A 52,144-nucleotide genomic window follows, 5' to 3' on the forward strand; every position below is an offset into this window, starting at 1 on the left:
AAAAAAAATTATAACTTCACTTACAAACTTTTTTTTTTGTTGTTTAGTACTAATTCATTTGCATACATATATATGTTGATTCATTTGTATCACTTTCATATATCTTTCCCTAAATAACTACCCTTATTCATGTAAAAAAAAAAAAAAAAAAAAAAAAAAAAAAAAAAAAGAAAACCTACCCTTAAAACTAACTACTCATGCCACATTAAAAAAACTAACCACCAATAAAAACTTTTTTTTTTTTACAAAATCAACGTAGAAAAACTGTTTTTTATTTTAGTTAAAGTAAAACTGTTTTTTTTAGTTAAAATAAAACAGCTTTTTTAAATTAAAAAAACTCTTTAAAAAAAACATACAAACTATTTTCTTTAATCATACATATATCTTAGGAACAAAGTGGTTCAAAACAAAAAAAAAAAATATTAATGATCTTTTAGCCATGGTTAATTTTTATCATCAAAAAAATTATTAATTTCTTTATACATAGGCAATATTATTTAACGAAATAAAATTATACATTATGAATAAATTAAAGTAATAAATTTTTTATATTGTACACGCATAGCGTGTACTTCTTAACTTGTATATATAATATGAATTAATTTTATTACAAAGTATTAAATTATTGGCAAATTCTAATATTACTCTGTTTATCAAATATATATATATAAAAAAAAGTTAGAATAATATTTAGGTAAATATGTATGAAAAAATTATGAGCACCAAATAAAAATAAATACTTTTGTTATAAAGATAATATAAAAGTTCTAGAATGATATTATTTTTTTTTTTTTTGAATGGAATAGGGAGGGGTAATTTCATTAAATAATAATAGTCATTCGGCACTTACAATCATCCCTTAAGAGATCTAAATTCTCAATACAAGAATTAAATACCCCTAAACTAATGGCATCGCTTCTGAACAGCTCTTGGATAATTTTAGATGTCTTTGCATCGTTCTTGACGGAGCTCCATTGATGTATAGTCGCAAAAGAGATATAACTTGATTGATCATCAAAATCTGCAAATTTGTGAGATGGATCTTCTAAATCTGCACCTCTATACCAACAGACGCACAATTCCACAAATTTAGAACGAATCTTCTAAATTTGTATCCCTGCACACTTAAACCAAACAACCAAACAATACTAAACCCTACATGGAGGGACTAACAAAACTCTACATTGAGAGACTGACAAAACCCTACATGGAGGGACTGACTATAGTCACCATACTGATGGTGATCTTTATTGGCCAAAAACATTAAATTAAAGAAGAATTTGGGGCTTACCATCGATAAAAATCGATGGCAGCCCGTAAGTTTTAATATGGTGGCTAGGTTTGAAGAGAGAGAACAGAGAAAATTTTAGGGTTTTTTTCTAGAATGATATTATTATACTACGTAGTTTTAAATCTTTACCAAAAATAAATAAATAAATAAATTTTTTTGAAAAAAAATAGTTTAAAAAGGGAAAGGAAATTTTGGAGGGAAAAAACAGTGACACGTGTTACTCCTGGTGTATATTTTAGTATTAAGTTATTGATTGATTATTGATTGATTGATTATGATGTCTTCTTGCAAAACTACGTCCTAATCTATCAAAAAGTAAAAAAAAAAAATAAGAAAATTTGGGGCGTCAAAGTGGAATATGTGAGAAAGGTAACATATCATTTTCCTGCATGGTAGATATGCTAGGATTTGAAGGCCGAGAAAGAATCCAAAGTTCTCTTGACATCATCCATCAGCATGTGGATCTTCCACGAGTAGTTATAGTGACCATGCAAAATATTAATAACATAAGATTCGCCTTCAATAAAAATATGGGTGGTATTATGCTCCCTAGCTAGGAGGAGACCATTACGAAGGGCGATGGTATCAACAAGAAAAGGCAGGGTAAGAACCTAAAGTATAAGTACGGCTAGCAATATGATTCCCTAAATGAAACCTAATAACAACACCAGCGGATACTAAATTATGAAGGACGGAACCATCAAGATTGAGTATACAATAGCCCACAGGAGGAGGGGACCAAGATATAATAACACTGGGAGGATTGGACGTTAGTAGGAATAGACTTATTGCTAGAAAGGTGGATATCATCCAAGATAGAACGAACCTGTCATTCCTAAAAAAGAGAAAAGACACGAATATAGATACTATTAGTATTGGTTGTAGCTAGGGGTGTTCATGAATCAGTTCGGATCATTAAAATGGGCCGACCGACCCCGGACCGGACCGAATCGAATATTGGTCCGGTCCAAAACACTATAAAACCGGTTTTGGACCAAACCGATTTTTTTATTAAAAATATACATGAAACCTTAAATAATGGTTATAATATTATCCTTAATAAGTTTAGAAAACTTTAATTTTATGAGCTTTTTTATACTAAACATATAAAAAAAAATCGTTAAAATATAGTTTTTTCTCTACTTTTTTCGAGTTTTCCTTAAAATTATTAAAAATTTAGAATTCTTTTTTATAAAAAATCTTAAATCGATCCAAAGCGATCTGGTCCAGTCTTCGGTTCTTAAAGTTCTAATTTTTGGTCTTCGATCCTGTCCGGTCTTGGACCGGTGAACATCCCTAGTTGTAGCATTTCAACATTTTCAGGTACTTCAAAAAATGATGGCAATCTTAGGGAGTGAACGAGGAGAAGAAGTCTTGAGAGACCGGAAAAAAACTGGGATTGTAGTACAGGAGGGGACTACACCTACCCAAGTACGAATAGAAGCATAAGACCAAAGAGTTAAAGAGAAATGGCATACACTCATATGACTTTACCTTTTGTTTATTTATTTTGTTATTACAAAAAATTATCAATGAATTTAAAATATGTTCTCTTTATCTTATTTTTGTTTAAATAAATGATTTTTTTATTTTGAATTTATGCTGTTTTGCTAAACTTAAACTTTTTTAATTTGTTAAAGATTAAGACTTACTTTTATTGATTCTTTGTTATATTTTATTAGTTTTTTAAAGTCACTATCTTTCCCTCAAAACAAATGTCTCATTTTGGCTTTTGCATTGTTCAAATATATACTACATCCGGTCCAATTTACTCGCAACAAAGGGGTGTTATTTGTGAGACATAAAATATTCCTTTGTTGGGAGTAAATTAGACCGGAGGTAATATATATATATATATTTATATATATATATTTTTAAGCATAAGATTAAAGATTAAGTAGTCATTTAGGTATTTTTTAGAATATTCTTAGTGCAAATTGTATAATTTCCAAATTTAAGCTTTTTATAATACACGTTTATTGATGATTATAGATGATATTGGTCAAACTTCAACGTTGACAAGTGTGCGAGTCAAAATGAAGCATTTATTTTGAACAAAGAGGGTGTGTTATAGTATAAACAAATCAAATGTAATGATGGATCCCCATACGATCGATGATTCCTCTACTTCTAATGACCCGAGTCATGAATGACTAATAACATGTGTATAGACACCCATTTGTGTCTCCCCAAAACCAAACCCAGTGATGAATTCCTTTCACGTTGAACTATAATCGAATGAGGTGAAAGTGTGGAAAAGTCAAGTGCTGCGGTTTAGTTTTTTTTAAAAGTCTCTCCTTTCTATTTTTGAAAACAACTCTATTTATTAAAAATAGCCAATCCAGTTTAGTTTTGGTCCATAATAAGGGTCTAATAATAGTGTAGTTGGATGGGGCTCAAAAAGACCTTTCCAACGATATATTATAAGCCCAATTCCGATGAATATTGAGGAAGTTATGGCCAAAATACTAAACTGGGCCCGATTAATTATTTACATACGGCCCAATGATCTAGAGGAGGGCCCAATGTTAATTATTATTCCTAAAATTATTAGGATTAATTATAACTTTCTAGAAGTTTCTAGAGGGTTCTTTTTAATTCTAATATTATTAGATTTAATAATTATTTTTAAGATGGATTTTTATTTGGAACAAAATATTATTATTTTTATTATTTTATTATTATTTTTAAAAGATACGTTTTATCTTCTGTACGGATTCCATAGATCAATTTGGTTAAAGATCGGATTCCGCGTGGAAAAGCGCGTGCAAGACAGACTGTCGCCTCGCGACAGCGTGTATTTCTGGCGACAACGTGTAGTTTTAAACCTAATCAAATTCTATACTTAGGGTCACTTAGCAAACAATAATTCTATAAACCAACCATGTAGTGGGTATTACCATGTAGTGGGTATTAACACGTTTTTTGAATGAAATATATAAATATACATACATACATATATATATTATGTATGTATGTGTGTGTATATACATATATGATATATACATGTACACACACACACACACACATATACATACACACACACATATATATACATATATATACACACACACACACACACACACATATATACATATATACATACACACACATATATATACACACACACATATATATATACATATATACATATATACACTTTCATGTATGACATCATGTGTGCGGATGTCATATAAATTTCATTATACCGTTAAAATACTATATGATACCGTAAAATATAATAGAATTCTTGTTTATTTAGATGTATCACTTTCTTGTGTTTAGTTTTTTAGGGGTTTGAACTTTGTTGTGGTTATATAATTTAATTATATGTATTGACAAAAATCTACATAGAATTCTTGTTTTTTTAGATGTATCACTTTCTAAATGGAAAAGTTTCTAAGTGTATCACTTTCGTTTATAAATTCTATAATGATTTCTTCTACATATTATCGAATTTGACTAAATGATAATATTTGTCTGTTTCCATATCTTATAAAAAAATTGAGTCTAAGGGTCTCTCTCTTTAGCTTAATTTCAGTTCAGTTCAACTCAGTTCAGTTCAGCTCAGCTCAGTTCTGTAAATCAGAACATGCCCTAAGTCTCTTAGAACTTAGCTTTTATTAAACCTATACCAATATATAACACTTACTATTTCATATTAACACTTACTATTTCATATTGTAATATGAAATAGTAAGTGTTATATATTAGTATATGGGTCAAATTGTAATTATTTTACATTATATGTGTTTGCAGTAAATTTTGAAATAGAACTTAGCTTTTATTTAAAAAACAAAAATCATTACTACAGTTAGTGCCTGTTCTCTTGAGCTTAATTTAAGTTCAGTGCAGCTGATCAGTTCAGCTCCAATCAGTACAATTCAGTTCAACTCCTAATTTCCTTCTCTCACAAAATATTCATTTCAGCTCATTCCAGTTCCGTTCGGTTCATTTCAGCTCTAATCAGTTCGGTTCAGTGCAGCTCCAATCAGTTCAGTTGAGTTCATTTTAGTTCAGCTCGGTTTAGTAAATGTGAATAGGCACTATGTTAGTTTTGAATTTGACAACATGTTAACATTTGTCTATCTCTTTTGTCTAAAAAAAATGAGTCTTAGACCTTGTTTAGTTCAACTTATTTTCCCTATTCTAGAAAAAATAAGTTTGGTCTTATCAGACAATAAGATTATCGTACACTTAAGGTCAAAGTTTGGCAATATCAAACAATAAGATCAAATTAGATTAGACTAGATCAGATAAGATCATATCAGATCAGACTAGATCAGATAAGTTCAGATAAGCAAAATATATAAGGTGAACTAATCATCAGGGCCTTAGTTCGTAATTTTAACCCTACTTTAAGTCTGTAATACGATATTGTAAGTGTTATACATTTGCAGTGAGATCAAATTTGTAAGATTTTCTTATTGACATTATTGTTATGTAGTAAATTTAAAAGTAGGAAAATGAGTAAAATGGGTTGTTTTATGAAGATGGTTTATTTGAAGTTGGGCCACATGTTCACAATATTCATTATTATTATACTTTTTATTAATTTTTTTAAAAAAATAAGGTTTTAAAATACAATAAAATTAAAATAATAATATTTTTTACGAAATATATAAGATAAAAAAAGTTCAAATAAAATAAGTAGATATTACAAATTATAAAAAAAAAGATAAAAGAATTAGCCACTCCTCTAAATTTTTTTTTATTTTTTATTTTTTGCTATAATTGATTTTATAAAACCAAGAATGATTCTATAAATCAAGTGATCATTTTCAATTTCTTAAATACACAATTTCAATAATTGCTAGACCATTGGACTAAGGGAGTTCAGCACAATTATTAGATTTAACATTATTATTTAATATTAAATCTGGTGGTATTAAATAATGTGGTTCTCTTTTTTAATTTCTTAAATTTAAAAAAAAAATTACTTAAGAAAATACTTTTTTTTTTTTATAAAATTAAAATACTTATTTAATAGCATTGTATAGAACTAAACTAATAAAAAATAGTTATTAAAGATTATTTATAGTTACTTTATTTATTAACTATAAAAGAGTTACACATCTAAAAGTATAACTTTGTTCCCTTAATAAAAAAAGTATGACTTTGTTATTTTGATATTTTAAAAAACAATATGATTTCGTAAAATTGAAAAGTTATCAAACCAAGTTAAAAATAAATAAATTTACGTCCTATCGCAAGGTTCGAGCTTAGGTAAACTATACACATTACACACATAACTTGTATACTAGACCATTGGACTAAGGGGTATCAGCACATTGATTAGGTAAAAAGAAATTTATTTATTAAAATGGTTTAGTGTCTATTAGAATTCTAGCAAAATTTTGGTGTCCAATTATAATTCCGGCGAAACTTTGATGTCCGTTACAATTCCGGCAAATTTTTTTGTGTCTAATTACAATTCTGGCACCAACATTAAACCAATCTCCAACTACAAATTATACAAAAATTTTACATGTTCTATCATTCGTTATTGCTTGATTCGTTATTGAACCAGATTTCTTAAATGTTCTTACATGTTCTGCCGATTGAGAATTTGTTGTCTACATATGTAAAAAGGTTTATCAATCATGCAATCTAGTCATCTCCAATGTTCAACAACAGTAGTACATCTCTACGAGCTCTACAGTAACATATGCATTGTATGTAAAAATTGACTTTACTTTCTACTGAACCTATTCCTCAAGAGCATGAATATTGGAGAGGATGGTTTTATCCTCTCTTTTATTCTCTCTCCTAACCCTATTTTGACACCTCATACTCTCTTTCATCCACCTCATTTTCCATTATCTCTTTCCTCTCTTCCATCCTCTTCCATTTATTTTCCCCACATCAAAGGGTAGCCTCTTGATATATTTTATACTATAAATATGGCCCCACCATATTATTATTGATGGGTGTTGTTAAACGTCGCTCCCCTTTTACTAGGCATCGCTCGCATTTTTTTTAGGATTTTCCATTTTTACCCCTATCAAATAAATACCCACGACTCACTCCACGGCATTCACAACTCTCATACTAATATACAAAGATTACAATAATAATATGCAAAGATTACTAATATACAAAGATTACAATAATAATATACAAAGATTCTAATAATATACAAAGATTACAATAATAATATACAAAGATTAATAATATACAAAGATTACTAATAAACATAGATTACAATAATAATAATATTTTTTTAATAAAAAAAAAACAAAAAAAAAAAAAAACAAAACATCCGCCCAAAATTTTAGGATCCACCTTGGTGGATCCTAATTTTTTAGGCGGATGTTTTATTTCAAATTTTTTTGAAAAAAAGTACGACTTATAGAATCCTCCGACAAAGCTTCCAGTATCTGAACGTTGTCGTCATCCATCGTCCTATACCCGTCGCTAATGCTTAATAATTTTTTTTTGTAAAAAAAAAACTCTGATTTTTAGTGGTAAATCGAATGTGGTGGGGTCGGATGTGGTGCGCCGGGGTCGGATGTGGTAGTGTTGGGATTTTTTTTACCACTTAGTAGTAAGTAGAGGGGTCGGGAATGATATTATACCATTATACACTACAACTTACACAAAGGGCAATATCGTCCTTCCATTCAAAAAGGGAGCATTAGTATGTAAAATGGGATCGACGTTTAGCAGTTCACTTGATTATATGTTATTGATTTCTTTAATGATAAGATCTAATAATAATAATAATAACATTAATAATAATAATAATAATAATAATAATAATAATAATAATAATTAGTATTCCATAATTAGCGTACATATAATAATCCCATAGGCCGCTTTTTTCCAGCACCCACACTTGGTGATTCTGGTTCGGATCGTTTCCCACTTCCCTTGCTCTCCAAAGGAAGCTGTTGGACCATATGTGGGTCCCATTTAGGAAAATTTTGCATAGTTTCAAAACAATGCATCAAAGTAAAGTGTTTTCCATGATTGAGTTTTGCATAATACTCATGGGCACGTTGGACAGCGTCTCTGGCTGAGTTTCCACTTTTCGGGTGTCGTAGGATATAACTGTACGCCATAACCCATTTTGAAACCCATTTGTTAATAAAATCCCAACGTTGTTGCATGGACTTAATGGTCCGTTCTTTTATCTCTTCAAGGTTCTCTACCCGTGCCTCTTCGTATAACTTCCCAATTGCAGCCCATAAACCGGCTTTAGTTCGTTTCGTATTTATGGTAACATTCCCACCGGCATTGATGTAGCCTGAAACAAGCGCCTTATCCTCAGCTATACTCCATGCACTAGCTTTTTTATCATTGGGGTCTTCTCCGGTAATGTCAACAACATCATCATCGAGATCTTCTAGATGTTGCGCCTCCCGTACATCTTCTATTGGAGAAGCAGTGCTACTAACATTTACTCCTGGAGATTGATCCATGGATTTGGTAAAATGTTGGGACATAGGAAATAATGGGAAATTTTGTGAAGATGAACCCCCATGAAATTGGTGAGGAATTTGGGATGTATAATTCGAGTTTATAGGTCTTTGGTGGCTACCAAACCATTGCAAAGCACTTGAAATTGTGGATTATTGAATATACTTGGATCAAAAGGGGGAGTATTTGCATTGTATTCAGTTGGGAAATTCATATTTCTTCCATAATTAGGATTATTTGGATCCATTATAGAAGAAAATTTTAAAATTAGAGGAAAGAGAGGAAAAATATGAAAAATTGAAGTGCATAAAAATGGCCAAAATTAGGTTCATTTTGTAGAGAAAAAAAAAGCTGTTGGTGAAATTAGTTTTTTAAAATAAGTTACCGTTTGTTATTAATTACCGTTATAAGATTTTTGTACTAGTAAAATCATGTAACAAATATAACAAATCAGTGGCTGCCCCTTGTCAAGTAATGGAAGGTTGGTTTGAATATTTTGCCGTTGCATGTCTTTGCTACTTTGTAATTCTGTCAGAAGATTAATTTTTTCTTTTTTTTTTTAAATTTAACAAAACGTCGCCGTTTGCATTGTTTTTTGGCTTGAAACGCTGTATCTAGTCATCCTCTTGGCGCGATAGACGAGGTGCACTTTCCTTCAACAGAAGAGGATTCATGAGCATCCTCCTCCCCTCAAGGATCCTCAATAATTCTTAGCATCAGAGAGGATATGTCCATGTAAGCAAAAACCACCTTCAAGAGGATAGATATCCTCTCTAATATTCATGCCCTAATGAATTCTTGGGTAGATCTAAATGAGATATATGTTGTATCAAAATAAAAGATACTCCCTCCGTCCCTAAATTACATTCCTCCTTTCTATTTTTGGTATTCCAAAATTACATTCCTCTCTACTTTTGGTAAGTTTTTTTTTAGTAAATCAACTCTCTTTTTCTGTTTTATATTTAATGCTTTCTCACTCATCTTTACCTAATTTCACTCATAATCCTTGTGCCAAATGACAATGAATATATATGATTGGTTAAAAAATTTCAATTAGAAGCATGTGATTGGTCCTTTTTTTTTGAAAAGGATTGATGACATGTCATGAGTAATAACTAATCTATCTTTGTACTTCCCATTGCATTATCTAATTATTGTTATTTGTCTTATTCTTCCCTCCTTAATTCCCGTGTAAATTTCCAAATAGGAATGTAATTTAGGGACGGAGGCAGTACAAGATAATGCAAAGATATAATACAAGTTTATCAATTATGAGGATTGGAGAGAGAGGAAAAAAATGAGGGGAAAAAATCAAAGTCAATTTTTTTTGGGATTATATACCAAATTAAATCAGGTAGTTGAAAAGTTAAGTTAAGGTTAATTTGAAATTCAAACTTTAAAATTTAAAAAATATGTTTTGAAATTCAAATGAAAATAAGTATGGCCCGCACAAATAAAAGATCCCTTTCCACCAATAAAAGATTTGTGTACAATATGCTTTTGTACACATAGTGTATGTAACGCCCTAGAAATTCCTTTCCTTTAAAATACACTTTACTCTTTTTAAAATACGATTTAGGAATATCTAAGACATTACCGCCACCGTGAAAACGGCTAAGGCAATTATCAAAGACACACAGCGGAAGACTTAACTCAAAACCATTCAAAAACGAGTCAACTTAAAAGTCAACCAAACGAAAGTAAAGATTAAAACCAAAGTCAAACGAAGTCAAATAAAATCAACCTACAACTTGGAACCATTGAAGGCCCTTATCAAAACCAATTAAATTATGAAAACCTTTGCGTTAGTCTCATAAGCATAACATAATATAATATTTGAAAGAAATAAACCACATCTCAACTAATAGAAACTAGCATGATTCGCTCTTCACTCATGCCCCGTAATGAATATGCTTCAGCGCCTGAAAAGATTATCTCCACTTGTCCCCACTACTCTCCATTAAAATGGATCATCGTAGGGCCAAGATAAAGACATAGCCAGACACAAACAACACACAAAATCAGCAAAGCTGAGTACATAAGCATATTTAAACACACTAACATGCAACTCCTAGCACCACACATACTTACCTCATTGCACCTGTTTACAAGCACATACAACAAACAACAAGACTCTTTAACTGGACACTAAATAATTCATTTAGCGTTGATTACGCATCGAACGGGTTTCCAACTAAACCTACCTCAATAAATTGAGGTCCACTGACACGGGAGCTAACCGTGCCAGCATCACCTATGCCACACATTGGTGGCGGAATTCCAGCGCATAATAATAAAAGGGAATATACAGCGTCCTGTACTCCATTAGAAGTTATGATCAAATATAAAGTCACATAACTCCCCCCATATGTTCATACTCAAGGTATATACGTTCCAAGAGTTTTGGTGCGTAATCTCTTTCACTTTACGTTATTTACATATTATTAGACTTGGTGATGACTCTCAAAGCATAACAATTCAATCATCAATAATTATGCAATCAACAATCATACCAATTTAATTCTTGAATATTTAGCGACCACATATAATTTAATGTTGAACCCTTTTTAAATCTACCTCAGTGTCAAAGACACCTTAAATGCATAAAGCGCCAACAATCCTATCCCTCGGTGTTAAAAACACCTTAAGTGCACAAAGGCACCAACATACTATTTATTCCTTGTGTACATAGACACTTATATAGCTCCTTCCTCATGCTTAATGCATCAATAAAAATTATATGGACTATAATAAAATTCCTTTTCAATATTCTAAACATAATTAAACAATTAGTTTAATTAAACATGCTCTCTATCATGCCATAAATAAATATGTAGTCCATATACTCATGCCAAAAATATAATTTTCAATCCATAGATTATCACAAATAAATTCATGCTTCATAATTCAATCACCAATACCAATAATTCACAACTCAATACATAAACCTTAGCATGATACTACTTGTAATTGATTGAAACCAAACCTAGCATGATTCTACATCATCAAAATATGCTAAGTACGCGAACGTACCTCAATTAAGCCCATAAAGTGGCCGAAAATACTACAACAATTCCCGAATCAAGTCTCCTACAATAAGGGACAATAATACTAAATTAATTACTCTTGTATACACAATTTCCAGCAACTTAAACTCACTTCAAACTATTTAGAATAATCTGAAAATTATTTAAAAACCCCTAATTAAACTCCTTTTTAATAGGTTATCACACCCTTTTATTAAAATCACAATTATACTACTTTAAATAAAATTCCAGCATTTTAAACTAATCAAAAACCACTTCAAAACCTCATCAAAATACATCTTCATACTTAAATTATCTATAGAAAAATTAAATTATCTCTTACCCTTTAAACTCAAGGATAAAATTAAAAAAAAACTTCGTTAAAAATCAAAAACTGCCCGAAAATCATACTTATAGGCTGAATTTGGCCACGAAAGGGTGGTGCTCACTACCAAAGGTAGTGAGTCTTTCTTAATACGTTGTTTTCACATGGAAAACACTACTTTTTTTGTCAAAATCGGATGAGTTTAGAACCTGATCGGGATTAAAACGGGATTAACATTAACGAACGGGAATCTATAAATTAAAACACGAATTTATGTGTTCAAAATAATCTGGAATTAAGTTAAACTAATTAGTAGTTATAATCACCAAAATTTCCAAAATATCATTACTATAAAAGCCCTAAATCAATTGTTCATAAAAACCCTAAAAATCAAGTCTTTAATAATTTTAAAACCCTAACTTATAATTTTATGAAATCTGAAAATAAAACACTTTATTATTTAAAATTTACAATCTTTAATCATCAAAACATAATTATGATACTAATCAAACATATTTTGAATAATTAAAACCAAAACCCATAAATAAAATCATCAAAATAGCTAGAATGAAAAGAGGAGAGAAAAAGGAAGAAAATAAGACTAACCTTTTTGTGTGGGAAATTTTGGGGATCTAGTAGATATATATAGTGTAGGGTAATTAGTGTAGGTTTGGGCTTCATATAGTCATGGACTTTAAATGTTGAAATAGGTGGCCCAAAAGTAAAAATAGGGTGATTGGGTTCATAAGAAAGATGGGCTACATTTGGATTAAATACTTGTTGACCCAAATATAAATACTTGATTAATCTATAATCCAATAATTAAAATAGTTTGACCCAAAATATACTTCATAAATAAATAAATAAAATATAAAATACGTTAAAAATACGGGGTATTACAGTGTACCCCTACTTCCTCCCTGAAAGATATTCACGATTGAATCTTTGCACCGTTAAATGTGTCAAATAATTTGAAATGGTACAAATTCTTAAATGGACTTGGTTCACACTAATCTATTGTGGACCACCAACATTAGAGACAATAGGACTATTTTATTAATAAAAAAGGCCACTATATTAAAATAAAGGTTATTATTTTGAAATAAAAGTTAGTGTGATCACTATGTTAAAATTAAATCACTATTCAACTTAGTGTCGTACTTTAATTTCATAATAACAATAAAGGTCACACACGTTTTAAGAGAGATTACTATGTTAAAAATAAGGTTACTATATTAAAATTAGGGTCAATATGTTGAATATAATGTCGTTTACGTGTGTAGAAACCATGCAAGATTCTATTGAAATGGAGGAATTGAGGAAGTACGTCTTTGGTGAATTTGTAAAAAGGAAAATTTGTGTAATGAAGATATGGATAAGAAAGTAAAATTATTGATATGGATAAGAAAGTAAAATTATTACTCTGTATAAAGAGTTAGCAAATTTTACTAATTACGAGTATAAAACTTAAGAAAGACCTTACCCGACCTCAACCTTCCCGGTTATATCCCATATGACCTCATGTACTACAAAATCCAACCGGCAACCATCAGGGCTCCGCAACAATGTACGTACGATTCTCCACAATCCCCATTTCAACTTTTCAAGTCTACCCACCTTCAACAAAGTAGAACCCTAAAACTTCCCCTTGACGTGTAAAAGCACCAATCCCCTACACCACCACTACACAAACCCACCCTACACCCCCCTCTCTGATCACTCCACGTCACAACCCCACCCTTAAATCCAACCCCATCAAATCAAACCGCATCACACATCATCACTCCCCTACACCCGCGTCACACCGAATCACTCCCTCAACGCGCGAGAGACTAAAAGCAAAAAAGGGCGCAGCAACATTAGCAGTACATACACTATAATAATAATACTAGTATCACAAATTCACAATTAACAAAGACTACCAAAAAAAGAGTGTTTTTGGGTATTTGATTTTGATTTTTGAGTCATTTTCTCTCTCCTAAATTCGTCGGAGTTTCAATGGAGTCGCCGTCATCGCCGTCGTCTTCGTCGTGTAGTTCGTCGTATCCTTCGCCGTTTTCTGCTGAGAAATTCGCTTCTCTTCCGATTACTGCTATGAAGGAGAAGATTGTTGATAAGATTATGGAGAATCGAGTTACTCTCATTGTTGGAGAAACTGGTTGTGGTATGATTTTTTTACTTTTTTTGTTCTCGATTTCTACATTGTTCATAATGTGTTTGATAAAATTAAGCATGAGTTTCCTATTTTTTTGAATTTTTTTTTTGATCAAGTAGCAAATGTTGTTTTGTTTGTTAATAATGTGATAGTTGAAGTTGTCGGTGTTGCCGGTGTAATTTGAACTAGTAACGTGACAATTTCAGGAAGGAAATAGTGTAATTTGAACTAGTAACATGACAATTCCGGGAAGGAATTAGTTGTCGTGTTGGTAGTGTAATTTGAACTAGTAAAGTGACAATTCCGGGAAGGAATTAGTTGTCATGTTGCCAGTCTAATTTGAACTATTAATTGTCGTGTTGGCAGTGTAATTTGAAGTTTTGAACTAGTACCGTGACAATTTCGGGAAGGAATTAGTTGTCGTGTTGGCATAGTAATTTGAACTACTACTCCGTACCATACAATTCTGAGAAGGAATTAGTTGTCGTGTTATGGTGTGACCTAAAGTAGTAATGTGAATTAACTATGGAAGAAAGGAAACTGGTTGTTGATTGTGTAATTTGAACTAGTAACATGACTTTTCCTTCATTTGGTTTTTATTTGTCACATTTAGAACTTTGAATTTCTTAAGATTTCATGGAAAATGGAATTTTTGAATTTATTGATTTTTTATATTTCCAAACACAGTCTTGTGTGGAGCTTGTTAGGTTCATCTTGATTTAGTTTTCAAATTTATTGTTTTTTTTTTGTAGTATGTATTAGTGAGATGTTTTAATTACCATATTACAACGGAAAATGTATAAAAAGCACAAAAAAAAAAAAAGAAAAAAAAAAGAAAAGAGGGAGGGTTAATTCTGAAGGGAGGGACCTTGTGAATGTTCCGTGCAATTTCGGGTTATAATGTCTAGTGTTTTACTTTATTTTGATTTTTCAATTTTAGGCTTGTGACCTGTGTCATGTGGTTAGATGATACGAGGATTATTGAAGGTGAGGGAAGAAGATGATAGTAAAATAATTTTTTTTTTTTTTTTTCAATTGTACTTGACCTTATTGGTCTCTTTAGATTCATTTCAGGTTTGTTTGATTTAAGTTGGTGTGTATTTGTTAATAAGTAATATATCTCCTTACTAAGGTACCTAGAACATTATCTTAAAGGGTACGATGTTATGGCATAATGAATATATTTTTTTTTATTTTATTTTTATGGTGCAATAATAGGTTCATCTCATAAGGAAACAAATTTTGCATGTCTCTACAACCACTGTCTCCTAAGGTGTTATCACAAGCATTTGAAGTATCATTCCAATGCGTGTAACACAACAACCATAGTTGTCCGTAGCTATATAAGATTCCACCTTATGACTATTTGAATTTGGATTATTTTTTATATCTTTCAGGGCTAAAACAAGATTTTCTTGTTATCTTATTTAATAATGCGTTATAGTTTTAGTTTTGATTATTTTAAGATTGATGTTAGTTTAAACGTAAGCTGACAACGTGTTGAATTGGGTGTTGAAGGAAAAAGCTCCCAAGTTCCGCTGTTTCTCCGTGAAGCAAACATGACCCCAGTTATCTGTACGCAGCCTCGGAGGTTTGCTGTTGTAGCTGTTGCTAAAATGGTTGCAAGTGTTGTTCAATGTGAAGTGGGAGGCGAGGTTGGATATCACATTGGGCACTCTAAGGTCTTGTCATCCAGGTATTGGCACACACTTTCCTGAACTTCTGTTCCCAACTATTATTTTTTGAAAAAGACAGCATCTCTTTTCTACTATGTTTGAATGTTTCTATAGCTTATAGTCCAGTGTCATGACTCATGATAATGGGTTGTCATAAAAGACACCCATACTGTCATGTATTTAACTAGTTAACATGAACTTCAGTTTTTAAATTGTCTCTTTGCATACATTTTTCTAGTTGGGGTTCCTTATATGGTATGTATATGCAATTTTGCATGTAGCTCTGTGTATAATACTCTGCATCTGTATTTTTGACTAATTTATATTGCATCCTGTGAAGAAAACCACGGGGCAGTTTTCTATTTTTGAAGTGGCATCTATGCTAAAATTGACTTGTATCAATGCAGCTCAAAAATCATCTTTAAAACTGCTGGTGTATTGCTGGAGGAAATAAGAGAAAAGGGGATACATGCGCTCAAGTACAAGGCTATCATTCTAGATGAAGTGCACGAGAGATCAGTCGAATCTGATCTTGTTCTTGTCTGTGTGAAACAGTTTCTTCTCAGAAACAAAGATATAAGGTTTTCCTTATTCACATATCTGTTTGCTTCATTTATTGTTCCTTCCATCTATCCATCTTCACCACTGACTGCAAGTGTTTATAGTTTTCATGTCTTAGTCATCTGTGCGACTTGCCTTGATCCATGTTAGAAGTAATGGAAACTAAAGTGCCTTTTCATTTACAATTATAATGAATAATGATGATTACAATTGTAATTTGAACTTGCTTAGAAAGTTGATATAGCACCAGAGGGAAACTAGCAAACGTGAAGTTAAGTTCATGTTGGTTTTTTTTTGTCTAAACTTACAGCATAGCTATTGGAGGAAGTATATGCTAAAAGATTTCTGTATCAAAGAAACCATATTTGATTTTTGTGCTATGGTTTCTAGCACATAGTCGAGAGTTGAGACATTTCATGCTGCTTTTGCTTTTAGCTGCCTGATAGAAATCAAACTTTGTATAGGCTGGTGTTGATGTCTGCAACTGCTGATATTTCGAGATACCGGGATTACTTTAAGGATCTTGGCAGGGATGAGCGAGTGGAAGTCCTTGCTATTCCCAGTTCTAGTCAGCACATCAATTTTCAGCGGAAGGTCCTTTATCTTGAACAGGTAAACATCCATATCTTTTCTTGGATCTTGTTTTGGTATTCATTGAAGCTTACTTGTCACTGTTGTCAGTGCAGTTTTTTCATATTTTAGTTATATTAATTATTATTGTTATTGTTATTTTAATTATGGGCATTTTGATTTCTCACTTAGTTGATATGGGAGTTTCAATAGTGCACTAAAGGGCACGTAGGGCTTAACTACCTAACTATTTGGAGGCATCTTCAGGTTTTTCCAAGTTCTTACTTCTGAGTACCTGATTTACTGAAAGCTGACACACCTACCGAAAACACTTTTGGGGCTCATGTTTTTGGGAGTATCTGATAGAAACTTCATTTTACCTAAATGTTTTAATATATATTAGGAGGAATTACATAAAATTGATTGCGTTTCCTAATTTTGGTGTTTGTTATTAGCTTTTAACGTCTCGCTTAGTTTATATACGAGTTTTTCACATTGTTTTTTTGTGGGGTTTCTGGAAGGGTTCTGTTTATAAGGAAACTTCACTGTTACTTTTTAAAATCTGTTGATACTGATTGAGTCTATATTTACTGAGCTACCTGATGAAAATAAGTTTTTATTTTTTAAATTTATTTTTTCATGATTTGTTTTCAGATTCTCTTCTTACAATAAGAAGTATTATATTACTGACTTTTGTTTGATGGCAGGTTGCTGAACTTCTTGATGAGAGTTTAGAGTCTTCAGACTCGTTGTGTGTGAAATACTGTTGCGGTACAACCCCATCCATGGCTAAGGCTGATATCAAACGGGATGTGCAAAACCTTATTCATAAACTTGTCTTGTACATACATACAAGTGAGCCGGACATTGAAAAGAGTATTTTGGTTTTCCTTCCAACATACTATTCCTTGGAGCAGCAATGGTACCTCTTAAAACCCTTCAGTTCAGATTTCAAGGTCCATATTTTACACAGCAGTGTGGATACAAACCAAGCTCTGAAGGCTATGAAGATATCAAAGTCCCATCGTAAGGTGCATTTGGATTTTCTCTTTTCATATATTGGTGGTTAATTGTTGGTCTGTCTTATCGTCATGAGTGTTGCAGATACAGTTAGTGCTGGGACTGAGTTATATCAAATTATCAGTTACTGATTTGATCTCAGGAAAACGGAGGTAGTAATAACTAGTAATAGTTAAAATTTGTAAGCATTTATGATGGAGTCACTAATCAATACTTGGAGTCAATAAAGACTTCTGAATTGAAATTTGTCATTGTTTATTGCTACACTTTCATGGATTACTATCAAGCTATCATGATTTAATAAAAAAATAGAAAATAAAATCTTTTTGGACTGCATAAGCAGTAACATTGAAGTTTTTTATGCCTTTAAAATTGCTCTCACTCTAGGAGGAATATAGGGGTCAAATACTCAAATGTAAGCAGCCTTACCTGGTTACTATCAAACTCAGTATAATTACCCTTCTTAAGTGTGTACATATATTAACTGGAAAGTACAAATTAGGGGCAAAATTTTCTCTATCAATCCACTGTGACTAATTTTTTAACACGCTTGTTTTGTAACATTCTCCCTTTGTTTTCTTTTCTTTGTACCCATTTACAGGTGACTCTTGATTCTGGGAGAGCTAAGTGGGTGTAAGAAAAAGGTGGATATATTAAGAGAGAGAGAGAGAGGGTAAAAAGGTTGATGGGTTTAAGAATAAGGTGAACAAAGTAAGAAATAGTGTGTAAAAAATGAGCATATATTGTAGGTGCAAGGAGGTAAGATAGTAAAGTTGGCTTATCCAATATATATTCTGACTTGCATATGGGCATATCGCATCTCATTAATGATGTGGGCAATCATTGAAATGTTATGGAAAACCATTAAGAAATTAACATACTCAGATTAGGCCCAATAGGTGAATCTTTTGCAAATGGTCTGGCCCATTTCTCTTGGTTCTGGGTCCTGAGCTACTATAGAGTTTTTGTCTGATTTATGCTACTAATCACATGATGCAGGTTATATTAGCTACCAATATTGCAGAGTCATCAGTGACAATTCCTGATGTTGCATATGTCATTGATTCTTGCCGGTCACTACAAGTTTACTGGGATGACAACCGAAAAATGGATACATCTGAGCTTGCTTGGGTTTCTAAATCTCAGGTATTTTTAGAGTTATTATAAAAAAAATTTAATAGTCAAACATATGAAGTCTAATTGAACAGAGGGTTATCATGTAGTCTGATCAGCGTAAAGGAAGAACTGGCAGAACGTGTGATGGCCAGATTTATAGGTTGGTTACAGGATCATTTTTTAATAAGCTGCCAGAATTTGAGTCCCCTGCAATTCTCAAGCTATCACTAAGACTACAGGTTCTCTTCATTTGTTGTGCTGAATCAAAACTTATTAATGACCCAAAAGGTAGCTACCTCCCTGCTATCGCTGTTCTCTTCATTTTTTTTTATTTTATTTTTTTAACAATTTGCCTCCTTTGGATCATGGGCCTTTCTTTTCACAATGTGGATGTAATCTAAAAGTTTCTAGTTTCTTTGTATGGGTTAATTCATTTACCACTAGTTGCTGTCACCATTCTGTAAGGCAGTATGTTCTGATTAGAGTCTTAAGCTCCCATTTCCGCATCCCATTATGCCAACAAGGTCCGCCCCACACCCCCCCCCCCCCCCCCCCCCCCCCCGCGGTATATAGATTTATTTCATTGTTCCACTTAAGTTAAGAGCATTTGTGTGGACTTTGGTGCTGGGGAGAATCAGCAATAATGATTAGCACCAAAGAAGAAAACTATGGATGGCTACTAATCTACTATGCCAGATTTGTGCATGTTTTTCTGTGCCTACAATGGGGCATGCTCACATTTCTTCTATCATTGTGACTTGTGAGATGGCTAGAAATATTTGGAGGTAGCTCTTTGCTGTGCATGGGGAGCACCAACCACTTACTTCATTGGATCTGTTGCATATCTGAATTTTGGGCTTTGGAAGAAAATATTGTGGTGAAATGATATTAAGGCTATTTTGTGGTATTTTTGAATATTGTGATTAGAATGGGATGCTTGTTTTCTAAGGGAACTACTTTTCACTGCTGATAGGTTGTGGGATAGCCGGATAGGACATCTTATCTAGCTTCTTTGTGGGCTAAGGCGGTGGGGGAACTAAGGGTTACTCAATGGGGGAAATTTAACAGAGCTGTTGTGAGGACAACATTATTTTACTTTCCGGTATTTGTTCATTTACAGAAAAAAAAATTTTTATAAGAAGGTAAATTTTTTGTTTTTTAGGCTTGGTTAACAGAGCACTTTGTTTGGTGTAATATTAAACAGGTTGTGAAGGGAAGGGAAGAGAAAGGAACTCTGTTTCCTTGTGTTGGTTTTTTTTTAAGGAAAAAGAAGAAGTTCATTTAGACATACTTTAATCTACTTATTCTTTCCAAATTCCTCCAATATTGGGAGGAAGGGATAGCGAATTCTACGAAGGGGCTTTCTCATCACTTGTTTTTTCTATAAAATGTTATATCATTATTGGAACAAACCATGGGAAATTGATACAAGTCGTTTTCTTTCTTTGTAGCCATGCCTAATCCCCTCTATCAAAATGGAACTACTATTTCCTCTCTTTCTTGTTGAGTCATACTTTCCTGGAGTATGCTAGTTGTCCCCCATTCCCCTAATGGTGTCATATGAAAAACACGCGTATGTGCATTCTAATATTCTTCAAATTATTCTGTTGGGTAGTCAAACTAGTCACACTTTTCCTTGGATATATTAGTGTGTTTACTACTTTACTAGTCATGTTATAAGTCATAGCGTCATATCTCAAGTACATAGTGTGCTGCGGGCCTGACTACGGCTTTAATATGTTTTGTGTTCTCTTGTTTATTTATTTTACTTTTTTTTTTTTTACTTTTTTTTTTTATACTTTGAAAGAGAGGTTTAACTGTTGATTTTGATTTCCAGCTTTGTCCCAGAAGGCTTTGGACCCACCTGATCTTGAGATTATAGAGGATGCACTGGACTTACTAGTGCATATAAAGGCCCTTCACAAAGCTCATCCAAGGGGTCGATATGAACCCACCTTTTATGGACGATTGCTAGCCAGTTTCTCCTTATCTTTTGATGCTTCTGTGCTGATCCTTAGATTAGGTGGTGCTGGAATGTTACGTGAGGGCATTTTACTTGGCATATTGATGGATTTGCAGCCACAGCCCATTATTCGTCCCTTTGGTCAGGAAATTCGGGTACTATTAATAAAGCATATACTATTTATACGTTTATTTGGCATCTGGAGTTTGTTTGTAACAATTATATCTGACATAGTTTTGGCATGCATCTGTCTTTCTAAGTATTGGCTACCATCTGCAGTTTATGCAAAATACTGATTCCTACTTTGCTGTAAACGGAGAGAATCCATCTCTGGCTGGAAGGAAAGAGGTGGTTTGCATGGCGAATCTGTGTGCTTATCAATTTTGGCAGCGAGTATGTAAGGTAATAGTAATGTTCCTTCCGCATATCTCTAGACTCATAGGTTTATGTTTTCTTGCTATATATGATTGCTCTCTACCTTTTTAACTGCTGTGAAGGATAAGCAACGGTTGCAGCGTTTGAAACAACTTTTAAATGTAGAGGTGATAAAAGCACCACAAGTGTTACTCTCTAGAATCGAAGAAGAATGGTGCTTCTTCCATAATCTGTTGCAGTCATCGATGCATCAGATTTCTGAAATATGTATGTAATTATGCTCCTTTAGACCTCTTGAAGTTGCAACTCTTCATTACAATTTGATTTAATATGTTGCTGCACTTTCCTATGCAGACAATGAAATTTTATGCTCGTTGCATCTATATAGGCCTAAGTTTCTTGCCACATCTTGTGGCTTGCCCTCTTACTATGATCCTTATGAATTTAGACACACTTGCCTTTTAGAATGTCAGCAAAGTGACGATTCAGATGCTCTTCTTGAGGATGATGAAACAAAGAAATGCCTTGCTACACCATTTGTGTCCCCTCACCACTTTCAAAATCAAAGCATGGCAGAGAAGTTTGCAACTGTTATCAAAGAGGTAGCATCCGTCACACTCTCTCTCCCCCCCTCCCACTTGTTTGATTGTATGCAATCTCATTTGTCTAGTAAAATTTGCTTCTCAGATCCGAGTTCAGCATGCAGAAGCCTTGAAAGAGGACCCTCACCAGTATGTTATTGAGAGGGAATCACATTTTAATGGGGAAGTATCAATGTGTAGGTTTTTTGTCCAAGGGTATTGTAAGAGAGGCAGTGATTGTCTATTCTCCCATTCACAACAAGCCAAAAAACCTGTGTGCAAATTTTTTGCATCTTTGCAGGTATCAATCTCTGTCGACACTTTTGTTTGTGTTGCATTGTATCAGATGATGAATAGTTGTACAAGGCAACATTTTGCAGATGTCTCAAATGATGTATCATTGCTCATTGGTGCTTTGTATTGATTGTATTAACTTTAAGTCCATTGCTTTTGTTGTGTGTGATGAGAAGCAGAAAAGATAACAAGGTTGCTTTGTTATTAATTCTTCTTTTTGTATCAGGAGCAATGAGCAAGGCGATTATCCTTAGAAATTTAACTGGCAGTTTTTAGTCCTCTTTAGTAGTCCTTTGCAAATGAACACAAACATCAGTCATAAACTATAAAGAGAGTCAACTAGTGCACATATATATACAAGTATTAGTAATAATGGGAAATTGTATTTAGCCCTTGTAGGTCTTTTCTTGATATTTACTTGATCATCGTGATCAGGCATGAATGAAATGGATAGCCACACCTCCCTGCCCTTATGTATTTGCTGCCATCTTCACTATCATTGTTACGCTTTTTAAAAGTCTTCCACACATTCTTCTGCTTCTAGTTTCTTCTTTTGTTTTACTGTTTAGTGCTTACGCAGGGTTGTCGAAATGGTGATGCATGTGTCTTTTCTCATGAGCGTGGTGCTCAATTTGTGTCTGCTGGATCAAGTTTATGCATTCCAGAAGATGAGGCTGGTGATGCTGCAGCATTTACTAAATTATTTCCCACATCTTCCGATGGCTGTCTATTGTTACTGGATGACACAGACTTGCTTTTTTCGTCAACGTTCTCTCAGCATTGTGAATCATCAAAGATTATAGCCACAACCTCGCTCTCACAGACCACTATATTTGATCCATCTCTGTCTGGTGTTCAAATTTTGTGGGGCATAAGTCAACCTTTTGAGATTTTTACATCTGGAGCAGTTGAAAATTCAATATCTTGGGACAAAGTGAAGCGTATCTTCTGGTTTCCTAATTTTGATAGTTGTGAAGAAATCGCAGAAAAACAAAAGCATCTTGTACAGAACTTTTTTGAGCATTTGGCTATCCGTATTTTGGCTGATACGCTGTTTGAAGTTCATGTCATCCTTACCATGAACAATGTCAGGTTCTCACGCCTACAGGTACAGTTGTTAATTAATTTAACCTTCAATATCTTGTTCGATGTGCTCAACTGCTGTGACTCTGACCTAGTTAATAGGCTGTCATACGAAATTTTTATGCTCGAGAATATGTTTTGATGTGTGGACAGCTTTGATATTACATATTAGTGATGCTTGAATTAGGGATAGTCACTAGCCAGTTATTCCTGAGTTTACATTGCATCCATGCCTGTCCAGCAGGCTTAAGTATATACAAGGTTTATTAGGAATGGTACCCGAAGGATGTTGCCTAGAAAGTCAAATGTCCCTCTTTGGTGACCTCAGTCCCACTCCAACCATTGAATGTTTGAACAATGGAAGTTGGTTGATGTATCACACACCAACAGAATATTGAGAAATTTGGGAGTGTATGGATTTTTTTGTTTCAGATCAATATGAAATGATTATCCTGTGTTCATTCTGAATTTTCTCCTTGGTAGATGATTCTAGGCACAATACAAATAATTTTTCCGTCTATGTTGAATATATGACATACTCCTATTATCTGTTAATGGTGTCTCAGGTGGAGAAGTTGGGTGCTGAGTGCTTCTTCTTTCTCAAGGAGTCTTTCCAGTTCGATGAAACTACCTTTGGAGTTGTACCAGATGCTGTAAATACAAAAAAGCCTCTAGTAACATCCAGTCCCATTTCCTATGTTTTCACCTTGCACCCGCCTTCTGACCTGCAGTTTGGAGATTATGCTTCTGCCTTGCACGATCGTCTACACAGCAACCAGTAAATCATTAGACTGGCTACTTACTACTTACAACTTAGCAACCAGTAAATCATTAGATTGGTTACTTACTACTTCCAACTAGTAAATATAGATTTGTGGGCTTCAAATGGGTCAATCTGTGCAGTTTCTGTAGTGTTTTTGTGTTGCTGTAACTATCTGAAGCATACTATGATCTTTAGTACTAAGCATGGGTAGAACTACACTGTCTAACTAACCAGCCAACTTGAAATTGCATATTGGAAATTGATGAATATGATTATATATTTATATGCCGAAAATCATTTTGATAACTAAATCTCTGGGCATTCTGTGGCTCTCTCTTGCCTCCTCTTCATTGTGTTCATCCCTTGAGTTTTAGAATAAAAACCTATATATGTTCATGATCAACAAAGGTTTATTAATCCTCCCTATCCTACTTTCATTCATTAATACAGCTGTTAGGTATAGATATGAAAAGCATCTAAAAATTGGAGAAAGTACAATTTATACTATTTTGTGTCTAATAATTTCATATAAGAGCATCAACATTCATGGGGCTCTCCATAATTTCTCTCTCCTCACCTCATTAGTCTACATCACTTTCCACTAATTTATCTCATACCCTTTCCATTTTACATTTCCATACCCACATTCATCAACCTCCCCATTTACTTTCTCTCTCCTATATTCCCATACCCCACCACCTTTTCTCCCTCCTAAGGGCCTGTTCTCTTACGTTGAAATTCAGTTCAGTTCAGCTCAGTTCAGCTCAGCTCAGCTCCTAATTTCCTTCTCTTATAAAATATTCATTTCAGTTCAGTTCAGTTCAGTTCAGCTGAGTTCAGTTCAGTTCAGTTCAGCTGAGTTCAGTTCAGTTCAGTTCAGTCAATGAGAACAGGCCCTATTTTGATTAAACACATTAAATAATCGAATTAATTTCCTTAGAAAAAATTAATTGCTTTATAGTTACCGTTAAATTTAATCTCATCGCTTAAAAACAATTAATCTCGTTACTTTTTTTTTTGAGAGAAATTAATCTCATTACTTAATAAAATAATAATTAAACGCAATTATTTTTTTTTATTATAACAATCACTAAATACGTTAAAAAACATACATAGATGAAATTAAACACGAAACCACATAATTAATTTTTTTGATAGCTTTAATATTGATCTTCAATCGTCATCGGTAGACCGCCCACAATGTTGCCATATATGCTAAGCCAAGTCTCTTTGTAAGGCGTTGTGAACATTTCTATCCCATGCGTCAGCTCTCGTTTCCATATATCGGTTCAATCCAATATCATTAAATCGACCAGGTTTCACAAAATAGTTTGCCCTAGTTGATCCATCAATTACTGACCTATTTTCTTGCTCAAATTCAGACACGTTATAATTCTGGTATGTATCTCGTTCATCTTCAACAATCATATTGTGAAGAATTATACAAGCCAGCATTATCTCCCACAACAAGTGTTCGTCCCATACAAGAGCTGGTCTTTGTATTATTGCGAAACGTGATTGAAGAACGCCAAAGGCACGCTCAACATCTTTTCGAACCGATTCTTGTCGTTTGGTGAACAACTCATCCACGGGATTCATTGGGAGTCGAATCGCTGGGATGAACACTTACCACTTAGGGTATATCCCATCAGTTAGATAGTACCCTTTGGTATATGTGTTCCCATTGACTGTAAAGATCACTTCAGGAGCTTTACCTTGATATAAATCATCGAACACTGGAGATCGTTGCAACACATTGAGGTCGTTGCAAGTCCCAGGTGTTTCGAAAAATGCATGCCATATCCACAAGTCACCAGAGGCAACCGCTTCTAAGATAACCGTTGCAGATTTACTCTTTCCTTGGTATAAACCTTTCCAAGCACGCGGACAATTTTTCCATTGCCAATGCATGCAATCTATACTGCCCATCATGCCTGGGAAGCCTCCTCTTTCCCTATCACGCAAGAGACGTTGCAAATCTGTAACAGTAGGCCTCCTCAAGTACTCTTCAGTAAACGCCTCTCGAACCCCTCTAACAAAGTGAGTAAGACTTTCTCTTGCAGTTGACTGAGCTATTTTGATGAACTCATCAACTGAATCAGCTGAAGTTCTGTAACATCCTCAACGCTGCCGTGCATTTCTGGATTGGAGTGGCTCCTAGCTTCCCAGTTGCGTCACGACGCTGCTGGAAGTATCTAAGTTGCTTAGCAGTAACCGCTTCCACAACTCGAAGGAATAGAGGTCTTCTCATACGGAATCTGCGTCGAAATACAGAATCTGGGTATAAAGGACGATCAATAAAGTAATCGTTCATTAACCTTGTGTTTGCAGCTTCACGGTCTCTATCAACATACTTCAACTTTTTGTAAGATCTTCTTCTGCTGCTTGATTCTTTTGTGGCTAAGGCAACAACCAATTGAGCAGCTTGCTCAATAAGGAAGTCTTCTTCTTCTTCTTCAAGACACTCATTCATAGCAATCATGTTGCTAACATAGTCATCAAAAAAATCATCACTTGAGCTAGAAGAACTTTCATTTGGGTTCATGTTTGTGAAACAATTTCAAGAGGGAGGAAAGCGATGTTGTTTGCAAGAATCAGAAGGGTATTGTGAAAAACAAATACAATGTAACTCTTCTTTTATAGACTTATGCTGATAGATAGCAATCTTAAATCTATGGACAAGAAATATTCATCACTGCGGATAAGATTTCAAACAATATTTGGTGATAAGGTTGTAATCTATGGACAAGAAACAATATTTGGTGATAAGGTTGTAATCTACCAATACTGATAATGTTAGTGGATAAGATATCAAATTGTTTTTATTATTAATGATGTTAAACAAATACAATTACATTTTAGTCTAAAACATAGTTACACAAATCATAATATACTACTAAAATAAGCATAAATTATTACTACATTTTACTCTAACACACAATTACAATAATCATAAAATACCATTACCATAAGCATTAAAAACAATTACATTAATCATAAAATTTTAGTTACCCTAAACTTAGATGATTCACTGGAAAAACTCTTCCTTTAACTTCGCAAGATACTCTTCCTCAAATGGTTCAAGATGCGATTTTGTCATCAATAACTGAAACATCTTAAACCTCAATTTAGTTTGATCTCGTTGTTTTTGATATTCGATCAAATCAGATAATCCCTTCCTCATTTGACCCCTCTCATCTTTCAACACACCTATGTTGTCGTTTAATTCTTCCACGCCTCCTGTTGCTGCAACACCTTTCATTTTTTTGGGCTTTAACCTTTTTCACACCATCGGGACGCTTGGGAATATTAGCTTCATCGCTTGATCTCTTAGAACTCTCTCAACTCACAATGGTTGAAACTTTACCAGGAATCCACCTTGGAAGATATTGCATTCCAACCCAACAATGGTAAAATATGAAAGGTTGACCACCTTCCTTTTTGGACGATAAAGTTCATGAGCTTTAGCCTCTACATCATTAACAACATAACCACTAGCCCGCAAACGCTCTGCTTCACCAAGTTGTGCAACCCACAAAGTAACAGCTTCGTTGATTAGACTCCAACGATTTTTAAGTGATTTCATGGTTCTTTCGTGCAACACCCCATTCGATTATATAGCAACTGCTGCGTCATAAAACTCTTTGATTTCATTCCACAATGCTCCCTTTTGTCGATCCGTTGCTTCCTCTAGATCACCTGAACAATTGAGGTAAGCAGAAACCAATTTATCTTCTTCTACAATCCACCTATCCTTTTTTCTCCCTTTATTACCACTAGTTACCTCAATGTGTTGAACTTGAACTTGAACTTCATCTTCATCTTCATCCCCATCTTCATCTTCATCTTCATCTTCATCATCAGCCAGTGATTGCGTTGCATATTGATAATCAAATGACATGTTGGTGTTATTCCCGTCTCTTGCGGGAGTTGTGGGATGTGGCTGAACTTGTGGAGATGTTGGATAAATTGTACCATGTGAGGAACTTTGTTGAGTATTATGATTCATGAATGGTTGGAACATAGAAAATAATTGAGGATTGTTTAGCATGTTTGGATCAAAAAAATTATTTGAATTTTGTTGAGTATTTGGATTTGATTGGTAATTTGGATTTGGTCGGTAATTTGGATTTTGTTGAGAACTTGAATTTGATTGAAACTTGGGTTTTGTTGGGAATTTTGATTTCTTTGATATCTATTTCCATAATTAGGATGATTGGGATCCATAATAACCAAATAAGATTGTAAGAAATATTTTTAATGAGAAATATAGATTTTATGATTTTTTAGAAGTGTTGAAAATATATCAATATTGGTCTCTATTTATAGAAAATCAAAAAATATAAGCATAGGTATTTTTTTTTTAAAAATAATTAAGTAATAAAGTATAATCAACAAAAAACGGTAATATTACCATTGAGGTAAGCCAAAAATACTTATTCGGCAACCTCAACGGCAATATTGTTTCTTCAACGGTCATTTTTCCAAATTTTTGTTTTTAAAAATAAAAAGAAAAAAGAAAAAAAAAGGAGGATGGCAACATGTTGGCAGACAAAGTAAGGCAAAGGGCCCCACAAAAAGAAATCAGAACCATACCAACAAAATGAGCCTCCCCATTTATATTCAATGAAAGGGGAGGCAAGCCACATTGGTTGGAAGGTCCCCATTTGTTTATTTTCTCAAATGGGGACCTAAATGGGGCACCAATGTGGATGCTCTAATGGTTAATAACCTATGTTGTATAATTGTAGAGCCACTTTCTCAACTTTAATAGTACTTTTTTTTTTTTTTTTTTTTTTTTTTTTTTTTTTTTGAAGGCAAACTTTAACAGTACTTGAATACCCCATCTTAGCCATTCTCTCTCCCATTTTTTATTTTTTTTTTATTTACAAGCAGCTTAGGCTTATTAGCCATCCTAGACACTCTCCAAAATGAGGTTTCTCCCTAATAACTTCCCATGACTGTTACCACCTTTAAGATAACCCACCTTTTGTGTTTTACTATTGTAATTTTTTTTTTAGTTGTTTACCGCCTAAAAAATTAAAAATTGTTAATTTTGCCACTTTGGAAATTGTTTGTGGGGCCCACTAAGACAATTCCACTTTTTGAAATATTTCCTTAATTTGTGAAAAATATAAAAAAAAATGATTGGTTGAGGTTTTAGGTCAATTTGATTCATAAAGGTCCAATTTGAGGTTGAAATTCGCAAAACAATTACCGAAAATTTTGGTTTTGCGTGCCAAACAATCCTCAGCTTGCATGTCTTGATTTGTATGCAAGAAAATTGATCAGTTAAGGTTTTAGAGGGGTCATATTAACTTTTAAATCAAATTTGAGGCAAGTTGGAAATTCTTGAGTGAAACACAAAGAAAGGAGAGGGAAAATAAATGTGATAAAGTCTTACGTTGATACTATCCTTCAGTTACGTTTTTCTCTTCTTTGGTTTGATCTTGTTTTAGAAAGTTGTGATCAATTACAATAGTTATGGTTGTTGGGCTAATTCCCTAATTGTTAGCTGTTTAATGGGGGGTTTAATGTCAAAATGTTAATGCTTTTTATGCCTGCCATTTCTCCTTAAATCAATCAAGCTATTTGTTGTCTTCTTCAATGTTGCACGTTACCTTATTTTGGCCTCTATATATATGTGCTTTTCACTAGCTTGAAAAGGGTACAAAAATAAGACACAAAAAAATCAGCTATCTCTTTTACCCTCTCTAAATTTATCTCTTCGGTTTTTGGGCAAGTATTCTGGTTCCAGTCGGGTTTGTGAGTGCACACAAATTCCGGCGCCGTGCTTATCCTGGAGGGCGACCGCTTGATGTCTAGTGCATCGGGGTAGTGCAAAATCGTCTTTTAGGTCAGTGGTTCACCACGACGTGGAAATTGTCAGTTTGATCTACGCAACATTGAGGTAAGTATTTATTGTTTTACTTACTTACTAGATGAAGCCCGTGCAATGCACGGTTCGTTTAAATTTAATGTGCTAAAGTTGGTTATATATATAGATAAAAATCCTAATATCAAAAGATAATATTTTATATTAAATTAATTTAAATTTAAAAAACACATTTGCCAATTTTGCTTACGTGGCATTTGAATCATTCAATTATAATTTAAAATTTTAAATCTCATTCACCAATTTTGCTTACGTGGCATTTGAATTATTTAATCATAAATTTTTTTAATATTCTCTTATTTAATTGGCTACTACTAAAATTTATAATCCTACATGGCACACTAAGAAAATTAAATCTTATGTGGCTCTCTAAAACCTAGTGAAAAAACTCCCCTTAATATATATATAAAAGACGATCTTCTATGGCTTTCAAATATTATATTCCTTATTTGTTGAATCAGATAAATTATCATGTAAGGTTTTAGTTTTATATGGACCATATTTTGTTGCGTATGTGACAATGATGATGAATTGTATTGAAATAAACCATATTCTTGTTGTTAGTTATCATATGTATTTATAGTATTTGTTCTATTTATAATTTTCTTGGATTTAGTTGATCTTCCTCCGATCTCGAATTAGTGGGTAATGCTAAAGTTTTTTCATGACTTTGTAGGCGAGTCTTGGAGTAATTTTATCCTGAGCCTGTTTAATCCTTTATATGGACAGTTTGTATTTGAGAATATATGTGTGTTAGCACTAAGTTTATTGAGGCACTAATAATGTTAGATTTTTCTATTGTTTAATACGAAGCATGAAAATAACTTAAGTTGTCATGAGTGTTGTTTCCGTCGTGGAAGAAGTCTTTGATTATGAGTAGAATTTTACAATCTTTTTCTTGGGATTGTAATGCTTGATACTACGTATTTCTTCTAAGGATTTTGTTGTTAATTCACTGAGTTTTGTTAGAAGTTTTTAAGGCTAAACTTGTGATTTGGATGAGTCATTGCTACAATATATATATATATATATATATATATATATATATATATATATATATATATATATATATATATATATATATATATATATATATATATATATATATATATATATATATATATATATATATATATATATATATATATATATATATATATATATATATATATATATATATATATATATATATATATATGTATATATATTTGAATTTATTTATCGTATGGGAGCAATTTGTGTCCATTTAGTAGTGTTATGTTTCTTGGGAACTATGCTCAATCTAATATTATTGTTTTTTATGTAAGTAGATTAAGCATGTATACTTTTAACTCGAGCAATGATCATTAGATCGTTTTGATGAGGAGGTTGCATAGGTACTTGAAAAGTACAAAAGATTAGAGTTTGCACTATTGCAAGTTTCCATGAGTTCTTAGAGTTTGACAATGAGTTCAAACTCAAACGGTTATGTCTGCACCAGTTAGTGGTGGAGCTATATTTTGGAAATTGTGCAAAGCAACTTTGTATTGCTATGTTTGTTTTGAAATAATTTAAATTTATTGCTCTTGAATTGACAGGTTATGAGGCATGACGATTGAGGTATATGACTCTTATGAGCAAACGTTCTTGCAAATATTCCATTGTGGGGGGAAATTCATTGTGATTTGCAAGTCGTGGCTACTTTTGATCAAACCATGCTTATAATGGTTCTTGTCAAAGATGATTTGTTGAATAGGGTGATATCACTAGACTGCATAAAGTCTAAAAGGAATGTTACAGATCCGTTAACTAATAAAGGCGTGTGTATAAAACTAGTTTTGGTAACATCGAAGGGGATGGGACTAAAAGCCCAAAGTATGAATTAAAAGTAATAAACTCCTACTCATTATGAGTTCAATGGGGAACATTATGAAATAATTCGGATGCACAAAAAATTTATTGTTGTCCATCCCTAGATGTTTGATTTGTGCTTGCTACAAATGGAAAGAGGATGAGCAAATGGCTCTTAATGTAGCTCACACTTGATGGGATTCACCTACTTATTTAGCAATATTCGCTACTTTTTTGCGGGTTTGGGCACGAGCAATATTTTTGGTGGTGTGATATAGCTCACACTTGATGGCTCCTGGAGGGCGACCGCTTGATGTCTACTGCATCGAAGTGGTGCAGAATCGTCTTTAGGTTAGTGGCTCACCACGACGCGGCAATTGTCATTTTGATCTGCGCAACATTGAGATAAGTATCTATTGTTTTATTTACTAACAACAAGTAAATAGTACTCCACTTACTATAATTGCCTTGGTTTAGGACTTTACGTATTAAAAAGGCTCGGGTTGTGTGGGTAAAGGTTTTGAAGGTTATTATGGTTCGAATTTGAGATCAAAACATCGAACTTGTACCAAGAGTCCGAGATTTTTTTTTTTTTTTTTTTTTAGGGAGAGTCCGAGATATTAGTTACATGCAAATCGAGATTTATTTTTTGAATGGAAATCGAAACTATTTAGTGATTCAGGTTTTTTTTTGTTTTTTTTTTCTTTAGAATTAGGAAGGGATAACATTTATTTTTTTTTTTTTTTTTTGAGGGAAGGGATAACATTTAATTAATTCAAAGAAATGATGCATTTACTAGTAATAAAAAGTTAAAAACAGTCAATTTACGAAAGTAATGCACTTGAAAAAAACGGAGGTAATACGATATTTATTGTAGTATTTTGTACACCATTCACCAGCTTCTTTGAAAGTACTCTGTATATGTCAATTCTTGTACTTGTATTCTATTCTAGAATCTATCCATCATCATCACTTTCATCTTCAACCTCAATCTCCTGCAACTTTTACTTCTACTGCTTGTAAACTCTATTCACAATTCCCACCAAATTTTTTTCTAACTTCTTCAAATTCAGCCCCTTTTCCCCAATTGTAATTTAATTTCTTCCCCAAATTCTGGATAATTTCTGTAAATTATGTCTCCTAAATCCCTAACATCTCGCAATTCGATTGATTCATGCTTATTGCAACTCCATACATGGAAGCCCTTCAACAATTACACAAACCCCAATTCCAATCCCAATCCCAATCCCAATTCCAAAACCCTAGATTCCGATTCATACATTTCAACCAATTCCAATTTAAATTCAAACCCTAATCATAAAAAAACATCTGGGCTTCACCCCAAACGTCCTTGTTTAGCAGATCGAGCTACTTCTTTGTTTTCTCTTTCAATTGACTCCATTGATTTCTCCAAGCTCAGTCTTTTCGACGATGGTGGTGATAAATCCCGTAACTATAACAGTAGGAAGGATAAGTTTCGTTGGATGGCGAAGAAACGACGTCGTCGAGGTGGGTCACGCTCGGTTTCTGGGAGGAGCAGTGATCGTAGTGGGACCCGAAATGGGAGGGGTTGCTCAGTTGGGGCAACGGCAACGGCTACTTGCTCGGATTTTATGGTGGCGGCAGGCGGGACCGATTCGAGTGGGGAGTTGTTTGTGAATGGTGGAGCTAGTGGGAATGCTAATGGTTGGGCTTCTGATGTGAGTGAAGCTAGGAGAGAGAGGGAGAGGGAGAGAGATAGGGGGAATGGGGTTGGGGAGAGGGAGGTTTCGAATTTGGGGTTCGGGTTTGATGCGCAGGGGAGCGAATCCGGGTATGGGAGTGAGCCTGGTTATCGCGGCGATGCGGAGTTTGGGTATGGTGATGAGGTTGATGATGAGGAAGAGGATACCAGGTTGTTGTTGTGGGGTGAAAGATTTGGAGGTACATAGTTTAACTATCTTTTACTTGTTTTTGGATTTGGATATTGGTCATTTCTTTCATTCTTTGATCTTATAGCTTATGAATTTTCTTGCAGACTTCAGAGCATGATATATGTGATTAATCAGTTTCATTGGTTTTATTGTGTGTGTTATGCATTATCAAGTCTTAATTGTTTTGTGCTAAGTTGCGTGAGTGTAAATGTATATACTTTGTAATAGTTTGTCTCTTGTTTGTGCTTGACCTGTTTTACTTTCATAGACTGAATGTGGAAAGTTCACACAAAACTTCAGAAATTTCCACTTGTAGAATATTGACAATTCTCCCTGGCATTAACCCAATGGAGTATTGAGGTTGCTTTAGTTCTGCATCGTGTTCGTTTGATTTACTTTGAAAGTTTAGTTTAAAGCATGTTGGTGAAGATGTTGACTCTGTTTAGAAGGTTGGTAATACAAGAGGAGAATGTAGGAGTTCAGCTCCAGTCAATTGAATGTGTCCATACACTCTATATGAGTGAATAGGAGCTAGTTGCAATATCAGTTAGCTAACCAGGTAAAGCCAGTTGATTTATGTGCCTATTGATTGATAAGAATGGGTTGGTGGCTGGCTGTGGGTTAAGATGTGGGAGTTACAGTATTCAAATTATACGCCACACAGCCACAGGATAACAAATGAAAACAGTGTAATGATTTAGAGATTGTGTATTGATCTGTGAAGAGGTTTTCCTCCAAATAAGAAAGACTACTTGAATTAACTTACCATTGTTTTTCACAATTAGTAATACCATTAGAACTGGAAACTTCCTGTGGTATTGAAACCATAAATTATCCTTATAGCACCTGAATGCGGCTGATGCATGTGGTGGGTGGTGGGCAAGTCAAGCGGGAAAAGTTTTAAAAGATTAAGATGGAGAGAAAAAATGTCTTTTGTGTGTGTATGGTGGTGGGAGGAGTGATTTCTAGATAGCACAATTTGGCTCATATACAAAATGGGAATGACAGTTGTAAAATTTTGAAATTATAAAAGATGTATTGGCATTATTTAGCTTGGTTTTATTTAGCTTTGTTAATCAAGGCTCTAAGATTAACAAAGCTAAATAAAACCAAGCTAAATAATGCCAATACATCAACCAAGCTAAATAATGCCAATACATCTTTTATAATTTCAAAATTTTACAACTGTCATTCCCTTTTTGTATGGCCATATCTATGTCCTGCACTGTCAGCAACTCTACAAGCTAAGTGATGTGAAGTTGAAGTGTAGTGGGATTTAGAAAGTAAGGGGAGAGGCATGTGAAGGTAAACGAAAAGAAGAAAATAGCACTATTATACACTGGTGAACGTATAGTGGCTGTCAATTGGAGCTTCTAAATTATTATATTGCTTATGGTTGAGAGTGAAAATAAATATCAAGGATGTTAGGTGAGTATAAGGCAAAGGAATAGAGAATGGAATGAATAGATATTTGGGAGTGTTGAGACCTATTTATTTGATGACAAATTTGCCAATTACGATCGGTAAAAGTACCCATTTTGCGGGTTACAACCATCAATGTATTTTTGCATATTACAACCAAATAAGTCACCAAACATTCTAAAATACAACGAAAATCTGATTTTTGGCTACTTTCGCCTGAATATGATGTTATCAATCATTTATCGATATAAAAAATAACCCCGAGCCAATACTAGTTTGGAATCATTTATTGATATAATGAGGTCATATTCCGGTAAAAGTGGCCAAAAATCGGATTTTGGTTGTAGTATAAAATGTTTAGTGACTTTTTTGGTTGTAATTTGCAAAACTAAAATTTGATGGTTGTAACCCGCGAAATGGGTACTTTTATCGGTTGTAATTGGCAAATTTTCTTTATTGGATAGATTGGTTTATATGATCTATATATAAATAAATAAATAATCCAACAACCAGAATCGCTAAAAAATAGTAAACTCAACACATGGCTTGATATGCGTAATTTTGATGGCGAGTTCTGTGGTGAGCAAGTGACTACTTTATTTGGTTGAAACTTGGTAGCAATCTAGTGAGAAACTTAAAGTGAAGGAGAATATGTGGCTAATATTTAATGTGTGATGGGAATCTTTTTAGATTTTATGCTGTGGAAGTTTTCCTTTTTCAAAAGAAGAATTGAACTATCATACCATGATGATGCTTTAGAACTTCAGATAAAGTGACTTTTGCCAGTTGCACGTGTTCTATCCCTTTATTCTTACTTTTTTTCCCCCCTTCCTTTAATTGTGGCGTAATCTGGATTAAATCAATACCCCAGGTCCTCTGTCTCTTTTTATTGCAACTGCTCTTGTCCTCTGCCAATTTTGGATATTGTAGTGAGGAGCAGGTCTAAGTGCGTCACCTGTAGGAACAACCATCCAATTGCTTTGGATCTTACTTCAGTATCCATCATCAGGAGCTTCTTAGGCTCTCATATGTTAGAAAATCTTAGTTGGATAATGTTTGTAATTGGAAACTCATATTTTGCCGTAATAGCAAAGGAAGAGTCGACTTGTTTCTTAAATGCCTTTCATGGCGAGAAACCTAGGTGTTAGCTTTGACTGCTGGCCTTTGATATGATCCACCATTGCTCAATTGAGCTTGCTCTTCAGCTGTCTGACTCTAGTGTCGTCTTCATGAGACAGTCATAGTAATCCTGTTGTAGTTTTATGGAGTGTCAAGACTCAAGACCTTGCCTCACAACAATGATCTGCTCTTAATGTGCTAAGATACTACAGAAGAGATACAATGGTTCAGAGCATTTACTGCTAAAACATAACTCTTGTAATTTCTGGCTTGCAATGCCATGTTCTTTTACTCAAATGGGTCAAAATACTTATTTTGTGGAATAACCTAGGAGGAAATCTCTCAATAAAGTGTGCCCATGGTGCAAAATAAGGGGACCAAGGGAGTGGTTACCAACACGTGCCTAATGTTTCTTTTTTTTCCTTCCCTTTTTCAACATTGCAGTATATGATTTTTAAAAAATTTGTAACATACTTTATATAGTGCGACTTGCAACACAAAACAGTTTATGAGGGGTCAGTACCACCTTGGAAGAGGTTTAGAATGTAAAAAGGTTCTTGTTTAAACTCAGTTGTGGACATTACCATTTTCCTTGGTGACTTTTAAGTAAAATGTAATCCTAATATAAGAGAAAAAACTTCATTGATTTAAACTGAAGATGATCAGAATGTATCACAAAGTATTGTATACTTCAAAGCTTAGCGGCTTTTGTATGGGAATCATAGAAAATGAAGTTAGAAAGCTGGATTGGCTGTTCATGGATCATATTGAGATTGTGTGGTGTAATTGGCTTTTGAATGGATCATCATTGTCAGTAATTGGTGGTTCTACCAGTTTCTGATGGATGGATAATTGACTGGCAGTGGTGACAGTTTCAAGTTTTCAACATAATTTTCTTTTATTTTTGTAATGGATAGTTCAACAGTATTGATCAAAGCTTGTTTAGCTTACTATGTCTGCAGACTGCAGCTGTTTAATGATGAGATTATGAGGCTTGTTGTTGGATAGAAAATTGACTGTAATTGATAGGTTTAGCATCTTGTGTAAAGTTTCCATTAGCAACATCCAAAATACACGTATTGATTGATACTTCAGCTATTTTGATATTACATAACAAATAGGTTGGGAGATTGAAGGAACAATGGTTCGATTGCTTTAGTGGACTAAAGAAATAATTGTGGCATTGCTAATTAAACTCTCTTGATAATGTTCTTGTAGGTACAAAGTTGGAAATGGTTGGGGAAAACACTTTTTCAGAGCAGAAAGCCCATCACAGAGGCCGCCGGAAGAAGCATGACTGGAGAATGATGGCCTCTGTGAGATGACAATTCAAGGTCTTTTCAAGCTGCAAATTAGATGGTAGAGGCATATGCACAGTCAACATTGTGCATGCGACATTTTTTTTTTTTTTTTTTTTGGTGAGTTTCGACACTGGAGATCCCTAAACTTTGCCCCTTGTGGCAGTTTAGTCCCTCAACTTTCAGGTGCCTCAATTCGCCTCTCCTTTTGGATGGAAACCTCTAACTTTTAATCACACGGGACACAAAAACCGAAAGTCTTGTAGTTTTACAACCATGTATTTTCACAAGTTATCAGGTTTGTATTTTGGAAGCATTTTTGTAAGTCAATCTTCCATGTAAAGTCACACTGTAATTTAGTCATTGAGCTTGTGAAAGAAAGAGAAAAAAAAAAGGTTGCTGTAATATTTTTATCATCCCTTTTTCTTCTTGGGTAAAAACCTGTCATATGAACACTCATTAAAATTAGCCTTTAAAATCGGAAAACTTATCCATTGATGTTTGGCTAATTTTAGACTCACAGAGTAAATGAGGAAATGTTTTAAAATGATTATATCATTGTTAATCTAAATTCTAATAAACAATTCGAGTGGACTGTTGTTTAATCACCCCTGTTTATGTCTATTATATGCCCACTGGATCTTATATGCATTTAAAATCAGCCCACTGAAATATAATTATGTCGAAATTTGTGTTAATTTTGGATCAGGTGAATGATTATTGGATCATTGTTGGATGTTATTTAGGATAATTAATACTCCGTACTCCATAATTTTTTTTTGGGTTTTTTTATACGGTGCCCTTGTGTTTTAATGGTTTCTACATGGTACCCTTGTTTATTTAATTTTCTCAATGGTGCCCTTGTGTTTTTATGGTTTCTACATGGTGCCCTTGTATATTGGGTTATTCCTTGGCTAAAAGTTAATTAACTTGCACTTGACCGTGGTTGGTAAAAAAAAAAAAAAAAATTCTCAATTCTAATCAAACCACTCACCTTCCCCTTCACTCACCACTGTTCTATTCACAATTCACAAACATTGCAACTTAAATTTCTCAATTCAATGAAACTGGAAGTCTTTGCTCATATTATTTTAAAAGCCACGATTACTTGATTAATTGTTCTATCTAAAAAGAAAAGGCTTTCTTGTTGAAATCGGTTGGCCTGGTTAGATTCATGGTAGGAGCAATTTGCTAAAAGTCAGCCTTTTATGGCTTGCTTGGTGATAAAATTACCGGTTTGGGCAATTTCAGCTCAAGCAAACACCTTTTGGTGATACGATTAACAATTAGCAAACTCTCTGAGTACCATGGTTTGTTATACTGCGTTAGTTGTTGATTTTATATTGTGATTATCATTGCATACTAACTTTTAAGGCATTTTCTAATGTAATCTCTCCTTTAAATTACTCACCATTATTAATCAATAAGCCCAAGAAAAAAAATTATATATAAACAATGAAACCAGAAAGAATTGCAAATAAAGTAATACTAAAATAGGCGTGGCTGTTCAGTGGAAAGAAGGTAAGATAGGAAAATTGAAATCAGGTTTAATGGAGTTGGGAGAAAAAAAAAATTGTTAACCATAATTAAATGTAAATTAACATTTAATTAAGGAATGGGTATTGCTAATAACCTTAATAAAACTCATGGGCACCATAGAGAAAGTTAAATTTACAAGGACACCATGTAGAAACCCAAAAAACACAAGGGCACCATGTAGAATAACCCTTTTTTTTTTTTTTGGAAACAATACTCCATAAATTGTTAGATTCCCTTGTAAATCCACCTCAAAATTTCCATAATAAAAAAAAAAAAAAAAAAATCGAACTCCCTCAACTCCCTATTTTATTTCTCATGTTTTACCAAACAATATTTTTTACTTTCCTTAAGCAATGCATGCTTCCTTTTGTGTAAAAAAAAATATATTTTTTTACTTTCTAAAAAATAATTATGTGTAAAAACTAGGTTATGGGAAATTGGGAATTACTTTAACTTGAACTCCTGAACAACTAATTAGAGCAACTTCAATGACAAATTAATTTGATAATTAGCTTGCCATGTCACATAAACTTTTAAGCTAATTATCATTTTAGCTACTTTTTGCTCTAAAGGCTAGCTATTAGCTTAGTATTAGTTGTTGGATAGAAAATACATGGAAAAAGCTAAATTGGTGCAATGAACATTTTATTTTGAAAAGTTTAATTCTTAAGCAAATTAGCTTGGCAAAGTTAATTTGCTTAGCCAAGCTAATTGAGTTTTCTAGCTCCAATGATCAAGCTAGTAGCTAGGGAATTATTGAAATTGCAAGTAAGTCCCTAGCTACAACAATTAGAGTTATATTTTTTTTTGAAGAATGAACAACTAATTATATTGACACCCTAAATTGTGTAAACAAAAATAAAGATGGAATGATTATCTTTTTCCAGTAATAACTAAAATTAATTTTATTTCAACAAAAATAATTTAAATTCAGCAAAAATAATGTAAAGTGAACGAGATCAAAATTTTCAATTTAAAAAAATTAACTCTGTAATAAAAATAAGGTTGTCATAAAAATTATAGAAATATCCTATCGAATATGCAATAATAATAGAAAAATGTAACTGTCTTTTTAATCTAGACAGGTGGATTGAGGTGGGGTCCACATAAAGCTGCAAGCTCTTATCCATAAAAATGACTCATTTTGTCTCTTGAATTTCAATTACAGTCATCACTCACCTCTCTCTAACCTTAAACCCACTTTTCTCTCTCCTCCCATCAACCCTAGACATTCGCCGTCGCTTTTCTCCTTTCGCCGGTAATCATCCACCCTTTTCCGACGCTTCTCTCTTTTCTTTTTTCCGATTCTATTGATTTCAATTTTTACTCTGTTTTTTTTCATTTTTCTTAGATCTTGTTATTATTGTAGTTGATCAACTCTTTGTTTGAATGTTATTGTCTAATATTTATTGATGTTATTATTATTATTTTGATGTTGAAATTTTTTGATGAGGAAAAAAAGGGCTTTATATTATGAAGTCAAGGATGGACCATAGTCAACTTGGTCTTTTTATTTGAAAATTTTGAGTGTAATAATTTTGAAGTTGCATAGATCACATTAAATCCACCAGATGTTACATAGACTGGATTTGATGACCGATTTGCGATTTTTTTTAGTTGCAATGTGTTGACTTTTACGTTTGTTTTGCTTAATGTTGATATTTTGAAAGTATAAGTCGGGATGATCTAACAAGTTTCCACATGACTATGTTTTTTCTTATATAAGTCACCCGAGTTAGTTTTAGTCTGAGTAGAGTATTTGAACAGTGCAAAAGTTAAAATGATCGAGTATAAAGACAGAGGAAGCATTTTTAATATGACAAGTGACATCGCATTTGTGAAGTGAGTAGTATTGTGAAATCAGTGTTGTTATTGTTGGTTAAAGGTACGAGTAATGTGCTTGGAGTGTATGAATCAGATTGTGATTTGTAATCGACTTCACTTGTAAAGTTTCCTGTTTGCTGGTTGTGCCCGTGAGTTTCGATGTATGAAGAATGTATATAAGGATGCTTGTACATTTTCTGTCAGCCAAAACTTGATGTGTGGGCGTGTGGCAGAAGAGATTTGCTTCTTTTTTTGTTTACAGGAATGTAGCTAGCTTATGTAGTGCTTTTGTTATTAGAATTCACAATTTAGAGGCATCAGAATATCAGATGAACTATATTGGGTTGTTCTCATATTTTAATTCTGTTCGGATGAAAATATTCCCAAATGAAACGAACTCCACCCAACTACTTGAAACATTTATACTCCTGCAAAAAGACAGATTGTGATCTATGATAAACTTTCCATGGAAATTAGTTTTAATGTTCGGAATTTCCATGGTGTTATGTTGAACAATTAACAAGATATGAGTTCATTAGTGATTAGCATCCTACTTCCCTCTCTCCACTTCCTAGTCCCTAGAAAGAGAGGGTAAATATTTTATTCTATCTTGCTACACCTTTGATTTCTCCTAGACAATGGCATGGTCTTTAACCATTTCCCCGCATTCCTCTCTTCCCGTTTTCCCTTGACTCTCACATTATCTCTTGCCCTTTCGCCTGTCTTATTTGAAGTTTCCTCACTATATTTTGTTTAGAGTATCTTATTGTAGGTTATTTGTTGTTTTATAGTTACTATATTATTGGTCTTTAATAGTATTTTGTATGCTAAGTGCTAATCTTAAAATTTTGGTTAGCAGTAAAAAAATGCAAGGGGCAGTTCGAGGCCTTCTCTTAAATGGAAAGAATGCAGTCTTGCAACATGTACACCTGGGAAATCAATTTCTGAGACCCATTGCATGTGCACGCTTTGAGTCAACTGTGTCTGCCCGTATAGATGAGCATGGCTTTGAGAGAACCACTATTTCTGATATCTTGAAAGAAAAGGGTAAAGGGGCTGATGGCTCCTGGCTTTGGTGCACAGTTGAGGACACTGTTTATGATGCTGTTAAGTCGGTATGCGACTTATATCTTCCTCTTTGTTTTGTACTACTGAATTCATTTCTAGTCTGGTTGCTTGGTAAGCTCATCAGCCATGGACATCATCTTTATCTTTACAGATGACACAGCACAATGTGGGAGCATTGTTGGTTGTGAAGCCTGAAGAGGAAAAGTCGATTGCTGGTATCATCACAGAAAGAGGTATATGAACATGAAAAAATTAGGATCTTTTCTTTTTGAGAATTTATACCACATGTAGATCAACCTTTTTACTTATTTTCTTTTATTTTATTTTTATTTTTTTATAATAATAAATCAACTGTGTTCATCACCCAGTTTTGTAGTGTAGGAGTACAAAGCTTGGACCAGAACGAATTAATTATGTGTTTAAACTTAGAGCCAGAAAATTATCATAATTATAATTCAATTATAATTGTTAATTCTGAGTTCACTTACATCATACATTCAAGTTTAACTGACTTTAAATCTTTGCATCTTGGATGAATAATCTTGGAATTGCTCTCTATATTTTCACTTGGTCTTGGAACTAATGTAATTCTTCTAGGCCTTGAAAGGCTATAGCTTTTCATGTAGTGCACCAGTTCTCTAGGAACTGTTCCAAAAAATACGGTCTTGACTTTTGATTGATGAAGGAAGATTGATCAGCCAGTATGTGCAGATGTTGTAGGACACACATCAAATCCTTGAGTTAACACTTTTAGCACACCATGAAGTATTTTTTTTTGTTATAATGAATCGTGATCAACTCAAGCAACTTATTTTGCGTGCCTGTTAGGTTATGCTAACTTTGAGGATAAATAAATTAGTAAGCTACTTATGCCTTCAACTTGATCTTTCATGCTATTCATTGATAGTGAAGATGATTTCCTTGGCCATAATGGATATCAAAGGGTGAGAATCATGAAGAAAATTTTGCTAAATTTAGTAAGATAAAACTACAGAGGTAATAGATGTTAGAAATATCAGCAAAGAAACTGATACAACTTGGTAATTAGGTATCCCATTTCATCATCAAATAAGGGTTCCAAGACATGTGAGGACCAGGAAGTTCCGAGATGCAATTGATAGTAATCAGGGTCTATCTGATGGTTTAAGGGTGCATTGTAAGGTATCATGACTGACTGAACTTAATTAAATCTAGTGTGAGAATTTGAATTGTGGATTGGGAATGGAATTGGGAAGCGCTTCAAAGATTGCATCAATTTGAGAATAGTGCATCTCGGCCCTTTTTGGTTGGGAGGAAAAGAAAAGAAAGGAATGGAAAATAATGGCTTCCTATGTTTGGTTCTTAATAGAATATGATAGGAAATGGAAGGAAAGCTCCCTTCACAAAATCTTCCCTTTTCTTTCCTCCCAAAATTAAAGGAATTTGAGAGGAAGGAAAGAAATTAAATCTATCAAGCTTGAAATTAGTTTTCCATTCCCTTATTAATGTCATACCAAACAATAAATTCCTCTCTTTTCCCTTCCTTTACTAATATCAAACCAAACATTAGATGATATAGGTTCTTTCCTTTCCCTTCTCTTCCTTTCTTTTGGGTTTTTGATCAGTTTTAGATGGACTGTTTAGAAGTATAAGTTCTCGTTAAAAGTTTGAATTTTGTCAGCAAGATTATTGTGTGCTGAATATACTGATTCATGGCATTCATAGGTTTGATTGGAGGGTCAAAGTTCTCTAATGATTAATTTAATAAACATTAAAAGGTCTCGTGGGGTTGACAAATTCACTCATGGATGAGTGATTCTCATATAGGATCTGTTGATTGCACAGATTTGTTGAGTTGAGGGCTTATGAACCTGATACTCTGTAAACTTTGATACGTAGTGCTCTGTAGTATTTAATGGTTCTCTGTAAACTTTGATGCGTAGTGCTCTGTAGTATTCTCTAATTAGTTCATTTCATGCTAAATGCTGCTACCAAAAGCTTAATGACAGGACTTATAAAAGTTTCTTTTTGGTATTCCAGATTATCTGAGGAAAATCATAGTGCAAGGAAGATCCTCAAAGTCTACCAAGGTTGGTGACATCATGACTGAGGAGGTATGTTGCATCTTACCCTACCTTACTTGGGACAGATATGTTGGTATTAATACTTATTGGTCTTTCTCATGTCTCATGTCTTATTATGCCTGGTTTGTGTGCAGAACAAGCTTATTACTGTTACACCTGATACCAAGGTTCTGAAGGCAATGCAATTGATGACTGGTTAGTTGATTGAAATTGCTGGCTCTTCTTTTTTTTTTTTTTCCGTCATTTAGGAGTAACTGCTAAACATGAATGATCTCTTACAACATTTTGGGTGGCAGATAATCGCATTCGACACATCCCAGTGATTGACGATAAAGGAATGAAAGGTATGGTGTCTATTGGCGACGTAGTCCGTGCAGTGGTTAGTGAGCACCGAGATGAGTTAGACCGCTTGAACGCATTTATTCAAGGGGGATACTAGATGATGACGATAATGCTTTGTTTTACGCCTGTCATAAAGTTTCAGAAAACCTTTGACTATAGGCTTCAGGCCTGTAAATGTATATGTTTCCATTTGTTTTATGGTTGTTCATCCTTCTGGACATCAGATCAGTGTATGAGATACCAGGACATGTGTAATGGATTATGTGCTAATAATAGGGTGAAACTGAGAATATTTTTCATCAGGAGAAATATGATCTTGTAGTTTTTTGTGCTTTTAATTACTTGGGTCAATTTACAGTTGCTTGTGCTGAGGTCACTGATTTAGGGATTTGATTGTCGGTTATGTCGGAGTATGTGACCAGCGGAACCTTTGATCTAGATTTAGCTAAACTAGCCTGATTTTTTTTACCCAATTTGAATTGCTCGACGGACCGACACCAGGCCGCCAGCCACAGAGTTAACCTGGTGGAGGAAAGATCTTCCAATGTTATTTGGGGTTCAATCCAGCACTTAATAGTTGATTTTCCCGTACTCTTACCCTTGTTGACTTATTCTCGAATGCCCATTAAGTTAGATTATATATTTATATGGGTTTGTGAAAGGTTATGGACAAGTAGAGTAGTTTATCTTACAAAAATAAAAAAAGATAATGCTACATGTAGCCTTTAAAATAGATATTTGACGTTTTGTATGTGTGATTTCCTTCCTCTATTGATTTAACCGTTGACGATGCTCGTGAGCTGAGGTTCTTCATCTTCTTGCTCCAATCTCAAAGTTGCTGATGAGTCTATTTTATATACTTGTATATTTTTATTTCGTGTTTCATGGTCATATTTGTGTTTATTTGAGCTCTAATGAGCTATTTTTATTACTAATATACATTTTCTAGTGTTTTTGTAGAGTTATATTATTTTGTAGAATCTAATATCATATGATCATACCATATCATATCACTAATACTACGTATATAAAGTTGGTCTCAAAGTCAGGCTACGAGACAGCGACACTTGGCATTCCAATTTTTCGCCAAGTGTCGCACCATGTAGACGACATGTAGGTATTATTGTAAGTTGTAACACGTATGATGCTAAGTTGGGGTTGTTAAACATCGCCCTCAAATATCTAACTAACGCCCGCAAAATAAAATAAAATTACGTATTTGTCCTTATAATAACGATTATAATAATAATAATAATAATAATAATAATAATAATAATTTTGCAAAATTAATTTCGTTAGATCTTATGGATAACTATGAAGTACAAGAAACACAACCTTAGACGCTCGTAGAATCGTATGGAATCGGTACGTCGCGATAAATTTTTTAAAAAAATTTGAAACCTAGGAAACGCCTAGTTTTTTAGAATACCCTAGGTTGAAACGCCTAATTTTTTAGAATACCCTAGGCTAAAACGCCTACTTTTTTCGAAACATCCTAGGTTATTCGAAAAAACTAAGCGTTTCATCCTAGGGTATTCTAAAAACTAGGTGTTTCACCTCAAACGCCCAAATTATTCATACAACCACATGGTTGTTCATAGGAACTAGGCGTTTGAGCCTAGGACATGCAGAAAATCTAGGCGTTTGCCGTAAATTTAGAAAATAAAAAAAAAAAAAAAAACATTTTCTCCGTCGGCGACCGACTTCCCTTTGTCCTTACTTGTCATTATCGCGGCTGTGTAGATCGTGAAACCGTAGATAAGGAGTTGGTGGTTAAAAGAGGAGGAGGAGGTGGTGGTGGTGGGTGAGGGGGTAATTTTTTTGATTAAAAAGGGTAAATTTGTAATTTTAGTTTATTTTGTGGGCGTTAGTTAGATATTCGAGGGCGATGTTTAGCTTTCCACATAAAGATGTTGTTTTTTAGAGTTTTATAATTGATATACTTCTAATTGTCATAAATACAAAATTAATTATTCTTTTAAATAAACATCATGTAACCCGATTTTATTTCCATCATAAATTTGTTTCAAAAATTTCTTTAAAAAAAGATCATTTGTAATATACTAGATTAGGCATCGCATGCGATGCACGGTTATAACAATAATTTTTCGGATTTTTTTGTTTGTAATTTGTACGAGTATAAATAATTTAAGCAATATCTAATAAATTGTTAAATCAATAAAGAGTAGTGAAAATCCCAATTCATATAATCTGTAAAAAAAATATACAGGGTAGGAGAAAAGATAATGATTATATATAAGAAAATGAAATAGTCCAACCTTCTTTTAACTTCTCCAATGAAAATTGTGTAATTAGTAAATTTAAATATAAAACCTGTTAGGAAAATATCAAATTAATTAATTTTTCATTTTAAAATTTTATTTATGTTAAAAAAATAATGATGTCATTATTAGTTTTGGCGGGAATTTTATTTAAAATAGATTGACATGTGGATAGTGATGGTATCAGCAGTAATTACTTTAGTTATATTGACAAGGAGTCCAATCGTACCAAACTTCTTGCTTAAACACATTTCCAGTCGCTTACTTAGATTAGATTCTGGATCCTTCTCTCAGGTTCGCCAGGAAGTTGTTGGGCTCATCATGAATTAGGTCGGGGTGGCTGGTGGTTTCGAGATCCCGTAGAAAATGCTTCTTTTATACCTCGGGGCTCTTGGAATCACATCCTGCAGTGGTTGGAAGATTCAATAAGACGAAAGCTTCTTTGCTGGTCGGCGGCCGCTCAACTATTCGAGCGCCCTAAATTAAATGGCTGATCACAATCTATTTGAAATCCATTTTAAAATTTTATTTATGTTAAAAAAAATGATGATGTCATTGCTAGTTTTGGTGGGAATTTTTTTTAAAGATAGGTTGTTATGTGGATAGTGATGATATCAATAGTAATTACTTTAATTATATTTATAGATATTTTTGTCTGAAATTTGAATTATTTTAATCACTAGATTAGTACTCACGCATTGCACGGTGGTGATAAGTAATTTTTTCATATTTCATTTATAACTTTTGCTATTGATAACTTTTTAACACGACTTAGCTCTATTTTGTAAAAATTAAGTTTGTTGTATAAATATTAAAAAAAAAAAAAAAAAAGACAAGTGCATCTATCATATCATTTATATATATATATATATATATATATATATATATATATATATATATATATATATATATATATATATATATATATATATATATATATATATATATATATATATATATATAAATGGTTATAATTTTATGTATAGTAATATTTACTATGTTATTAAAAATATGTTAAAATGGTGGTAAAAAAAATTAAATTTAACATTGCATTATCTAATGAGGTATACGTATACAGTGGAAGCACAACAATATTGATGTCAAACACTCAAAGTCAAGTTTCAGATTTTTACTTTTCATACATACTTGGTCCTAGTTTCTAGCAAGTAAAATGAACGGGCAAATAAAAAAAAATATAAATTTGATGACATCATATGTAAATTTGGAGGGAAGTTTTTTAATGAGAGATTGACACATAATCATTTTAGGAATTGATGACATCAGCATATTTTGTTTTAGTATTAGTTAATAGACACTAGTAGAATAAACGTAATGGCAAGCGGTTCAAACCCCCTAATGGCAAGCGGTTTTGAACCGCATGGGCATAGGGGGCTTGCCATTAGCCATTTAAATGGCAAGCGGTTCAGAACCCTATCCGGGACTCTATTTATAAGAAAAATAATCCGGAAATAGGTAGAATTTGATAAGGAATAAAACTCCACGCTGTCGCCGCAAAACCACTTTGTCACTTGGCGACAAGCTCTGTTGCGTGGCGAACAAGGCTTGTCACGTAGCGACAGGCCTGTCGTTTGGCGACAGTCTGGTTTTCACGCGCTTTTCACGCGGAGTCCAATTGATAATCAAATTTGATTTTTGGAGTTCGTACGAAAGCTGAAATAGCATTTTTCATAAAATAATAGTTTATTCCAAATAAAACTTATCAAAATAAAATTATTAATTCTAACTCTATTAGGATTTAGAAGAATCTTCTAGAGAATTCTAGAAGGCTATAATTAATCCTAGTAATTTTAGGAATAATAATTAACATTGGGCCCTCCTCTAGATCATTGGGCCGTATGTAAAGATCAAACCGGACCCAGTTTAGTATTTTGGCCATAACTTCCTCATTATTTATCGGAATTGGGCTTATAATATATTGTTGGAAAGCTCTTTGCAAGCCCCATCCAACTACACTATTATTGGACCCTTATCATGGACCAAACTAAACTGGATTGGCTATTTTCATAAAATAGAGCTGTTTTCGGAAACAGAAAGAAAGATTTTTAATAAAAACTAACCGCAACACTTGACTTTTCACACTTTCACTTCATTCGATTAAGGTTCAACGCGAAAGGTATTCATCATTGAGTTTAGTTTTGGGGAGACACAAATGGGTGTCTACACAAGTCCATTTGTGTTTCCACAAATCTTTCATTGGCAACGTCTATATATTAGACCTGGCAAATGGGTCATTCGGGTCGGGTCTGAGTCGGGTCACTTTCGGGTTGGGTCATTTCGGGTCGACTAACATTCGGGTTGGGTATGGGTCGAGTCTGGTCGATTCAGGTTTCGGGTCAACTTCGGGTCAGGAATCGGGTCAAGTTCGGGTCGGGTCAATTTCGGGTCGGGTATGTTCGGGTTGGGTAAATTTCGGGTCAAGTATGTTCGGGTCATATTCGGGTCAGGTCAAAATCTGTTCGGGTCATGTTTGGGTTGTTTCATTTGTGAATCAAGCTCAAATCAATAATTTTATACGTTGCATATATTTTGTTATAGTTTTAACAACACTACCAATTTAGTTTATGAGCTTATCTACGACTAAAGATGAACAATTTGAGTTATTTTTGGTACAAAACATTTTAAGTTCAATTATAAGGTAATTTTAGTTCATGTCATTTCAGGTATTGGGTCTGTTCGGGTCAAACAATTCGGGTGAATATTGGGTCGGGTCAACTTCGGGTCGGGTCAGTTCGGGTGTCGGGTCAACTCCATTTTGGGTCGGGTCAATTTCGGTTTCGGGTCACTTTCGGGTCAATGTTTTTGGGTCAATTCCAGGTCATGGGTCGGGTCATCGGGTCGGGGTCATGATTGCCAGGTCTATATATAACAATGGTCTTCCTACGATAGATGCTTTTCCTTCTTTATTGCATAATGTACCAAGTGTTGAAAGATGCTTTTGTAAATTACCACCCCAAAATGTACCATGTGTTGAAATAACCACCCATTTTTGTTGAAATTAAAAATTACCACCCATATTTTACAAAGTCGTAGGTTTTGCCACCCCGACTTATACTCCGGCCAGTTTTTCGAGCATGGCCCTACAATTTAATTATGAAGAACCCTAATTTCCAATTCAAGTCAAATTGAATGAATAAAATACATTCCAAACAACAAATTTCATGTAACTTGAATTCTACTTCATCAAACATTGAAAAATAACACAAAAATATATAACAATTAAGTGTGTTCTTCAATTACTTTGTTGTACAAATTGGTGTAAAAAAATTTAAGTGCGTTCTTTAAAGGATTCACTTGTCAATTTGCAAAACTTGGTGTAAAAATTGGTAGAATTTGTGGGAAAAATACAAAATTTTAAGTTTGGGAGTAGTTTGTGAAACGAGGAAATAAATCGAGAAACAACTTTTATAAAAACCAAAAAACAGCCGTTATGTGGGTCCCATGCTCGGAAAACTGCTCGGAGTATAGGTCGGGGTGGTAAAACCTACATGTTTTGTAAAATATGGGTGGTTATTTTTAATGTAAAAAAAATTTGGGTGGTTATTTCAATACATGATACATTTTGGGGTGGTAATTTACAAAAATCCTAAACCTAATTCCACTTAAATTAAAAGAAAAGAATTTATGAAAGGACGATATTTGCCGAACGACGATTACTCCTAAATTGGAAACTGGCCGGACGAGTAACAAAGTGTGTAAAATAGGGCCATATTAACCCCGATTCACGATTACTGATACTATGGATGATGATTCGAATGATGGAGGATGAAAGGAGGATTAAGTTAAAAAAATTCCTTTAAAGCTCTTCAAATTGTTCTTTGGCATCGTTAGTTCATGAAGTTATCGGGGTTAATAATTATTTTTTTTTCTTAAAATTACAAAATTACACATTAAGGGTTCTTTGATATTGTTGTGGGTGTTTTTTTTTTTTTTTTTTTTTTTTTTTGTTTTTTTTTTCCTTTCAAAATCATATGATATACTACTTCCGTCTTTTAAAGTTCGACTCACTTACTATTCATGTGGTCAAATTAAAAATAACTTTGACCACATTTTATGATTTATACAATCAAAATAAATTAATAAGTTTGATCTTATTAGATTCCCCTCATGATAAAAATTTTCAAATATCAACTTTTTAAAAAATTTACTTATATATAGCCAAAGTTATTATTTGTCAAAGATATTCATTGGAGACCGTGAAAATGCAAAGTGAGTTGAACTTTCAGAAACGGAGGCCAGAAGAAGTATATAATGAGTTTAAAATTTGCCAAACTAATCAAAATTCTGATAATTTTGAAAAATGACAATAAAAAAGTAAAAATACCTTTTTTAGTATTCGTGATTTTGATTTTTTTTGTTCTTTTTTTTAAAAATGAAAACAAAAAACGATGTCAAACAAAGGGTATCTGGTTATTTATTTTTTGCTTGCACTACAAACTACCAATACCCAAATCTAATCTAATCTAATATATATATAAAGGGGAGTTTTTTCCCGAGTTTTTAGAGAGCCACGTAGGATCTAATTTTCTCGGTGCGCCATGTAGGATTATAATTCTTAGTAGTAGCCAATCAAATAAGAGATTATTAATTTCTTTTAGAATTAAATAATTCAAATGTCACGTAAGCAAAATTGGCGAATGAGATTTTTAAATGTAAATTAATTAAATATTAAATATTATCTTTTAATATTAGGAATTTTATTTAAATATGTAACAAATTTTAGCTCATAAATACAAAAAAGAAAAAAAAAATAATCAAACAAACTGTGAGTTTTTCCCCGAGTTTTTAGAGAGCTACGCAGGATCTTATTTTCTTAGTGCGCCATGTAGGACTATAAATTTAGGTTGTAGCCAATTAAATAAGAGATCATTAATTTATTTTACAATCAAATAATTCAAATGTCACGTAAGCAAAATTGACAAATGAGATTTAAAAGTTTAAATTAATTAAGGGTAATGCTATACATAGCCCTTAGGGCTATATATAAGCATTAAGTTTACTCTAGGAAAATGTATAAAGTTGGGAATTCATGACAAAAACACGAGCAAATCGGTGTAATTAGTGTGTTTTTGTCATGATTTTTTAAATTTTAACAATTTTCTAGAGTAAATTAAATGCTTATATGTAGCCCTAAGGGCTATGTATAACATTTTCCTTTTTTTATAAAATATTTTTCATATTTATGTGATTAAAATTGTTATTATATTAGTTTTAAAATATTAGATAAAATTGTATTTATGAGCTAAAATTTGTTATATATTTAAATAAAAGTCCTAATATCAGTGTTTCAAAAAAAAAAGTCCTAATAT

General features: G+C 33.4%; 5 protein-coding genes across 5 annotated transcripts; 3 read left to right on the top strand and 2 right to left on the bottom strand.

Annotated features, from left to right (window-relative positions):
• Positions 1-13,678: 13,678 nt before the first annotated feature.
• On the top strand, positions 13,679-24,507 carry LOC145617408 (DExH-box ATP-dependent RNA helicase DExH8-like). Its single transcript, XM_081672113.1, has 14 exons — positions 13,679-14,228; positions 15,738-15,915; positions 16,303-16,476; positions 16,921-17,068; positions 17,734-18,057; positions 19,046-19,192; positions 19,270-19,450; positions 21,000-21,280; positions 21,405-21,527; positions 21,623-21,767; positions 21,855-22,102; positions 22,188-22,382; positions 22,956-23,483; positions 24,025-24,507. The coding sequence occupies exons 1-14, from the start codon at positions 14,063-14,065 to the stop codon at positions 24,238-24,240; spliced, it is 3,054 nt and encodes a 1,017-aa protein (XP_081528239.1). The 5' UTR covers positions 13,679-14,062; the 3' UTR covers positions 24,241-24,507.
• A 929-nt stretch (positions 24,508-25,436) lies between these two features.
• Positions 25,437-25,820, bottom strand: LOC145616834 (uncharacterized). Its single transcript, XM_081671559.1, has one exon. It carries the CDS (start codon positions 25,818-25,820, stop codon positions 25,437-25,439), a length of 384 nt encoding a protein of 127 aa, XP_081527685.1.
• Positions 25,821-25,847: 27 nt separating this feature from the next.
• LOC145616836 (uncharacterized) lies at positions 25,848-27,807 on the bottom strand. Its single transcript, XM_081671560.1, has 3 exons — positions 27,572-27,807; positions 26,339-26,707; positions 25,848-26,253 (listed from the first exon to the last, which is right to left on the bottom strand). Exons 1-3 carry the CDS (start codon positions 27,805-27,807, stop codon positions 25,848-25,850), a joined length of 1,011 nt encoding a protein of 336 aa, XP_081527686.1.
• Positions 27,808-32,543: 4,736 nt separating this feature from the next.
• Positions 32,544-38,197, top strand: LOC145618190 (uncharacterized). Its single transcript, XM_081672974.1, has 2 exons — positions 32,544-33,870; positions 37,620-38,197. Exons 1-2 carry the CDS (start codon positions 33,081-33,083, stop codon positions 37,724-37,726), a joined length of 897 nt encoding a protein of 298 aa, XP_081529100.1. The 5' UTR covers positions 32,544-33,080; the 3' UTR covers positions 37,727-38,197.
• Positions 38,198-40,394: 2,197 nt separating this feature from the next.
• LOC145617373 (CBS domain-containing protein CBSX3, mitochondrial-like) lies at positions 40,395-44,873 on the top strand. Its single transcript, XM_081672064.1, has 6 exons — positions 40,395-40,496; positions 41,922-42,177; positions 42,282-42,363; positions 44,150-44,223; positions 44,328-44,388; positions 44,490-44,873. The coding sequence occupies exons 2-6, from the start codon at positions 41,929-41,931 to the stop codon at positions 44,630-44,632; spliced, it is 609 nt and encodes a 202-aa protein (XP_081528190.1). The 5' UTR covers positions 40,395-40,496; positions 41,922-41,928; the 3' UTR covers positions 44,633-44,873.
• Positions 44,874-52,144: the final 7,271 nt, after the last annotated feature.

The sequence above is a fragment of the Chenopodium album genome, chromosome 26 (assembly GCF_948465745.1).
Source record: "Chenopodium album chromosome 26, dcCheAlbu1.1, whole genome shotgun sequence".
Classification (NCBI taxonomy): Eukaryota; Viridiplantae; Streptophyta; class Magnoliopsida; order Caryophyllales; family Amaranthaceae; genus Chenopodium; species Chenopodium album.

What these genes read in the sequence shown, in the direction of transcription:
- LOC145617408 (XM_081672113.1), top strand. Translation starts at nt 14,063, where the DNA reads ATGGAGTCGCCGTCATCGCCGTCGTCTTCGTCGTGTAGTTCGTCGTAT. An exon ending in TGTTGGAGAAACTGGTTGTG is followed by an intron (nt 14,229 to 15,737) that starts GTATGATTTTTT and finishes TGGGTGTTGAAG; the next exon opens with GAAAAAGCTCCCAAGTTCCG. An exon ending in CTCAGAAACAAAGATATAAG is followed by an intron (nt 16,477 to 16,920) that starts GTTTTCCTTATT and finishes AACTTTGTATAG; the next exon opens with GCTGGTGTTGATGTCTGCAA.
- LOC145618190 (XM_081672974.1), top strand. Translation starts at nt 33,081, where the DNA reads ATGTCTCCTAAATCCCTAACATCTCGCAATTCGATTGATTCATGCTTA. An exon ending in GTGGGGTGAAAGATTTGGAG is followed by an intron (nt 33,871 to 37,619) that starts GTACATAGTTTA and finishes ATGTTCTTGTAG; the next exon opens with GTACAAAGTTGGAAATGGTT.
- LOC145616836 (XM_081671560.1), bottom strand. Translation starts at nt 27,807, where the DNA reads ATGAAATCACTTAAAAATCGTTGGAGTCTAATCAACGAAGCTGTTACT. An exon ending in CTGGTAAAGTTTCAACCATT is followed by an intron (nt 26,708 to 27,571) that starts GTGAGTTGAGAG and finishes TGACTATGTTAG; the next exon opens with CAACATGATTGCTATGAATG. An exon ending in TGCACGGCAGCGTTGAGGAT is followed by an intron (nt 26,254 to 26,338) that starts GTTACAGAACTT and finishes TCACTTTGTTAG; the next exon opens with AGGGGTTCGAGAGGCGTTTA.
- LOC145616834 (XM_081671559.1), bottom strand. Translation starts at nt 25,820, where the DNA reads ATGAATCCCGTGGATGAGTTGTTCACCAAACGACAAGAATCGGTTCGA.
- LOC145617373 (XM_081672064.1), top strand. Translation starts at nt 41,929, where the DNA reads ATGCAAGGGGCAGTTCGAGGCCTTCTCTTAAATGGAAAGAATGCAGTC. An exon ending in TTTATGATGCTGTTAAGTCG is followed by an intron (nt 42,178 to 42,281) that starts GTATGCGACTTA and finishes TTATCTTTACAG; the next exon opens with ATGACACAGCACAATGTGGG. An exon ending in TGGTATCATCACAGAAAGAG is followed by an intron (nt 42,364 to 44,149) that starts GTATATGAACAT and finishes TTGGTATTCCAG; the next exon opens with ATTATCTGAGGAAAATCATA.